Source organism: Balaenoptera acutorostrata, chromosome 9, assembly GCF_949987535.1.
Source record: "Balaenoptera acutorostrata chromosome 9, mBalAcu1.1, whole genome shotgun sequence".
Lineage (NCBI taxonomy): Eukaryota > Metazoa > Chordata > Mammalia > Artiodactyla > Balaenopteridae > Balaenoptera > Balaenoptera acutorostrata.
In genome coordinates this window covers 3950557-4019754 of record NC_080072.1, presented here as the reverse complement: position 1 = coordinate 4019754, position 69198 = coordinate 3950557, and the positions used below count along the sequence as shown (strand labels likewise).

Genomic DNA, 69198 nt, shown 5'->3' with positions numbered 1-69198 from the left:
GGACAGAAGCAGCCCGGTGGTAGCACGCAGCCCCATAAATCATCCGGGCGGCCGCCCGGTCGGGATTTTATGAATGAAAAAGCAGCCCGGCTGCCCTCGTGCGCGGGCTGATGCTCCGAGGCTCCGGCGTGCCGGGGGCCAACGCGAGCGTGGGTGCCCAGGGAGGGGTACACGGTGGTGGGTGCTCCCTGGTCGGGCCACCCACTGCTCCCGAGGCGTGAGCCGGGGGTAATTACCCTCCTGGACCCGGAATATTAGTAACCCTAAATCTCGGCGGGGGAGGGGGCGCGGGAAGAATCAGCCCTGAAAAGGAGGGGGGGGGGTCCTCGTCCTGTGGCGTGCGCCCTTGCGAAGGGCAGGGGGCTTTTTAATCCGTTTTCTTTGAGCCTTTAACATTAGGGTATATGGTGGTTTGATGACACTAAACTATATTCAGAGGGAAGTTAATGAACAGTTTTCTTAATTTGGGGCAGGTAGAGTAAAAACTGTAAAAAAAGGTATGTTAAGACTGAGCAAAATGTCCTTTTAAAAATAAGCACCAAAGAGACTGAATCTTTAATTCAAAAAGAAGCTTTATATATTCTTTTATATGTCGTACAACTTTGCGATAATATTGGGGGACTCTCTTATAGCCACGAACATATATAGGTTTTGTTTAAAATCATCAGATCAATACACCCATTTCTTTAACTTGTAATTGCTCTGATTGTTGCCAGCCCCCGCCATCCCCCTCAGGCTCACGAATACAGCCCCAGGGCAAGTTCTAAAGGTGAAGAGACGTCCACACCCCCAGCAAAACCAATTAGGAAGCTTCCGGTGGTCTTGTCCCAGGCGGAGAGGCGACTAATATTTCCAGCGATTTAACTTAATTTTTAATTTTAAAAAATGAGACAGGACAGAGACCACTATTTTGCAGCCTTCCTTTCAGGGTGTTTTTCTAGCTGCCGGGACAGGGCGGGGGTGGGGGGGATTGGGGACCCCCGCAAGAATGGACTGGCTAAGGTAGGAAGGACAGCCCGCAGATTCCCCCAGGCGAGGAGGACAGGATGAAGGAAATGCTGGCCACCATCTTGGGCTGCTGCTGGAATTTTCGGGCATTTATTTTATTTTATTTTATTTTTTGAGCGAGCGCGTGCTAGGCTGAAAGCCCTTTAACATTTAGGGTTACCCCCTCGGGCATTTGCAACGACCCCCCCCGCGTGTGCGGGAATGAAGCCTCCACCAGTGTTGCCGGCTCTGCCCTGAGTCCCTGAATGTTAAATGGTTCCTGAAATTTACACGTGTTAATGAAAATGAAAGAAGATGTAGACGCTAAGATTCCTAGGCTGCCTCTCCGCCCGTGGGTGCCCTCGTGGCGTTCTCGGAAATGCGCCCATTCTCCCGGCTCAGATATAGGGTGTCAGCGAACTCCAGAGTCCCCCTCCATGCGGTCTCCCCAGGCTGCGTGTGGCCTGCCCGCCCTCCTAGCTGTCCCCCTCTGCAGAGCCACCTTCACCCAACCCCCCAAATCCTGAGGGACCCACTCGGGGACGGCAGGCCCCCCTGCACCCCTCTTCCCCGGCGGGGAGAAAGGCAGCCTCGGGACGATTTGCATTTCTATGAAAACCGGGCTTCGGGGGCAACTCCGCGCGGTGCCGGCGCGGCGCCTCCGGGATGGCTTTTGGGCTCTGCCCCTCGCCGCTCCCCGGCGCTCGGCGCCCGCGCCCCCTCCCCCTGCGCCCGCCCCCCCCCCTCCTTCCCGCTCCCATTCTCTGCCCGGCTTTGATCTCTGCTTAACAACAGTAACGTCACACGGACTACAGGGGAGTTTTGTTGGAAGTTGCAAAGTCCTAGAGCCTCCAGAGGGCTGTCGGCGCAGTAGCAGCGAGCAGCAGCGTCCGCGCGCTCCGGCGAGGGGCAGCAGGAGCTAGAGCCGAGCGCGGACCCAGCCCCGGACCCACCGCCGCCCCAGGCCGCCTAGCAGAGCCCCAGCCATGGCACACCAGCTCCTGTGCTGCGAGATGGAGACCATCCGCCGGGCGTACCCCGATGCCAACCTCCTTAACGACCGGGTGCTGCGGGCCATGCTCAAGGCGGAGGAGACCTGCGCGCCCTCGGTGTCCTACTTCAAGTGTGTGCAGAAGGAGATCCTGCCGTCCATGCGGAAGATCGTAGCCACCTGGATGCTGGAGGTGCGGGGCTCCGGGCGGCTCTGTTAGCACTTTCCTGCGACTTGTTGCGCAAACCCACTTTTCTTTGCCACTCATCGCCCTCCCTTCCCTCCCACCCCAACTTTTGAAGTTTGCCAGAGTGTTGCTAGGAATCGTAGTTCCGAAATATATAGATATTCTGGGTATTTTTTGAACAAGGAGGGGGTGGGGGTGGGGTCATTAGATATTCCCTTGAGGGGGAGCGGTCGAGGAGGGGTGCCTTGGGGGAAAGCCACGGCCGGGGCACCCCAGTTGGCTTCAGGGTTGGGGCCCGCAGGCTGGGCGCCCTTTGCGGCCCCCGCCTGGACCGCCACTGCTCAGCCCCCGCCTGCGCCAGAGCCCCGCTGCGCCTCTTCTCCCGGCCGCGCGGCCGCTGAGCCGCCAGCTCCAGGGGGAGGGGGCATAGATTTGATTTTTAAATTAATATCCATGGACACGTATGCAAGGGCCGCTCGTGCCAGTATTATGCGCCATCTTTGTTCTTTTATTGCAAAGCAAAAGTGTTTATTAATAATTGGGGGCAGGGTGGGGGTGGGGAGCGGTCGGCGAGGCGCTTGGGGCCGCCGCGAGGGGCCGTGCGGCCACTGGGAACCGGCGGGAGGGGCGAGGGGCCAGAGCTCGGGCAGTTGTGAGGGGACCCTGCTCGGGAGAGGGGGCCCCTTTGTTCAAGCAGTGAGTCCCGGGGCGCCCCGCACGGCCAGCTTGGGCCGGAGAGCACGCCGGGCTGCAAGGTCGCGTGGCCCCCAAGACGCTGGGGATTGACCCTCATCTGCAGGGGTCTCAGCTTGGGGGACCTGCCCGGAGCGAGCCGGGGTCCAGGGGCACGTTTTCAGGCCTTCAGTGGGCTCCTGAGTGCACCGCAAATATTTAAAAATAATTTTTGAAAGTGCGGCGTGGTGCCCTTGCGAGAGGGAAACAGCGCCCGCGCCCAGGGGGAAGGGGGGCCCCCGAATTTGAATTCCTGGGGCTCTCCCTTGAGCCTGAAACGAGCTCCCGACCCCCGGCCTGGGTAAAGGACCGCCTGAGGGTCATTTTCAGGGGTTTTTTATGTACCCAGTTAATTTTTTTATATTTTTAAATATTTTTTGAAAAGATGACGTCTGGGGAAATGCGGCGCGGCGGCCTGGGACGCCACCTTTGTGTCTCGCAGGCGCTGCGAGCGCGGCGCCCATCCCCGCGGCCCGCCCCGCGGCCCTGCACCCCATTTGGTGCCGACCCCAGGTCTGGAGGGTCCCGAAGCACCCACGCGGGCCGGGGTCCGCCGCCCGCGCGCGGCACAAGCCGGCCAGCCGTGCCAGCTCCCGCCCCCACTGTGCCAGCCTTGCCGGGACTTTCCCTTTCAGTTTCGGGTGGGTGGGTTCGGGGGACTCTCGGGGAAGGGGGCGCGGCGGCGGCAGCTTCTGCCGCCCCCTGCCCTGACCCTCCTCGCGCTCGGGGCCCCACAGCCTTGGCGCGAGCCGGGTGGGGGACGCGAGGTCTCCGCAGAGGGGGCCGGGCGCTCCCGGTGGCGGCGGTCACGGCCCCCGGTGCCCCGGCAGGTCTGCGAGGAGCAGAAGTGCGAGGAGGAGGTCTTCCCGCTGGCCATGAACTACCTGGACCGCTTCCTGTCGCTGGAGCCCGTGAAAAAGAGCCGCCTGCAGCTGCTGGGGGCCACCTGCATGTTCGTCGCCTCGAAGATGAAGGAGACCATCCCCCTGACGGCCGAGAAGCTGTGCATCTACACTGACAACTCCATCCGGCCCGAAGAGCTGCTGGTAACCCTGGGACCCCCGCCGCCCCCGGATGCCCCGTTAGCCGTGGGACCCCGGGGGTGGGGGAGGTGCAGAGAGCCAGGGGCCCCTGCGGGCCGCTGAGAGACCCTCTACCCCCAGGGAGGGCGGCCACATCGGTGGGGCCGCTCTCGAGGAGCGGACGGGTCCCCCGCCGCCCCACCTCACACTTTCCCTCCGACTCCCACCGCCTCGGCGCCCCTAGCGCCGCGAAAAGTGGGCGGCGCGCGCCCTCTAGCGGCGGCGGCGGCGAGGGGCCCGCGCGAACGACCAAACCTCGCGTTCCAGGTGTCGAGGGCTTCTGGTCTCCACCCGCGGAGGGTGGGCTTAATCAAGAACGGGAGCCTTTGCGAGCGGCACCTTCTCTGTTTGGATGTGGGGTTGCGCGTTGTCCCCCCAACTTCCCGGACCCTCCAGCATGCCCCATTCCTTCTCCTCGCCTCCTGTTCCATTGGGGTCCGCGCCTGCGCCTCTCTTTACGCACGTGTGCGTCCATTTACGCAGCAAATGGAGCTGGTCTTGGTGAACAAACTCAAGTGGAACTTGGCTGCCACGACCCCGCACGACTTCATTGAACACTTCCTCTCCAAAATGCCGGTGGTCGAGGAGAACAAACAGATCATCCGCAAACACGCGCAGACCTTCGTTGCCCTCTGTGCCACAGGTAGGGTGCTGGCCGGGCCTCTGGGGGCCCCTGGAGGAGCTTCTTGCCCTCTGCCTCGGTTTCCCCATCCAAGGAGATGGTCCCCAGGTTCCTCCGCTCTCGGAAGCTTTCCTCTTTCCCTGTTCCGGGGAACAGAGGGCTGGGCTTCTTGTTGGGGCTCCAGGGAGGGGGTGTGGGCTCCCGGGCCCGGGCAGCTGAGGCTGGGCGGCAGCCTGCCTGTGTCCGGCTGATGTGGCTTCTTCTCCCCACGCCAGGCGGGGGTCACTACATGCTGAGAAGGGTTGACTTTGGCTGTCCAGCCTGCCTCCTACCCCCCCCCGCCCGCTCCCCAGTCCTTCCCGTGTCCTCAAGGAGCCTGAGCTGCGGGGGCCCCCTCCTGGCCTCTCCCGGGCTGGGCCACCTGCCAGGGGCGCCTACAGGGGTGGGGAGCGCCGGCCGGCAGTGCCTGGACCACGTGCTCTGGGCGGCCAGCAGCGGCCCTCGTGCGGGGGCGGCCAACAGAGGCGCTTGGCCGCCTGAGGCCCCGCCAGGGGCGCCGGCAGGCCGGCTCAGCTCACTGCCCTGGGAGTGGCTTCGGAGCGGCCTGGGCTTGGGCTGCTGTGGTTGGCGGCAGCAGCAGGCCCTCCGTCCCTCCCCCGGCACTGCTCTGGACCGTCCCTGGGGGCCCCTCCCCGGCACAGCCCTCTCCCCAGCCCCCAGGCGGCCAGTCACTCAGAACCCGATGAGACACACGGTGCTGCCTCCTGCTTGTCCCAGCCCTGCCCCTGAGCCCCTGCGACCTCTTCCTCCCCTCCGGTCCCATGAGCTGGGCCCAGGACCCCTGGAGACCCTGATCGGAGGACCCTTGCCCCCATCCTGCCCAGCTCTGCTGTGGGCCACCTCTACCCCTGGCCAGGCCTCAGCCATCACATCTGTTTGGGGCTCACTCGGAACGACCTGAGGGCGACAGGGCACCAAAGGGGGGAGTTGGCATCCTTCACCCACTCCCCGGAAGGGGGTGGAGCCCCCCCCGCCCCCAGCCAGCCACCTCGTGTCACTCTCCTGATGTCTGGGCGCTCTGGTGGCTGGGAGTTCTGGGTTAGGAGAGCTGGGAAGGTTCTGCTGGCCTCCCCACCTTCCTTTGTCTGCTCAAGGCGTGAACCCCTCTTCTGAGTCCTTCCAAGCGAGCCATGGGGTGGGGGGCAGACGAGAGGCCCGGATGAATCTGAGGGGTCAGGGCGCCCCCTCGCCAGGCATTCCTGCCCCGCAGCACCCGCCCTTGGGCGGGGATGGGGAGGCTCTCGCCCGCGTCCCCTCAGCCTCCAGGGGCCAGCGCAGCAAGCAGGCAGGGAGGCATTCTCTGGCTGGGACGCCTCTGAGAAGAGAAGCCTCCAGGGACTTCCAGGCAGCCTTTTATGGAGCTGAAAGTGGTTCAGAGAAACGGCAAAGTCTCCCGCAGATAATGCAAAGAACACTTCCTGCGTGCCCTCCCCCCAGGATGGCTGGGGCAGCCTGGACCGCCCCCTCTCCCAGGACCCCAGGAAGCGGGGTGTGTAGCCTGCGTGGGGTGCTGGCAGCGCAGAAGCCGGGCGCAGAGTCTGTGAATGTGTTTGGTGCAGCTACTGAGACTGTGCCCAGCCGGCACCCCCGGCCTGGGCACACCTCGGGTGAAGGTGGAGGGATGGCCGGGGGCGACCCGGCTTTTCACGTGCATTAGCTTCGGTGGGCCCCGGTGGGGGACGGGCAGGCCAGGGGAGGGAGGGGAGCGGCACCCCACCACGACCGGGTCCTGGTCCGTTGGAACCTGACACGCAGCCATGTCCTTAGTCACAAGGGGGCCTCTCGGGATGAGAGCGACCTATTACAGCCTAAAAACAAACAGATTTTGTGAAGTGGAGGCCTGAGTAAAAGTCCCGGGAGATATTTTGCCCTCCGTGTAGCAAGGGTCCCTTTTAAAGGTGCAGGGGGCCGGCGGGGGAAGGGTGGCCTCTGCTCTCCCTGGTCCGTGCGCCCTGCAGACCTGGGTTCCCGGGTGTGCATGGGGGCGGGAGGGGGCATGTCACCCACGCACAGAGTTGGGTTTTGCTCTGCTTTTAACATGTGTACGGATGTGTGCACGCAGTAGAGCGTTTCTTGGGCTGCGGCCGGTGAGTTACCTCTTTGAGGTTGGCACGTAACTGAGCTGAATGAATGGGCCTGAGCAGGGTCAGTGGAGCGGTGCAGCTCGGATGCCCACCCTGGCCGTGGCCCACTGGGCTCTTTGCAGCCGGGCAGTGAAGAGGAACAGCTATTGGAGCTTCCAAGCTGAAATATGCAGGCTTCTCATCTAAGCCCATAAACCCGCCAAGGCGCGCGCACACATGCGTGTGCGCACACACACACAGTCTGTGTTTAGTTATTCCTTCCCTGTTGGACCGGGGTCTCGAGCTGCAGCCAGTCAGAACCTGTGTTCTGGCCGCAGCGATTTCTGTGCGGTCCTGATTGGCCTCCATGAAAACCTCTCATCGCTGGCTCCTGGCGCTCAGACTGGGTGGAACTGCTCCCGTTTAAAGGGGAGACAGGGCGCGCCTTGTGAGGGGCTTTCTTTTAGTGGTCGGAGCGCCCACCAGCAGCTTTGTCGCCCCTTCAGTGAGGCTGCCTTTCTTCCTTCCCACCCCTCCACTGGCTCCGGCTCCACTGAATGAGGGGCCCTGCCTGTTTATTCTCAGGGATGAAGTCTCGGGCCAGTGGGGGGGCGGGGGGTGTCCCAGCCCCCGGGGGCCGCACTCCCTTTGTGCCCAGTCCCCTCCCACTCAGCTCACCATCCAGTTCCTGGGCACAGGATGAGGTGATAGGGGCTGACCTTCCAGGGCCCGGCTCCACGCTGAGAGGCCCCCTGGTTCAGACGCTGCAATCAGTGGCCTCCCCTGCCAGGAGTTTCTCGTTGGGAGCTATAGAAAGGCAGCCCACAGGCGCTGGGTCCCCTCTTCAGTGCCCTTACGTCCATGACAAGTGTGCCGCCAGGGGGGAAACCAGAAGTTCCCATGTCAGTGAGCTGCCAGGAGGTGACCCTGGAGCCCACCTGCCCAGAGGTGCAGGGTTTCCCAGCAGTTTGCGGAGAGCTGCCGAGGACGGGCAGATGAAGTAATGCTATAGCCCTGCCATGTCCCTGGAGGCAGATGAAGTGGGGAGAAGCATCTGAGGGCAGTGGGGGGCTTCCCTGGGCCCATCTTCCCATGTGCAAGAAGGCCACTCCCCCTGGGACCTGGCAGCGCAGGTACTTGGGGTTAGTGTTGTAGGGAATGTGTCTGCTTCCTTGCGGGTTTTCTCCGCCTTTCCTATCGTCAGGCTTTTGTGAATAAGTGATACATTCACAGGCTCACGTGCTAAGAGAAGGGAGTGAGCGATGACCCCTCTGCAGAGGCCACGGTGCCTCCTCCTCCCCCCCCCACCGTTGTCTCTTCCAGCAGCTGTTCTCTTGGTTAGCATTTCTGCTGTTGGCAGCGGGGGGCGGGGGGGAAGGTGTTGGGGAGGTTTTTTGTTTTTTTAACATTATTTATTTGGTTGCACCGGGTCTTAGTTGCAGCACTTGGGCTCCTTAGTTGTGGCATGCAGACTCTTAGTTGCAGCATGCCTGTGGGATCTAGTTCCCTGACCAGGGATGGGACCCGGGCCCCCTGCACTGGGAGCGCGGAGGCTTAACCACTGCACCACCGGGGAAGCCCCTCTGCTGTTTTGAAATGAGCGTCGCAAGCTCGTGATCAGAGAGTCCGGCCCGGCTTCTGCTCTCGCCGGCGCCCACTTCCTGACCACGCCCTCAAGATCAGCCATCTGTGGGACAGGGGCCCGGGAGGGTCCAGGTCACAGGGGTCCTGCTGCGTCCCCACTCACAACCCCTTTGCCTCCCTCCCTCTCCGCAGATGTGAAGTTCATTTCCAACCCGCCCTCCATGGTGGCTGCCGGGAGCGTGGTGGCCGCAGTGCAAGGCCTGCACCTGGGAAGCGCCAACAGCTTCCTGTCCTATCACCGCCTGACGCGGTTCCTCTCCAAGGTGATCCGGTGTGACCCGGTGAGTGACCGCTCCGGCGCCGGGTGCTAGAAGCATCCAGGGCCTGGGGGTCCCGAGCTGCAGTCGTCTGGTGGGAAGTGGCAGGGGCTGGGGCCACGTGGGGGACAGGCGGCCACCTGCGTCCAGAGGCACAGGACCTGGCCGTGGCCCTGGCACACGCTGCCTGGGGGCCACTCCTCCCCATCTCCTGGGGGGCTCCTTTGGGAGGAGAAACACCTCCCAGAACTTGCCGATGGGCGGGAAGAGGGTCCTCCTAGGCTTCTGGTGGCCCCAGGGGCGCCCAGGAGCCTAAACTCCTCCTGGGGTCGTGGCAGGGGGCCGTCAGGAAGAGGGGCCACACGGCAGGCCGGGTCAATGATCCGTGCCCTAATGGTGTGTGGGGTGAGGCCCGGTCGAGCTTTGTCTGGGCGACAGCGTGGACGCCCGATAAATGGCCGCTTTACAAGGGCCCCTGTGAGGTCTCCCGTCCACAATGGGCCTGGTACAGACAACTTGTTTTTATGACCCCCTTTGAGAGGCTGCTGCTTTGGAAGCCAGAGTCCATTGTATCTTTTTACTTAAAAATGCCATTGTCTTATTCCCCATTCTTTTCTTTTCTTTTCTCAAAGAATTAAAATAACAATTACAAGGGTTTGGGGCTTCACCAAATTAGACCAGCGAGGTTGGTGGCGGGGGTCACTGCCAGGCCCACTAGTGTCCCGAGTAGGAGCAGGTGACCGCCTTGACCCCGATCCCCGGTCCAGGTCCGGCTCTGGCTGCTACTGGTGGTCCACCCTCGAGCGCCCAGGAGGCTCGGGGAGGAAAGCTGGGTGTGAGATGGATGCCTGCCTGTCCTCTGCCAACGGTGCTTGGCCGCCAGCCTGCGTGACCCCCAGAGGGTGGGGGGGGGGTGCCTTCTTGTTTGTAGGCGCCGGCAGCCCGGTAGTCCCCTGGGAGGGGGAGGCATCCTCGCCTGGCTGCCAGGACCAGCGCCATCCCCCAGCTAGAAACGCCCCAAACAGCGCTGTCTACAGACAGTGGTAGGAAATCGCTGCGTGATCCCTTATCTGAAGAGAGATTATTTTAATTAGATCTGAAGCAAAATGCCTTACGGCTGAGGGATGGTGGGAGGAATCAGTTGAGGCTGAAATTCGTTAGTCTGGTGACCGGGTGACAAACGTCGCTGAGCTCGGACGCAGAAAATTCTGGGCTGTGGAGGCCCCGGGGCATGGCTGAGTGTGCCCTTCCCTAGAGCTGCCCCCGTGGTCACAGTCTGCTCTCACAGGGTGAGGCTGCAGCGCCAAGCAGGCTGCTGGGAGGTGGCAGCGTGGGCCGTGGAGCTGGAGGGTGCGCCAGGGCCTGCACAGAGGGGAGGCCCCTCCTGCATCCCTGTGCTCTCCGCTCCACCGCACGGCCCCCCAAGTTGCAGGGGCCAGGGAGCCGCCCCCCGGGGGGCTGCCTTCAGTGGGTGGGTGGAGGCTCTCGGGCCTCAGTAGGCCGTGGTGGGTGTTTGGATCAGAGCCTGAGGGGGCCGTCGGGAGTCTTGGGCCTCAGTTTCCTCCTCTGTAAAATGGGGCCTTTTGCACCTTCCCTGCCTCGTCCTTTGCCGTGATGAATGCTGAAAGGGTGGGTAGGAAAGCCCCCCCCGCCCCATAAGCCCTGTCCCCTTGGGAGATCTCCAGGGATTCACTCAGAAGCCCTCTTGGCCCGGCTCCACTTCTTTGGGGCGGGGTACACCCTTTCCAGCCCCATCTAAGAGGAAGTTAGCAGCGCCTTCCCCATGCTTAACCTCATTCCTGTGGGAAAGGCATGGGTCTGTTTCCCAGGCTGCCCTGGAGCCTTTCCCTGGTTCTAGAACAGAAGCCCCGTGTGGCATCCCAGGAGTTGGGACAGCCTCTCTGTTCAGATCTGGGAGCCGTGGCCGCCCGGCTGCAGGCAGCGCCTTCGAGCTGCTGGGAGACTTGCCCGCGGTGGGACCAGGAGAGGCCCCCGGCCTCCGGGGTTCCTCCTCTCCATTGAACATGCGGGGTGGTCGCTGCCGGGAGCTGTGTGCGGCCGGAGCGTCTCCCAGGACGCAGGCCCGAACGGGAGAGGACAGGGATAAAGGCCCCAGGGCCGCCCGGCATTCATCCTCGGTCAAGCACGGCCTAACGCTTTTGACGGCCATTCATCACGGAATGCTGGGTTCACTGCGAGGGCTGACACGGCAGAGGTTAAGTCCGAAAAGCGGGGCTCAGAGGGCCTCCCCATGCTGGATCAGATGGCGCTGAATTCGCTGAGGGCAGCGGTGGGGCTGGTGGGAACCTGGGGCCGGAGATGAAAGCCCTGGCGAGGAGTTCCAGCGAGGGGCCGGGCAGGCAGGGGACTCGGGGCAGGTGGGCAGGAGCGTCTGTGTCCGCCGGAGCCCTTGGGTCCTGAGTGGGCTCACCATGGCCTGGTTGGCGTGGGCTTTTCAGGCCGGGAGGGCAGCTGGTGGGCAAACAGGGTGCACACTTGTCGATCCTGGGGTCTGGGCAGCGGCTTCCCGGGTTCGGGGGAGGCGGCGTTTTAGGTGAGCGTTGGGAAGGGGCCCCTCGCTGCGGACCCCCCTTCTGAAGACCCGTCTCGCGCAGGACTGCCTCCGCGCCTGCCAGGAGCAGATCGAAGCCCTCCTGGAGTCCAGCCTGCGCCAGGCCCAGCAGCAGAACTTGGACCCCAAGGCCGCGGAGGAGGAGGAGGAGGAGGAGGAGGTGGACCTGGCCTGCACGCCCACCGACGTGCGTGACGTGGACATTTGAGGGCGCCGCGGCGGGGGAGGGGCCGGCCCGGGCTCCGTGGACAGAGCCGCCCAGGCCCGGCCGCCGTCAGAAGGCAGCCCGCTCCTCAGTGTCTTGGTGTTTTCCTTTGCCCTTTCTCCCTTCTGTCTCTGAGTTAAGCAAAAGAAAAGAAACGTCCCCGAAAACCTATGTTTAAGAAAAAAAAAAAAAAAAGGAGAGAAAAAAATAGAATTTGCATAACCCTGAGCTGGAGGGGGGAGGAGGGGTTGTGCTACAAAAATAGAGGATGTTATAGCCCGTAATCAACTAGTTTTTATATTCATGTGTTTGTGTCTCTGTGTTATAAGGATAGGCGTTAACACAAGGAGCGAGTCTGCAGGGGAGGATTAGATTTGATTCTTTATGTGTTTCAAACAAACAAACAAAAAGCATGAAAACGTTAAAAAAAAAAAATAGGAAAAAGTCCACAACCCCTTTTTAAAGTAGAAGAGGGTTTTAGATAGAACTCTACCCGTGTGCTTTTCCCAAGGGCACAGCTTTAATGCGGTTCTAGGCATCCTGTATCTCGCTTATGCATGTAGTCACTTTATAAGTCATTTGTTTATTTTATTTCGTAGGTAGGCATGTAACCTTGACCTTGTCCATGGCTGATGTAACCTCTCGGCTAGGGTAGCGTAGAGTTCGGCATTTTCAAGGTCTGATCCTCTTTCTGCGTGTGGACCAACCACCTGAGGGGTTTGTCGGGCGCCAGCCTGCGCCTCGGTGACGGAAGGCCACCTCCGACTCCTAGCGTCCGCTACTAGAAAGAGAAACCGCAATAGTGACCTAATATATTCTATTTTTATAATCTTCATATTTTTGTAGTTACCTGTTTATGAGGTGCTGGTTTTTCACCCAACAGATCTGCAGCCTGCTCACATCCAGGTGAAACCTACAGCTGTTTTTTTGTTTTTTGTTTTTGTTTTTTTTGTTCCTTCTCAATATTCCAAAACCATTCCATTTCAAAGCACTTTCAGTCTCTAGGTGACATCTCTGTGTATGCTGTGTGTGGAGGGGGCGGGGAACGGTTTCTTAATGGAATGGTTTGGGAATATTCCAGTACTTGGGTGCAGACAGGATGGCAAGGCAGGTGCTTGTCAATATGGTGTTAGCGAAAGGGAGATGATATTTTGGAGGGCTAGGTTCCGGTCCAGGAGAAGAAAATGTGCATTCATTCTCACACTGCCAGGATGATGTGTTCCTTTCCTTTTCTGTAGAGAAGTTGAAGTTTAGGGATCCTTCAGTGCCAACTGGTGTTTGAAAGTAGGGGCCTTAAAGGTTTACCTAGAGAACCAGCAGTTTCAGAGTTATCTTTAGATGTTTTGCAACGGAAGGTTTTTAAACACTAAAATATATAATTTATAGTTAAGGCTAAAAAGAATATTTATTGCAGAGGATGTTCATAAGGCCAGTATGATTTATAAAGTAATGCAATCTCCCCTTGGTTTACACACACACACACACACACACACACACACACACACACTTTTCTGCCTTAGATGTTGCAGGTGTAGGACAGTTTGTTAAAGTTAGGTCCTTTTATAAGAGAGGGAAAAAAAATCCCGAGAAAAAAACACAAAGACATGGATTTGGCTAATTTGGCCTGATTGGCTTTTCACAGAGTGATCCAACTGGAGAGGTGTCAGAGTTATAAGCACAATTAGGATGCTGGAAACAAGTTCAGTTCCAAGTTCAGTTCCAATACGATCTCATCCCTGAACCCTCCTTTCAAAAAAGAAATTTAGCAACCGCTAGATAATTTGCACATCTTGGCTATGTACCTTTTTGTAATTATTCTGTAGGGAGTGTTGAAGGGAGCGAGGAGGTGAGGGAGGAAGTGTGCGGAGGGGAGGTGGGCGGGGACCACGCGAGGGACAGGCTGCGGCTGCATTTTCTTTATTCGCTGCTACCGATGACTTCCCAGTACAGTTTGGAAACAGATGCATATCGCTTCTCTATTCTTTCACATTGTTTTGCTGCTATTGGAGAATCAGTTTTTTTTTTTTTTGTTTTACAATGTCATATACTGCCATGTTCTAGTTTGAATTTTCTCATAGAAAAAATGTATTACGGATGCCTTTTTTTTTTTGGTAGTGTTGTTGGGTTTTATTTTATTTTATTTTTTTTTTTATGTGATCAATTTTGACTTAATGTGATTACTGCTCTATTCCAAAAAGGTTCCTGTTTCACAATACCTCAAGCTTCACTTAGCCATTTGCAGACCAGGTGGTCAGGCTCTGTCTGCTGCTTCGGCAGACAGACACGCGGACGAGATCCCAAAAAGGACCTGGTGGGGATCCCCACCCCGCCGGGCCACGTTCACAAGGACCCCCGGGTGTCTCTGGAGACAGGCCATGTCCGTTTCCTTTGCCCTGCGCCTGTTATGCTGGACTCTCCATCTGACCTGGGATTTACCATCATCGTAGTTTTTACAGCCCATATCGTTCTTTGCGTATAGCTATGAAAGTTGCATTATTATTATTATTATTATTATTATTGTAACAAGTATGTCTTAATGTGCCACTGTGGTGCTGTGCTGTAGGACTCGGTCATTTGGCATGATTGGAATCGCTTCTGGCCTGTGTCACAGTTTGGGGTGTGTTGTATCTGTTATTAGTGTTCTGTTTGTTGTTCTGGTCATTATAGCAAAAATGCTCCTTTAAAGAGACTTCAAATCTCAATGAAGCCAGCCGACAGTGCTGTGTGCCCAAGAGCCGCCTAACACACTGCCGAACCAAAAGGATTTGGATTTGCGCCGTCCGCGGCGGCCCCAGGTGGGGCAGCCTGTGCGCTTCAAGGCCATTGGCAGGTGCAAACCCGCCCCGCCCCACCCCTGCAGGAACACTGCTTCCGCTTACCTCAACCATTCTGGCTGCGGCGTCTCTGTCTGAACCAAACGGGGTCCGTGAGGGACGGTCTGTCCGTGGTGGGGGGTGAGATGTGTGCGCTCTAAGGCCAGAGGCCAGTGGCAGGTCCGGGAGCGCAGGGAGTCTGCCCCGTGACCCGCAAGTCTGAGGGTCTGGGCGGGCAGGCACTTGGGGGTCTGTGTGTGTTTTTGGTTGCACACCACGGTGTTTCCCAGCACAGACATGTAACCGGCACGTTTCCAGCAGGAAACAAGACAAACGTGAAAAGTCTAGAAATAAAATTGGTAAAACCCCAGTGCAGTGCCCGCTTGTCTGTTTCCTGGGGCGGGCAGGGAGCCAGGGCCGTGCGCCCCAAGTTCCTTGGATGGGGGTGGCAGGCGGGTAGGGGGCCCGCCTCGGCCCTGCGGACACCGGGGCCAGGCCATCCTCTGTCATGGGGGACTGCCCTGGGCACCGTGGGCTGTTGGGCTGTATCCCCAGCCTCCACCCGCTAGAGGACAGGACCGACCCCGGTCGTGACAACAAAAATGCCTCCAGACGTGGCCAGCAGTCCCCTGGTGATGCAGAAGGAAAGTGTGATGCCCTCCCAGCCGGGAGGAAATCCGGACCAGGGGTCTGTAGTGGGAGAGGGCCGCGTGGACCCTCCAGAGTTTGAGGATGGGCTTGCAGGCGGCCCCGACCACCTCAGACTACGGCTCTGGCCCCGGTGACATGACCCCCGATTGATCAGCCGCCTCCCAGCCCACGTCTGGCCAGTTCGCCCTCCCAGGTTATTTGCAGATAGGAAAGTAAATAAATGCGTTAACCCTCTTCTGGCGCAAACTGCTGTTTGCTCTGGGTGAATCATGGCCCCAAGGTGCCCTGAGCTCGGGGCGGGGGGGGAACAACGCCAGTGTCCGGGCAGCGGTCCAGTGGCCTTTCACACGGACCCAGCGACCTGGGAGGCCTGGTGGACACCTGTGACGTCCACCTTTGGGCTCCAGATGCCTGCGAACTGGCCGCGTTCCCAACGCCGGTGGAGGTGGGAAGTGAATCTTGGTCCCAGCTCTGCGGGGCCGGGGCCTCTTCCCAGAGCCTGGGGGTCCCCAAGGTGCCCTCACCCCCCAGCTGAGCATTCAGCGAGCGCTCCAGAGCCAGGAGGAGGCCTGGGTCACGCGCCAAGGATGGCACTACTTGCCAGGTCAGTTCACCGCAGCCCTAATGAAGCACCTGCCGTGTGCCAGCCTGCCTGGGGGGTGCCCACGGGGTCGGTGGGGCCTGTAGCTTCTGGGAGGAGGTGGGGTGCGCAGGCGCCGGAACTGCTGCCTCCCCCCTCGCCAGCTGGGTGGGGACGTGAGGCAAGGCCCCCGCCCCCGGGCCCTACAGAGTGCTCTGAAAGGGGGTCCCGTACAGCAGGGGACCGAGGGACAGCCAGAGCCTCGGGAAGTGACCTGAAGCCCAAGGCCTGCTCTGCACCACCGCGGTGGCTCAGCCCCGGGGACCCGCTGGTCTGTGTCAGCACCGGGGCCCAATGACATCGACGACCATGGGTGTATAGAGGGGCCCAAGCGAGGCTCCGACGCCGCGAGGGCCTCGGGTTATCTTGAGGAACAGGGGCAGCACTCTGATTGCGTTAAGTTCCAGCGAGAATCCAGGCGGAGGAAGCCGGGGGGCCGCCGCACGCCACAGGGAGGCGGACGCACAGGACGCCAGACCTGCGGGGCTGTTTGACGGTTTCTAATGTTTCAGGTGGAAAATCTATCTGTGGGCTGACAGGTCGGACAGTGGAAAGGAAGAGGGCATGACGGGGGTGGCCTCGTGAGGCACAGGGGGAGGAGGGGAGGCAAGGGCAGGGGCGCAGATGGGACCCAAAGTACACAGAGGGTTTGGGCTGAGCGAGGAGGGGCCCGGAGCGCCCCAGGGCCGTCTCACCAGCCGTGAGGCCCCCGGAGGACGGGCAGCGGCCTCCTCTGTTATGCCGCGGGCCCAGACCTCTCCAACCACCCGCGTCAGCTCGGGCATCCCCTCGTGGGGACCCCCCCCGTGGGGGTCTGGCTGCCCTGTGCGTATCAGGAAAACAAAAACTGGCCTTTGGAGACAAAGCCTTCCCGTGTCCACTCCACTGCGCCCTCCCAGAAGCCCGAACGCCTGCTCTCACTCCGGCCCACGGCCACTCACCTGGGGCCTCCCTGCCTCCTAGCCAGTCTCCCTGCCCCAGGCGGGCCCACCACCCTCTGCCAGAACCCCCTGAGGCTTCTAGCTCCATCCGGGGTCCTGGGACCTGGCCCATCTCTCCAGCCTCACCCCCCCCATCTCCCCCCAGCCTCACCCGATGTCCCCCCAGCCTCACCCCCGTATTCTCCCAGCCTCACCCCCGTCTCCCCCCAGCCTCACCCCCCATCTCCCCCCAGCCTCACCCGATGTCCCCCCAGCCTCACCCCCCATCTTCCCAGCCTCACCCCTGTCTCCCCCCAGCCTCAGACTCCTCATTCCCCTAAGTTTCTGCCCAGGGGACTGCAGGACACACCAGACTACTTCCGGCCTCCAGTTTTGTGCTGGAGTGCCCACCCCCTGCTCTCCCCCAGGCTCACATAAGACTCTCTGCGGTGTTCTCCACCCTGCCCCAGACAGGTGGCTCTGGGTGGTCCAGGAACAATTACACGTGGTGTTTCCCCTCCGGGCTGTGAGCCCTTGAGGACAGCTGTCTGGCTGGTCCTCCTCTGCCCACGCCCTGCCTCCCGCCTGCACTCAGCGGGTGCTGAGCAGTAGGGCCGTGCGAGGGCTGCGGGCTTTGTGAGCTGCCGAGGGCTGGGCCCTGCCTGACCCGGGTGCGGTGGGCAGACCCCGAGTTGTGAGGAGTCGGGGGCTGGGGGGCTCCCCAGGGGCCGGGAGCACCTCGTCACCCTGAAAAGGCCCCGGGACACAGCCTGGGCACTAAGGCGAGTCAGTTGCCTGCCAGGGCCCCAGATTCGAGGGGCCCCAGGGCAGGCGTGTTTGCAGAGGTGGGTACTGCTGGGACCCTGGGCGCCAGGCTCCCCACCTTCCCTCTGAGCCCGTCCCTCCTGGAAGCCCGGCAGCAGCGGGGCTCGGCTGTCCCACCACGAGGCCAATCCCAACTCCGGGGGGCAGCTGCGTGGGGCGTGTGTCCCGCATGCTGGGCTGGCCTCCGCCGTGCACAGGGCTCTGTCAGCCCAGGAATGTCTTTGATCAGGAGTTTATGCAGAGGGGACGCAAGCCCCCAGCCTCTAATCCGTTCCCACAGTCCCCCTGCCCGCCGGCCCCTGCCCTGAGCCACACCTCGGCCCAGCAGACAATAGCCGCGGCCGGTGGGCGGGCAGCGCCGGGGACGAGGGCCGGAGGCCCACATCCAGGGGCGCTGTCACCGCCACTCACAGGGCGCACAGGAGGATGGGGAAGCTCTTGGCTCAAGGGCTGCCGTCGGCCCGGAGCCTATCAAAGACGGCAGCGTCTGTTAATCCTTTCAAGTTCCAACTAGCAGCGAGATAGCCTCCCCAGGGCGGTCCCTCTAGCGCAGACCCGTCTAGCTGGAGGGTCGCCCCGCATTCTGGACCCCAAGCCCGCCGAGCACGCCGGGCGGTGTTCCTTCCCTGGTCCCATCGCAGGAGGACAATAGCTCAAGTTCACCCAGCACGTACGGGGGGCCAGGCATTGTGCTAAGGGCCAAACACACCATTTCTCCCTACATCTTTTTGCTGTTGTTGTTGTCGTCGTTTTGTTTTGTTTTTACGGCCGTGCCGCAGGGCGTGCGGAATCTTAGTTCCCTGACCAGGGATCGAACACGCGTCCCCTGCATTGGGAGTGCAGAGTCTTAACCACTGGAAGGCCGGGGAAGTCCTCTCCCTAAATCTTGAAACAGCCCCCAGGGGTTGGTGACAGGCAGGGGACACACTGGCGAGGGGGCCCTGTGGAGCCCACGTTCCTCTCGCAGGTACAAGTATTCCCATCTTCCGGGTCAAGGGCGGGCAGGCTTCTCCACAAAGGGCCAGACGGTGAGTGTTTGGGGCTTTGCTGGCCACGGTCTCCATCCAGCGCCTCGACTCCACCACGTGGGGCAGGCAGCCGCGGAGGACAGTACGGCGACGAGCACAGCCAGGCGGGATCTGGGCTGAGGGTGGGAGCGAGCCGACTCCTGTTGGGGACGAGTAAACCGGGGCCCGGAGAGGTGAAGTCACTGAGCCAGGATCACACGGCGGAGAACTGACCGAGCCAGGCCAGTGGCCGAGTTTGTGTCTCTGGGGCCTGCGCCCCTGGCAGTCAGCTTGGCTGCCTTGCTGAGAACGAGGTCTTCAAAAATGGGCTTGAAGAAAACGCACGGAGTCTTCATTTGAGTATTTTCACCCAACGGTCAGTGCGTGCACTCGGGGCGGCCCTGCTTTGCCAGGAGGCCCAGGGGTCGAGGTCAGGTCCACCCACGTCCAAGACTTCAAGTCAGCGGTCCCTGCAGTCAGGGCAGTGTCTTGGTCAGCTGGCCTGGAGAAGGGCGGCCAGGCATGCTGGCAGTGGCGTCTGACGTGGTCAGTCGTTGTTTGAAAAACACTCTCTCACACATGAGCACATTTTAGAGGAAAAGACCCAGGAGTTGGATCTCAGCTCTGCAACTTTCAGGCTGTGCGGCTTCGCCTTCTGGGCCTCAACTTTCTCATGCATAAAATGGGGATAGTCACGTCTATAAGAAGGGCGGCTCTGCGAGGGCATCCTAGCATCTGTGACACACCCAGCACGGAAGCGGGGCTCAGTCAGTCTGTTCAGTGACCGCCTCCTGGGGTGACGCGAGGACCAATGGCTCGACGTCCATGAAGCACTGAGCACAGTGCCTGGTGCACAGGCATCACTCAGTAAACGTCACCATACTGTCATACTGTCAGTGTGACCACCACCATCCCGTGCATCGTCCAGGTGTGCAAGGAGGCCCCGCTGGTCCCCGAGGGGTGGTCGAGGCCATCCTTATTTCCCTCCTCTGGCAGTTCTTGGTCTTTGTGCCCACACTGAGCGCCCCCACCTGGTGTTGACAGCACCCAGATTTCAGTCGGTGGGAACCACCGTTCTCAGCTCTGTGGCTCAGGTAGGACTGACCCCATCCCCAGCTCCAGGACAGGCGCCAATGGGCTCAAAGCCAACAGCACATCTGCCCCCCAGGACGAGTGGCAGGTTCAAGGGTGGATGTGAAATCTAACAGCCAGCGAGACTCAGGGCGACATTTTCTGGAGCTTCTGGAAAAGAGAGCACTCCACCCTGTTCCTTAGGACTCCTGGGGGCTGGCACAGCCCTTCTGCCCTGACAGGGGCGCCCGTGGTGCCGCGGCCGCAGGATGGAGCCCGAGCGTGAAGCCGGTCGTGCAGGAGCGCAAGAGGGGGACCAGGTCTCCAGACGAGCTGCTGCAGACTGCCCATCACTGCCCCTTACTGTTTGAGTCCAATTGATATGAGTTTCCTAGCATTTTCAAAGCTTCTTAACTATCACACCGTATGTGTGTTTTCTACCTTCTCTGGCTGTAACATGTATTACTGATATAAACATGGGCTGAGACCAGAGGAGAGCTTCGAGCCAGCCTTCACTGGCAGACCCTGTCTCGGCCCCTGTACAGAGGCAGCAGGGCCCCCCAAAGGCAGCAGCCTCTCGGGGGAGAGAGCCAGGGGGCTCCTGTGCCTTGAGATAACAGCGTCTTTCTGGGGTGTAGGTACCACCTGCTCCTCAGAGCAGCTGAGACCAGGGAGCTGAGGCAAATGCTGTAAGGAGGAAGCTCCCCACACGTCAGGCCAGGAAGAAGGGGCTGGACATCACCGCGTCCTGCCTCTCCACTCAGCAGACGGCCAAACGACAGCCCAGACCCCGTTATCAGTGTCCTGGGGCTGCTATAACAAGCCATCACAGAGTGGGTGGTTACATCAGCAGAAATTTATTCTCTCACAGTCCTGGAGGCCGGGGCCGTGCTCCCTCCGCCAGGTCTCCTGGCTGCTGGAAACCCCCGGCGTCCCTTGGCTTATAGCCGCCTCACTCCGTTCTCAGTCTCTGCCCTCGCACGGCTGTCTCTCCTCCACGTGTCTCTCTTCACATGGCATTCTCCTCTTCAAGGACACGGTCATGTGAGACGTAGGGCCCCCTACTCTAGTACAACCCACCATAACGTACACCCGAGTCACAGCTGCAAAAACCCTATTTCCAAAGAAGGTCACATTCACAGGTACCAGGGGCTGGGACTTGGTCATATCTTTTAGGGGACATGGTTCAACTCAACAGATGTGTCTGAGCTCTCAGAGCTAGGGAACCTGTTCGTGGAGCACCCTGGGATTTCAGGGGCGCATGCCCACCAAAAATAATGGAAGTTCAATAAATCCTTGCTGAAAGGATGCAGACAGCCCGCCACTAAGTCTTCAGTTCCATGGCCGTTTACTTGGGGCGTGGGGTCCCCCTGGCCCATCACACTCCTGTGTGGGTAGAAACAGGATCATATTCAGGTATCGCTCCAACCCTAGGGACCCAAGGCCCAGCTGATCTGGTAAAGGGCACCAGGGAGATGGGGCCGAAGCGCTGTCTCTACGGGGGTCCCCAAGGGACACACCAGCAAGGGCCTCCGTGTCAGGTGAGGAGTTTAATCAGCCATCAGAGCTATGGAGAAGTTCACAGGCAAGGAGTGACTGTCCTTCTTGGGACACTGAAGCCCCCCTGAGCCCCTAAGTCCTGGTGGCTTGGATAGGCCCGTCCCTCTGGGGGCCTGGCCCAGCACCTGCACTACTCTCGTGTCCTGTGGGAACTGAACGCAGTGCCCGCTTTTCTCTGACGGATCATACTCGCTTGGGGACATGTTTCCTGGGCCGCAGACTGGTTCCTCACTTCACTCACTAAGGAATGGAATAACTGTGGACTTGGGACGACCTCACCAGTTACTTACAGATTTTGATCTCTCCAAATTACGTTGTGTTTTCAGGTAGGGTGGAAGAGACATTCTCCACGGTGCTGAGCTCAAATGAAAGCTCAAAAAGCGAGTCATGCCAAGGTCACCTCCTCCAGGAAGGCTTCCTGCCCACCTTCCCACTCCCTTATCCCCCAGGCAGAGCTGAACGCCCCCCACCCCACCTCCAGGCTCCCCATCCGTCCCTTAGTGAGCCCTGCTCAGAGGGTCGAGGGCAGCTGATGGCCCACGCGGTCCCTGCCTCTCCTACTGCAGCCAGCACGGGTCTCTTCCCGTAAAGCCGACTCTCTCTGCCGCGATCAGCTAGATGCAAGACTGGTCAGACAGGCTGTGAATTATCGGGAAAATGAGAGTCTGTTCTGGCGAAGAATAATTTAAGCAAACCCCTCGACCCCCGCTGTGCTTAGGCCTGAGGTCAGCCGCTCACTGCGTCCGCTGGTACACCACTCAGCTCAGCTGGGAGCCCCAGGCCCCCACCTGCCGGGGTGAGGGGGCCAGGCAGCGACCCCACCTCATAGGCTTTGTGGACACTTCAGTGACCCAAGGAAGGTCAAGGCGGCCACGAGCAGCCACTCGGTAAACAAGGCTTCTTATCCCTTCCTCCAAATCACTTCATTCTTTTCTCACCACTGGGTAGAGAAAAACAACAAGCTGAACGTGAAGTAAAAGTAAGCGTCCGGGGCTGGGATCTGGCCTGTGGGTGGGTGTTTCCCACCACCCACCACGGTGCCTCTGAGAGTAGAGTTCCAACGTGGTAAGTTCAGGGGGAGGATGGATTAGCCTGCTTATTCCCAATTACTAATGTTCTAAAAAATAAAATGAAGTAGCTTCAACTTTTTTTTTTAATAAAATTTATTTATTTATCTATTTATTTTTGGCTGCGTTGGGTCTTCGTTGCGGTGCGCAGGCTTCACATTGCAGTGGCTTCTCTTGTTGCGGAGCATGGGCTCTAGGCACGCGGGCTCAGTAGTTGTGGCGCACGGGCTTCGTTGCTCTGCGGCATGTGGGATCTTCCCCGACCAGGGCTGGAACCCGTGTCCCCTGCACTGGCAGGCGGATTCTCAACCACTGCGCCACCAGGGAAGCCCCAAAGTAACTTCACCTTCTAAGTGAAACGGGCTTCTTCTCTCCCAAGTGAAGTCCGTCCAGGCAGCCAGACAGGGTGGCTATTACAGGCCACCCTGTATTCACCCTATGGCTGAATTATGTCCCCACCAAAATTCATGTTGGAGTCCTGCCCCTCAGAACCTAGAATGTGACTATATTTGGAGATGGGGCCTTTAAGGAGGTCATCAAGGTGGGCCCCAATCCAACAGGGCTGGAGTCCTTAAAGCAACACCGACACACACAGGGACGACCGTGTGAGGACACAGGGAGAAGACAGCCGTCTACCCGCCGAGGAGAGAGGCCTCAGGAGGAACCGGCCCTGCCCACACCTGGACCTCGGATTCCAGCCTCCAGGACTGGGGACCGTGAATGTCTGTTGTTTAAGGCACCCACTGTGCGGCATTCGCTATGGCAGCCCCGGCTGACTAATAACGTGGCACAAAATATGCTGGGAATTTCCGACAGGGCAGAGCAAGTAGGCCAGAGCCGTGGGAAATCTACGAGCCCCTGGAAAGGGGTGAAATCCAACAAGCGTTAATAGCCAGCAGGACCAGGTGTAGGAGCACAGGAAGGGGGGGGTGGGGTGGGGTGGGGGGAGGGCAAGCAGGATCCCTTCGCCTGCTAGCAATGGAAGCCCTACCGAAGTGGCCTTGAACTAGGGCGTTCATCAGCTCCTATAACCGAGGCTGGCAAGCAGAGCACCTCTCGGGGGTCAGTCAGCACAGCTGCTCGGCAATGTCCTCGGGCTGGGTCCTCTCTGGCTGGGCTCTGCCATGCCCAGGTCTGGCTTCATCCGTAGCTGCTTGCAAGCTGCCTGTCATAATTCCAGGTGTCGCATCCCCACAGCACAACTTCCAAAAGAGATACCATCTCTCTCAAGAGTGATGTGACCTTTCCCAGAAGCCCTCGGGTGTCCTCCACCGTCTCATCCGCCAGAAGAGCAAGCTCCCCGGACCCCATCGCTGGAGGTGGCATCACAGGAGCAGAGTCGTTGTGATGCGAACAGGGGCTCTGTCTGTACTGGAATCCAGAACATCTGTCTTGGGTGACCAAGGGGTCCTGGAAACTGGGTCTCATCCTCCAAGAAGGAGCCAGGCTGGCACAGGTCAAGTCCGGTGTCCAGGGGCCCTGAAGATGATCGATGAGGCAGCTCGGCCCCGCGGGATGGGGGAGAGGAAGTGGCGGCCGGCTGCTCTGGCTGACACCTGGCATGGGAGAGGCTGAGAGGAGAGAGATGGAAGGGGTGCGGGGGAGTGAGGTTTGGGGCAGGAGAGGTCAGTGATAAACGCACGCCGTGGCTGGCCAGGGGCAGCAGGACCCGACCCTTTCCTGAGCATCACGGAGCGCCGTCCTGTCACAGTAGCTGCCGCCATGCATATTAATGAAACACGCAGACACAAACACAACAGAAGGCTGTTCAGTGCGACCCTGGTACCTCAACCCCAAATATCACGGAGAAAGGAATGAATTCGCTAGATGTCGCATCAAAAATGGTCCCAGATGGCCTTTTGCTTTAAAATATACTCTTTTTTTTTTTTTTCAATTATAAAAATAATACATTATCCAAACAGATTGCTTAGGAAGCACAAAAATCCACCCAGGAAAATGTCAACAAAAGCCCCTCCATCCCACCAGCCAGAGATAAGCGCTGCTGCTGTCTGTGACGAAGGCGCACCTGGGGCCGTGCACCGCGTGCAGATGATGCCTTTTAAGTCCGGGCAGAAGACAGAGAACTCACACTAGAAGGCAGGCTGCAGTAAGGCTGCGAAGTTTCTGCACATAGAGCGGTGGCCTTAAAGTCTCCTCCCCGTGACCATTTCTGATGCTGCAGAGCCCCACCCACCCGGGGACACAGGAAGAGCACGTCCCGGCTTCCTGGGGACAGGGCTGGCCTCTGCTCCTCTCAGCCAGACACCCACGTCCATGGCCACCTGAGATGCCCCAGGGCTCCACGGGGCATAGCGGGGACCTGCGGGCAGGGACCCCGAGACTGTGGGTGCGAACGTGCATTCCGGAGCGGGCACCAGGAGACAGGGCTGGAGTCCCAGCTCTGCCGCCCACTGCCCTTGGACCAGGCAGTCTCTTGGGCCTCGGTTTCCTCGTCTGTAAAACGGGAATCACGCCCACCCCGTGGGCTCCTGAAGGGACTGAACAAAAGGCGAGAAGCAGGTCACGGCACTGGCACATCTCAAGGGTCAGCAAACGTCACAGCTCCCATCACTCCGTCCATTAACCTGCTTCGTGTCAACCCTGTGGCTCTCATTTTTTTTTTTTTTTTTTTTTTGTGGCCGTGTTGGGTCTTCGTTTCTGTGCGAGGGCTTTCTCTAGTTGCGGCGAGCGGGGGCCACTCTTCATCGCGGTGCGCGGGCCTCTCACCATCGCGGCCTCTCTTGCTGCGGAGCACAGGCTCCAGACGCGCAGGCTCAGTAATTGTGGTTCACGGGCCCAGTTGCTCCGCGGCATGTGGGATCCTCCCAGACCAGGGCTTGAACCCGCGTCCCCTGCACTGGCAGGCGGATTCTCAACCACTGCGCCACCAGGGAAGCCCGGCTCTCATTTTTTAAAAAACTGTCCCTCTGAGCGCTGACCAAAGCCCGGGGGCTAAAGGGGAGGTTTATCCTATCCAGAGCCAACCGGAATCTAGATCCAGCCAGGCCTGACAGGTGACGAGAACCCGTGAGCCAGGGGCCTGGACCCTGGACCAGAGAAGAGCAGCCAGGTGAGGGCTCTGCCAGGGCTGCGTTCACGCTGCAGAGCAGACAGGGTCCAACAAAGGACGGGCCTATGTGGAGGGGCCCCGTGGGGGGGGCACCGAGGCCACCCGGCAGACCTCGGGGGAAGGAAGCCCTTTCAGCGGCCAAGCTGGAACCCTCCCTGCAAAACAATGAATCCCCCATCGTTGCTTTGCCTTTAATCACATTTTTAAACACTTAACATACGAACATCTGTTCCCTGATGTTTCGTCTTTGTGCGTCTGTCATCCTCAAAATGAAAGTCCGGAACCTTCTGCACTAACTTTAAAGTCGGGATGGACGTTTAGTAATGAACAAAGCTGAAAACACAAAAGAAAACAAATGTTTTTTTAAATTAGAGCAGAACTCTCGCTCTCTAGCTGCAGCTCTACTTGTCTAGGTCACCACCCTTCAAGAAGTTCTCACACCTGTTCCCTAGACGGTCCTCGGTTTCCTTACATCGACATACACAAGGATTTGCTTTACTGACCATTTATATGTTACCGGTGGCCCCAAAACCATTAGCAAAGTGAGCCCCCAGGGCTGCCCCAGCTACATCTGAGAAAGGCCCCCCGATCAAAAAGATGCACACAGGACACAAACCTGCTTAAATTTCCCTCTAATTCTGTCTAAGTCTTCATGAAGTTTATCATAAGTAGGATCATCATAAGGGAATTTCTGAATCATTCCAATCAACGATTCTAAGACCTTCATCTTTTTGCTGTAAAACACAGAAATAAAGCCTTTTAGCCCTTCGCACACGACAGGCTCAGCTTGTGTAACAGCGACGCCGCTCCCGGCTTTAAGCTGGTGGTGCTGAGCGTGTCTGGCCTCAGGCGCTGGTGACTGACTGTCATCACACTGAACAACCTTTACTCACCTGGCAATGTGAGCCCACCCACAACCGCGGCCCGACATCAAGAGCGAACTGACCTTACAGGGACGGCTCCATCCGGACCCAGTGGCCAAAGCAACACCGACCAGCACGCGGACCACCGGTCCCCAGGCCTGACCCCAGAGCAGACAGAAGTGGACAGGAAAGAGTGCCGGGCGTGGCCTTGCCTGCTCCGGACCTGGGGATTTTCCAGGTAAACCGGCAAGCCCCCTCCACCCATAGGGCAGAAACCAGTGGCTGGTGTTTGAGTTCGTCTCCCTTTCCCAGGAAGACGAGGAGCTCAGCTGGTGGGCGGCCCGGACAACCACCCCAAGGCACTCAGGTATTTCATATCTCCGAGCCTCAGCGTCCACATCTGTAAAATGGGGCCTCAACGGCCACCTCCCAGGCTCTCAGGAGGATAAGCCCAGAACGTGCTACAGAGTAGGGGCTCGATAAACGTCAGTCTCCTCGCTTCATTTGGGAGGGTGGGTGCCCTCTGGGTCGCGGCAAGCGATCCTGCCGAGCCGCCTCCCCCTGACCACATCTGATCCCCAGGGTGTCAGGAGCATGCTAGATATCTGATCCCTGGCAATCTTGAAGGACTCATCCTTAGGATGAAGCAACAGCCATTCAAAGTGACCAGGACCTGCTCACATTTGCAGTTTTTAAACCAGTTCAGAAGAACTATGATGGCCACCTCTTGGAGAAAACACAAAACCGCAAAAGGTCAGAGGGAGTTAATTAAAGCAACAAAGCACTTGGTTTCCAGGGAGTTGGAAGGCAGATGCCAACATGCGGGAAACGGGAAATGGCTGCACCTGCCACGATACGACTACCACCCACTCCCAACTCTGCAAGCGCGACGGGTCGTTCCTGCCTTCCTGGGTCAGTGAGGCTACTCCAGACACACCCAGCCTGTCACACGGTCAAAGCCAGTGCACGTCAGGAGGGTGTGACCCACTCACGGCTGGTGTAAGGGAAAGCGCCTTCACCAGGCTGCGGAAGGGGCAGAGGAGCGTCTCAGGCTGGGTCAGAAAGCTACAGTCACCTGATGAAAGGTCGCCATCCTTCAGACTGAGATACGGCTCTCCACACAGCTTCTCTCGTGTGAAAATTCCCTTAGCTCACTGAATGATAACACACATGGCAGGTGTTTCTCTTTTAACATCCTTACTTGAAATATAAAGAAGCAGATCCTCTGCCCGCCTTCTACCATTTTTTTAAAAACTGTACAGACTTAGAAAATCCAAAAACCATTGCTCTAAGATAAAGGGTTTTAGGTTGTGTTTCAAAGGGCTCCCCGGGCTCTGCTGGTGGGGTGGGGATGGCGGGGCGGCGGGCCACGGGCCCTCTGATGCACAGACCGGGGGCGCGGCTTTAGGAAGGGAGGGAACCCCTGCCCTGGGGTGTGGGTTGGCAGCCCCCGGGTGCGAGACCCTTCACACCCAGTGCAGGGCCCTCCGTAAGCCGCAGATCCCGGTGCGGGGAGAAGGGGAGGCTGCCGGAGCATTCCAAGTCCATGCGCCCCACCCCGCCTTCGTGGGCCGGGAGTGGGGAGGCACGCTCCGCTCCGACCGCCGCCCAGTGGTGCCCGGGGCTGCCAACCACTGTCCCAACCTGAGCGCCAGCTACCCGCCCACTCCCACTGAATCTTCAGAGGAAAATCTCCCCAAGATGGCCCTCGGCTGATGGACGAATCCGGTCAACTCCCACTTGCTCAGTGACGGGACAAGTCAGAGAGCAGGCGACCCCACAATCACCCAGACTCTGTCTTGAGCATCCCTGCTCTGACATTTCAATATGGCTGTGGCCCAAGTTCTAGAAATTCAAAATATTCCAAATAAGATGACAGGTCACGTGGACGGGGGAATGCCAGCTTCCCTGCTCTGTCATCCACTCTCCTGGCACCCCTCCCAGGCCAGGCAAAGCCACCAGACATCAAGATGATGCAGAGCAGCCGCCGAAGCCCAGTGTCGGCTCCCATGAGCGGCAGGACGGCCTTTCACATAAGGGTGCGTTTCCAGCTTAAGAGTGAAGACCGGGGGTGGGGACAGGGTCCCGGGGCTTCAGGAAGCAGCACCCAGCAAGAGCACGCTCCAAAGTCTACAGACGGGCTTCCCTCGTGGCGCAGTGGTTGACAATCTGCCTGCCAATGCAGGGGACACGGGTTCGAGCCCTGGTCCGGGAAGATCCCACACGCCACGGAGCAACTAAGCCCGTGCTCCGCAGCAGCTGAGCCTGCCTGCGCTCTGGAGCCCGCGAGCCACAACTGCTGGGCCCGTGTGCCACAACTACTGAAGCCCGCATGCCTAGAGCCCGTACTCCGCAACAAGAGAAGCCACTGCAATGAGAAGCCCGCGCACCGCAATGAAGAGTAGCCCCTGCTCGCCGCAACTAGAGAAAGCCCGCGTGCAGCAACGAAGACCCAATGCAGCCAAAAATAAATAAATACGTTAAAAAAAACAAAAAGGCTACAAACACTACAAATAACAGCTCATGGTTACTTAGTGCTTCCAGGCAGCTGACACCTGTGAACCACATGAAATGGGTCATCTCATTAGCAGACCTTTCAGCTACATTAAAAAACCCAGTGACAAGGGAGTCACCATTTCTGAGCCCTGATCATACCAAGACTGTTCTGCTCTGTTTGCTAGAAGCTCAGAGGAAAGATGAATGAGAAGATAGTATCATTTTCATCGTGGTTTGACTGGCAGGGTAACTAAAAGCCACTTAGCGCCCTAAGGTCTCCAGGGAAAAGGCAGGGGGATCCGAGGACCCCTGGGAAGTAATGACAACGGATGTTCACCCAACACCAGAAATGCGCCCGGCGCTTTCTAGTTACTATTTCCTGTAAACCTCATGACAACATTTCAGGTTCGGCCTGGTTATTTCCCCATTTTACAGATGATGAGACTGAGACACTAACCGCCCAAGGTCAGAGTGAGCTATGAAACCAGAACTTCCCGTCCAGACACCGAAGAAGAAAGAAGGCTCAGCTTTACCTGTCCTTCTCAGTGGTGCAGCCGTGCAGGAGACATCTCCAAGCAAAAGCAAAACCTTGGTAGCACCCGATCTGTGAATTTACGAAACATTCAAGAGTGAAATGACTAACCAACAGCTATACTTGATCTAAATATCAAGCTCTCAAATCAAAAAGGCGGGGGGTGGGGGCCAGGGGGCAGTGGTGCTTCTTCTCTTGCTGTTCTGGAAGCACCCACTGGGCACCAGGCTACAGAAGTTGGAGGTCAAGTCACCAGCGGGACAGCCGGCCTCCAAGGTGGCCCCACTGGACCCCACCTCCCCACCCCTGGGTATTCCTGCCCTGTGCGGTCCCCTGACTGGATCGGGGTGACCTTGGAAGAGGCAGCACATGACCTCTGAATCTAGGCATGAACAATGTCACCTCTGCCCTGCCGACGTGGGTCACCCGCACAATGTCACGGGGACACTCAAGCAGCCCTGTGGGGAGGTCCACGCGGCGAGGACAGCCGCGGGAGCAGCCGCGGGAGGAGTGGCTCCTCCAGCCCCAGCGAGCTCTCAGCTGACTCTTAACTCCAGCATCCAGAGAGCCCGAGCCGGGACCGGCCGGCCCCAGCGAGCTCTCAGCTGACCGCAGGCTGGCTGACTCTTAACTCGAGCATCCAGAGAGCCCGAGCCGGGACTGGCCGGCCCCAGCAAGCTCTCAGCTGACCGCAGACTGGCTGACTCTCAACTCCAGCATCCAGAGAGCCCGAGCCGGGACCGGCCAGCTCAGCTGCTCCTGGACCACAGACCCTCAGAATCCGTGTGAGACGATAAACACTGCTCGTCTTAAGCCCACGTGTCTGGTGCGGATTCGTTCTGCAGCCACAGACACCTGATACAGTCCTGACGGCCTCAGACGTTACTGCTTAGGGCCAGTTATCTCCGTAAGTGAGGGCCGATCTAGGTCGAAGGGCCGGAGAAAAGGAAAATCGGGGATTTTATGGAACTCCAACAGAAATATAAGCGGCATGTTTTCACATGACACAGGGCGCTCAGTCCCTGGGGGAGGATTCAGCCGGCTTAAGACACAGGCCAGCACCATGACACTGGACGTCGACTGAGGTGAGGGGGGCCTTATTTTCTCTTTCTCCAGCCCACCCGACTTCATCATCTCCACACAGCAACACCCTCTGCGGGTTCCCTTCTGAGACGATTTCTCCGTCAACGTTCTATCTAGCCTACTGCCGTGGGAAGAGGCCTGAAGTGGTGGCTCGATCATACTGATCATCAAGGCAAGTTGTCAATGGTCAGAGAAAAGGATTCCTTTCTAAGTGGGGGGGTCCCACTTACCTCGGATCCGATTTTAGCTCCATGTAACGTGCCGTACTGTCTTCCTTCAATCATGCCCAAACTACTTCCTTTTTCATAGCCTTCCTGATAACCTTCCCCGTGAAACCTGCAACGGAGGAGAGGAAGCGTGAGCAAATAAACAGGAGAAGGCTCATTCTTCCTGCAGAAACTTTCCTCTTCCACATCACCCAGACCCAGCAAGACAAGACCTAGTACTGTAGAAAAAGAACAAAATTTAAGCCAGAAAACTTAAGTTCCAATCTCAGCTCCACCCCTCCCTAAGTCTCTCCGTCTGGCAAGTCGCTGTAATTCTGGAAGCCCCATTTACCTCTTCTACAAAGAGGAAGGTGGGCCAAATCGGTGATTCCCAAACCTGGCAGAATATCAGAAACACACAGGAAAATTTCAAAGATACAGATTCAGGGGCCTCACTCCTCGTATTCAGTTAAGTCTGGAGTAAGGCCCGGGAATCTGCTTTTCAAAATCTCCCCGGTAATTCGTCTGCAGCCAGGTCATCGAGCCCCAGTTCTGCGTCTGTAAGCTAGACTGCTTGGTCAAGTGCTTCAAAAAAAAAAAAAAAAAAAAAAAAAACACCAACTCTGCAACATGTACCGGGCTTTCCATCACATCTCAGGAGACTAGCAAGGAGAAACGCCATCAGATGATCACAAAATGTACCGTGACCGTGGCGCCTGCAGTAGCATAAAGGCTCTGACTCTGAAGGCCCAGCAGTGTAATTCGCACCATCATAACCTGCAGTCACCAAAGTGAAAGGGGTCTGCTGGAGCGCCCGGTGAGGCCGAGGGGAGAGCTCCCACTTACTGGCTGTGGGGCCCTGGGAGTGACCTTGCCTCCTCCTCTGAAAGACAGGGTGAAGGACAGGATCCACTTCACAAGTAGGGCTAAAATAAATAACGGGATACAACGCTTAGCTCAGCGTCCAATTCACAGCGATCTCCAAATAAACGTCAGCGACTGTTTACTGTTCACTCTCTTTCTTAACTGACATCTATTGATGTCTCAAGTGGGCAGGGCACTGGAAGACAGCCACAAAGCAACCAACAGCTCCCCCACTCCCCCCCACCCCCGTCACAGCCCTAGGCGCTCCCCGGGGGCTCAGGAGGGAAAAGGATGACGCCTGACACCTTTAAGAGCGTGTCCGTGAACGCTGCCGTATGTCCTACCGCTGAGGAACAAGAAAAACGGGCAGCGCCCAGATGGCAAAGGCCCATCCCACCCAAGGAAGGGCGGTCCCTGGAGGGAGGCAGTCACCAGGCCGAGCAGATGCGTGAGGCAGCCCCGGACGGGGGAGGCGGGTCTAGAGGGGCAGCTGGGCACGTGGCGCTCGCCCGAGAGGCCGATGAGCAAAGGAGAAGCAGCAGCATGTCGGGCCCTCCCGCGCCAGCCGCCTTCTGAGCCACAGCGCGTTCCCCCAGGGCCCGGGCGGCCGCCGCAGCCCAGCGGCTGAGAGCATACCTGCCCGGGTGGGGCCCCGGCCCAGCCCCGCTACCCACCTCTCATCCGCCATCACGATGGCTTCGAACATGTCCTGACTCCCGGCCATGGCGGCAGCCGGCCCGCCCCTCGAGCTCCGGCGCCAAGCGCTGCGGTCGCAAACACACGAGCCTCGGGCACTGACGCACCGCTTCTGAGGAGGCGAAGTCCACTTCCGGGGGCGGCCGCGCGGGGCAGGCCGGGTAAGGACGGCACGCGGGAGGGCTCAGCACGCGCCGGCGCGGGGCCAAGCCGCGTGCGCGGCGGCGGCGCTGGGCGGAGCTGGGCCGGGACGCGGCCCCGCCCCGAGGCCTCTTCGCTCCGCTCCCCTGCTCCCGCCAGGGGTCAGCTGCTCCCCGGCTGCAGCATCCACCTGGCTGCGAGGGGGGATGGGGGGTGACCCGGGGTGGGGGGGTGACCCGGGGGGGGGTTGGGGGGGACCCGGGGGTGGGGGTGACCCGTGACCTCACCGTCACAAAACCAGGCAGATGCAACCGAACTGCCAAAAGCGGCTTGGAAGGAATCAGGGGAAAAAACTGGAAAAGTTACCAAAGAACCAACGCCTCCGGAGGCTCTGCCAGTGGGGTTTTGAGGGGAAAAGTTCCAGGAAGGGCAATTCCCGGGGTGGAGACACGACCCAGAGGAGAGTAGTGGCCCGGTCCCCCACCGACCCCGACCCAAAGCCAGGGGCCACCCTCCAGGACGACGTCAGACTTGAGACCCCGCCTACAATGCCATTAAATCCATGTTAACAGTAATCCAAGGACTGCACGCCTTTGTCCAAGAAACGCAGGGCTGACCCGACCCCAGGGAAAGTGAAACAGCAGCAGGTGACAGAGAAACAGCCTGGTCGTCTTAACACTCGCTGGGAAAGGCATTAAACATGTTGAAACTTGATTGAAACTCTATAAAGTTTTTGTGTTTTTATTCTTGCAGTTGTTTGATTGTAAAGCAAAAGCAGAGTAATTCATAATTCACGTAGAGAGTCAAGAATCAGCACAGAAGGGTTCATGGTTAACAGCCACCGGTGCCCTCACTCCAGCCGGAGGCATCCCTGCCTCTTGAAAAAAATAGCTTCCAGCTTTAGTCCTCCCATTTGTCATTGCCATGACAGATACTTCCTGAACACGATTTTTAAAAGGTACTTCAAACTATCAGCCACAATAGAACATAGATATGAAATACCAAAAGCATTCCGATTAAAATCGGGAGTTAAACGAGAATGCCTTTATCACGTGCCCATTGAACACATCTAGGAGGCCTAACCAACGCAGTAAAATTGAGCAAAAAGTCTATCCAAAAAAAAAAAAAAATCCAACAAACTACTGTTATTTGTTGGTGTGATAGTCCATCTAGAAATCCCCAAATAAGCATTTAAGACACTCAGAATTCGTAATAGAATTCAGCAAGTAGCTATATACATGATGAATCGCCAAAAAAATCACTTGCTTTCTATTATTCTAACACTAATTGGTAGTAGCCTGAGCAGGGGTGACTGGGGAAATCCACTTTACCAAGGTCACAGTAAATTTCTTAGAAATAACAAGATTTGAGCAGGACCTATACAAAGGAAACTACAGCTATACCACCACCCTGGATGGGAAGAAATGCAATACCAATCAGTTTCCACATGATCTGGGGAGAATGTGTCAAATTCTAAATTTCATCTGGATGAATAAATTGATAAGAATAACTAAGATGTTTTTGAAAGAGAGAATGATATGGAGGGCTTGCCGTACCAGATTTGAAAAGATAGAAGTCTCCGTAAAAATATTGTAGCATATTGGTTCAAGAATAGACAGATGAATGAAATAAGATGGAATGGCCTGGAAGGAGACTCTAGGAAATGTAAAACCTTTGCACATGATAAAAAGCACCACAAATTAATGAGGAAAGGGGATATGCATCAATCACTAAAATGGGAAAATTTGTGGTTTGGGAAAAGTCAAGTTCCATTTAGATCTCATCCCATTCATCAAAATAGTTCCAAATGAATTAAAGACTTTTTAAAAAAGACATTTAAAAATTTAGGTGGAACATTCAGGTAAGCGTGGAGATGCATTTTTTAAAAAATGTTTATTTGGTTGTGCCGGGTCTTAGTTGCAGCAGGTGGGCTCCTTAGTTGCAGCAGGCATGTGGGATCTAGTTCCCCGACCAGGGACCAAACCCGGGCCCCCTGCATTGGGAGCACAGAGTCTTATCCACTGCACCACCAGGGAAGTCCCTGGAGACGCAATTTTTTTTTAAGAAGGAATGCTACCCAGCTCTTAGGGCTCAACTGACCCTTTCAGTCAACTGGTTATTTTTATTTATTTATTTATTTATTTATTTTTGGCTGTGTTGGGTCTTCGTTTCTGTGCGAGGGCTTTCTCCAGTTGCAGCAAGCGGGGGCCACTCTTCATCGCGGTGCACGGACCTCTCACTGTCGCGGCATCTCTTGTTGCAGAGCACAGGCTCCAGACGCACAGGCTCAGTAGTTGTGGCTCAGGGGCTTAGTTGCTCCGCGGCATGTGGGATCTTCCCAGACCAGAGCTCGAACCCGTGCCCCCTGCATTGGCAGGCAGACTCTCAACCACTGCGCCACCAGGGAAGCCCTGGAGATGCGTTTTTAACACATGAAAAGCCACGGAGGACATCACGAAGGAAAAACCAATGCAAATGTGGTAATGAACAAAATTAAAAACTAAAGAACAATCTGGGGATATATTGGTCATAAATTTTATAACTAAAGGAATAATATTTCTGGTTTATAAAGAACTTATTCAAATGCATAAGAAATAAAGGCATCTTAACGGGAAAAAATGGGCCAAGGACTTGAATATATAATTCACAGAAAAGAACAACAGCTGACTGGCATACAAAAGTATAGCAAAGACAGACTTACTAGTAGTAAAAGAATGAAAATCGAAAGAAAAAGTTGAATTTTTTACCTTTTTAAAATTGTAAAAAAAAAAAAAATCATCTTTTTTAGAATGAAGATACTCTCAATGCCCATAGATGCCTAAGTTAAAGCTACCTTTTGGTCCAGCAGTTTGAAAAGATAGGAAGGGCATTTAAAATGTTTTTTACCCTTCCACCTAGCAATTTCACTTCTAGGACTTCGGCTCAAGGAAATAAACAGAGAAAAGTGAAAATGTTTTGTACAGCACTGTCCATTGCAGCATGATAGCATGATCTGTAAAAGCCAGAAAGAAAACCAGCTGATGATGACAAAAGGGAAGATGATACATATATGGTAGGATATTCATACGGAAGACTCTTAAGCAACCGCCAAAAATAATATTTGAAACAAGAGTAATGTCACAGAGAATGCTCGTGATGTTTAAGGAAAGAGAAAAAAACTCTGGTACACCTGAAACTAACACGATACTGTAAATCAATTATACTTCAATAAAAAAATTAAAATTAAAAAATAGAAACAAAAGGGGAAAAAAAGAAAAAACTCTACATATACTCCAATTCCATCGACATTAAACAATTATGCTTTTAAAAAGACTAAAGTAAGCACACCAAAATGTTAACAGTGATTATATCTAGATTTTGGAATTACAGTAATTTTTAAATTTCCTTTTATATTTTTTCTAAGTACTCCATGTTCGCACAGTGAACACGAGTGACTTCTATAAGAATAAAAACGTCCAAAAAAATATATTTGGGGAAGATGAAATGAAATAGACTTTGTATTATTTGTCCTTTAAATGTCTTTTCATTTTTAGCTTTTTTTTTTTTTTTTTTTTTTTGTAAGCAAATCAAATCACAAAACATTTGGGTTGTAGGAAAAAGAGCCAAACAAGAAAGCAAACAAATCCACTCTCCCGCCACTCTGGCCACCGATTCATTTTTGCTAATTTTGTTACATTTTTCCCTTTGAATTTCCACACAAAAATAATCTTCATATATACACAACTTTATATCCTTCCCATACCCACTTCACATTGTATTACAAACATGTCCCAAGTAAGGGAACTGTTCTCTTATTACGACATACATAAAATACATGTCCTGACCATAAACCTTATCAGCTGAAAGAAAATAAAACAAGCTATATCTTTTGACATAGGGAAACAGATATGTGATGAGAAAAAAAAAAAGAGACCAATCACAAGATAAAATTCGTGGGTATAAAGATTTGTACAGAAGACCATGAGTCAATCTCAAGCTTTTTAAAAAAGTGTGCAAAGCTTTGAAAGATTATATGCGTTACAAATATCAACATTATTCATTTTACACTATTAGTTTGAAAATTAAAGCTTTAGAGAGTTCCCCGGCTGTGTTCCTAAAATATTGTTTTTAACACAGATTGTCTTAACATTGAAGGATAAGAGTTTGATTACATTATCTTGGATTTTCAATATTGTATTCAGAAATTGCTTCCTTTTGCAATAAGGGCCAGACTTTAAAACTAGGGCCTTGAAGGTAGAAAAAGGCAAAGTTTTAAAGTTCAAATATAATTTATTTCAAAAGCCTTAAGTAAGTTTCAAATTTGGTGCCCATGTTAGCAACTGAACCCATAAAAAGCAGGCTGGGGACTTCCTGGTGGCACAGTTGTTAAGAATTCGCCTGCCAATGCAGGGGACACGGGTTCGATCCCTGGTCCAGGAAGATCCCACATGCCGCGGAGCAACTAAGCCCGTGTGCGACAACTACTGAGCCTGCGTGCCACAACTACTGAAGTGCACGCACCCAGAGCCCGTGCTCTGTAGCAAGAGAAGCCACCGCAATGAGAAGCCTGTGCACCGCAACGAAGACCCAACACAGCCAAAAATAAATAAAAATAAATAAATTTTAAAATATATATCAACTAAAAAAATTTTTTTAAACACAATATTGTGTTAATTTGGACCCAACACAGCCAAAAATTAATTAATTAATTAATTAATTTTTTTAAAATAGAAATGTTTTTAATGGAAAAGAATATGAAAAAATATATGTATAACTGAGTCACTTTGCTGTACAGAAGAAATTAACACAATATTGTAAATCAACTATACTTCAATAAAATTTTTTTAAAAATAGAAATGTTTGCGTATTCTTGTTCAAGTTCAAAGAGAACCAGATGGCTATAACTAAAATGAAAAACAAACTTCATCAAAGCTTATTGGAAAGTGCTGACTTATTGGAATTGATTTTTTTTTAAATTTTATATTCACATGAGATACTAGGCAGCCTCCAAAACTAACCAAACAAAAACTGATGTGTAGCTGTATAGTGGTTAACCTGGAAACACATCCATTTTATTAGGACAAAAAAAGCAAGTTAAAAACAAAATGTGTCATTTGCTCCTATGGTGGTTGAAGAAGAAACCTGCAAGCATATTTTTTAATATAAATTTATTTATTTATTTTTGGCCGTTGCTGTGCACGGGCTTTCTCTAGTTGTGGCGAGCGGGGGCTACTCTTCGTTGTGGTATGCGGGCTTCTCATTGCGATGGCTTCTCTTGTTGCAGAGCACGGGTTCTAGGCACACGGGCTTCAGTAGTTGTGGCACACGGGCTTAGTTGTTCCGCAGCATGTGGGATCTTCCCGGACCAGGGCTCGAACCCGTGTCCCCTGCATCGGCAGGCGGATTCTTAACCACTGCGCCACCAGGGAAGTCCCCTGCAAGCATACTGACTGGTTTTATTATATGTTCAAAAATAATCTGCAGGAGGGACTTCCCTGGTGGTCCAGTGGTTAGGACTCTGTGCTTCCACTGCAAGGGGCACAGGTTCGATCCCTGATCGGAGAACTAAGATCCTGCATGCCTCGTGGGGCCAAAAATAAGTAAAGAAAATAAATTAAGAATGACTTTAAAAAATAATAATCTGCAGGAACAGGGTCCCTTTCCTAGTGTAGATTAACTCTATCCAAGTCCTAGAGCTACAGAGCCCCTCTCTGGGGGATAGGATTGATGAGATTATAAGTAATCTTTATTTTCTCCTTTATATGTTTTTATGAGGTTGTTTTTTTTTTAATCACAAAGTAATATCGCTTTTCATAATCAGGAGAAAAAAAGGATTTCAATTTCTTAAAAGGAAGTCATTAAATGACAACTCACTTCCAGGAAACAAACCTCTGTCTTGTTCTCTATTCATCATACATAAGTGAGAACACAGTTGGAAAAAGAGGAGTGCTTCGGGCTTTCATCCAAGTTTGACCCCCTGGGGCAGGGGGCAGAGAATCCAAGGGTTGAATCCCTTTCAGGCTTTCTGTTGGATTCTCTTCTGCTCCTTCCCTGCAGGAGGCGCTCTGGAGCCTGCCTGCAAGGGCCATTTTCCACTTGCCTCCCCAGGAACCCTCAGCAGCCACAAAGCAGAAGACCTGGGGTAGGGGTGGGGGCCTGAGCTGTGACCAGTGACCGTGAACAGGGGTCCTCTGTACACCCACCTGCTACAGAAGGGCCCTGGCCCCGCCACCCCCAAAGCAGCAGGGACCCCTGGGTGGCTGAACGGCATAGGCCAGTGCTGTGCAGGACAGGCTCTGAGATGCGGGCCATACTGGGTGACCCCAGCCCCCCAGCTCCTAATCACCCATCTTTCTGGCTCGGCTCCGGGATCCACAGGGACAGAGCCGTCACTTCCCAATGCAGGAAGGAGAAACGGTGGTGGCCGCCACTTCCTTTCTTGAAAGGAGAGTCCTCCGAGCAGGCAGGGCCAGACTCTCTGCCTCCTTAAACCCCGGGCCAGTCTCAGGGGAGTCACATGCTGCTAGAGAAGCAGAGAGATTTGGGGAAAGTAGCACAAAGATGTGACAACAAGCCCTCCAGTGAGGGGGGCGTGGAAGTCTAAGAGGAGACTTACTTTCCACTCTTAACCCTTGTGTTAGTCAGGCTGGGTTAGGCTGGGCTGCGAAAACAAAGAAACCCTGCCGTCGCTGTGACTTAACCCGGGAAGGGTTATTTCCCACTTACGCAGACTCCAGTATGGGCCAGGCAGCGGTTTCTCCAAAACCGTGATTTTCAAAGTAAATAAAGTTTGAAAAGACAATAGGAACGTTTGGGTGTTAGCAGATACCAAAACTGCAGAGCTTACTTTGCACAGGGTCTAGCACAGAGTAGATGCCCAACAGATGGCTGTTGAATAAATAAGTGAGGGGACGCGGGCGGCTGAGAGGTAACCCCCTCAGCTTTGGAGGGAGGAGGGGCCAGAGGCCACCATGGCTGTGCTTGTCCATGGCCTGCAGAGTCATTCCGAAAGAGATAAAGGGTTTTCTTTATCAGAGCTCAAAGATCTTTTACCAGGATGGGAGCCAGCCCTTCAGAGCTATACTACACCTGTAGCTGAGGAAGTAGAGCCCCAGACCAAGCCATGACCGGTCCAGGCCTGGCATGGTCTTCCAGAGAGGGAGGGGTCCTGCCGAGGCCACGTGATGGGTGAAGGCACAAGCCAGCTCTGTTCCGTCCCCTAGCGTAGGGGGCGTGTAAGACTCATGACCCCCCCCTCATTTGTAGAGACGTGGATGGATCTAGAGATTGTCATACAGAGTGAAGTAAGTCAGAAAGAGAAAAACAAATATCGTATATTAACGCATATATGTGGAACCTAGAAAAATGGTACAGATGAACCGGTTTGCAGGGCAGAAATAGAGACACAGATGTAAAGAACAAACGTATGGACACCAAGGGGGGAAGGGGGTGGTGAATTGGGAGATTGGGATTGACATATATACACTAATATGTATAAAATAGATAACTAATAAGAATCTGCTGTATAAAAAATACAATTCAAAAAAAAAAAAGACACATGACCCCCCTGTGGAGGCTCTTGAAGGTCTCCACAGGGCTGACACCCCTTCCTTTCTTCAAAGGGGCCTCAGCTCTGAGCCTCCAGTGTCTGCCTCCAAGGGCTGTGGTCCCCCCTGGCCGGGGACCCCTCTCTGGACTTCCCCCTCCACGCACCCCCGTCCCATTCCTCCCCAGCTGGAGGGCAGCATCCGGAAGAACCCCAGTCAGGCCCAGAGTGCGGTCTTGGGCAACAAAGGGTGGGCAGTCCCCTCAACAGCCTTCCCTTCCCTCCTTTGCTTGGTGGCTGGTTCTGGTCCAGGAAACCAGCTTTTGCAGCATCTGAAATGCAGTCTCACCCACTGGGCATTAGTGGAATTGCCCTGGCCATGCCTCAGTTTGCCCATCTGTAAAATGGGAGGAATACTGATACCCACCTCGCAGGGCTGATCAGAAGATGAGTATCTGGCACGCGGGCAATAGAATAAATTCATAAATATTATAAATATAATACATTTAAAATGTCGCGTTGCAGAAGGGATGGAGACTTCCTCACCTTTCGCACTCTCCCCGCGTCCACGATCCGAGGTTCTCCCGCCTCCCACGGGGGTTGTCTGCGAAGGAGGGCGGGTGGGCGGTGGCTGATCAGCCAACCACAGGATGAGACAGAGGATGGGGCGGGCGGGAGCCGCGGACACGCTCCTCCGGGTCTCGAGCCCGCGCGGGGCAATTCGCACACCCGCCACCGGGGGCGCCATTGCGCTTCGGACCGGCTCCCGCCCGACTCGGGCCGCCGCCGCCCCGCAGCCAGGGCTCGGGCACCCCCTCCTCTCTGCCCTCCTACGGGTTCTGGAACATTCTTCTCCGGAGCTTCCATTTCCCCAGCCGGGACACCGTAACGACGATAAGGACCCACTGTGTGTCAGACCCTCTTCGTAGGTCATCACTGTCATTCCTAAAAGCAGCCTTGGAGATGGACTTTATCAGCATAACTCACAGAGGCTCTGGAAGGGTACGCGGCTTCTAAGAGGCAAATGTCACAGCCCGGTCCCCGGGCAGACACCTCTGTTACAACCCGACTCAGCCCCTGCCTACCCATCCCCCACCGGGGACTGATCAGGGGACCTTGGTCCACCGCCCCTGTCGGCTCGGAGCCCTCAGATCACATATGGGAGAAAATGTGGGTCAAGTGACAGGTTACCCAGTTCTGATGGGAGAAGCGAGGTTACGGAGTCCCGCCTTCCAGGCCCCCCAGGGGTGCACTCATGTCCTGGAGCTTTGCCCCGCCAGGCGGCTTGAGTCTGGGCCCAGCTACCCGCCAAGGTCTCAGACTCCTCATGGGGGGTCCAGGCTTCAGCATCAGTCGCTCCACCTGGGGCCCAGGGGCTGTGGGCAGAACAGCTGACAAAGAGGTGACCCCCACCAGCCCTCATGTAGGGGGAAGCCCAGGCTGGTTGGTGTCTGCCACGCTGTGGGCATGGCACTGTCACCACCCGTTCTCAGTCTCCCCTAAAGTAAATTGAGGTCAGAGGTGCTGTTGAGTCTGAGTCTGTGCCCAAGTGTGTGTTAAAATTGCCCCTGGGTAGATACATTGAGAATGCAGTCTGGCAGCCTCTGGAAATGTTTGTAATGTGCCTGCCCTTTCATGCAATTCCACGTGTGTCTGTCCATCTGTCGTGGGTTGAATGATGGCCCCAAGAAGATATGTTTAAGTCCTAACCCAGAACTTGTGAATGTGACCTTAGTTGGAAAAAGTGTCTTTGCAGATATAAGAATCTTGAGGTGAGAGCACCCTGGATTACCCACATGGCCCTAAATCCAATGACAAGTGTTATATTGTGACACAGAAGAGGAGACACTCAGAGGAGAAGATGAGGCAGAGGCTGGAGGGATGCGGCCACAAGCCCAGGGATCACCTGAAGCCCCCAGAAGCTGGAAGAGGCAAGAAGGATCCTCCCCCAGAGCTCAGGAGGAAGGGGGGCCCTGCCGGCACCTTGATCTCAGACCTCTGGCCTCCAGAACTGGGAGAGGACAAATCTGTATTGTTTTAATCTCCTGGCTTGTGGTCATTTGTTATGGCAGCTCTAGGAAATGAACACAGCACCCTGGAAAATGCTTGCTGATGAGCATGGAGAGACATGTTCAAGGATGTTTCTAGAGTACTGCTGATAAGAGGAAAGCATCTCAGCATCCGTGTGCCTCCACAGTCCATGGTGCTGAGAACGGTCCACACGTAGGACGGAATCCTGTGTAGGACGAAGCAGGCTAGTTTAGTTGTCGTGGTCAGGAAGGTCTGCAATAAAGTGAGAGGGCTCAATCACTCCAGGCAGAGCCTAAGGGTGAGTGGTCAGGTTGGAGGAGCCGTCAGGAGGCCAGAGAGGCTGGTAGAGGGATGGAGAGAGGGGGGAGGTGAGGGCAGGGAGAGGAGAGCAGTGCAGCAGGGGATTACAGGGCTTGGGACCGCGGTGGTACCAACAACGGATGTAGCAATGCACACAGCCCGGGATGGGTGGGAGAGTGAGCCGGGGTGGGGGGATTGGGGAGGAAGATAGACTTCTTCTTTGCCCATAGAATTTGCTTTTTCACAAGAATAACTCATGCATCTTTATTAGTGTAATTAAATACACACCTTTTTAAAAGGAATCTCGTGTGGAATCCAGGGACCCAAGTCTGATCCCCCATTTTACAGGTGGGAAGGTGGAGGCCCAGAAAGGACCAAGCTCTGCTGCTGGTGTCATAGCTGCGGCCAGTGAGGACCCCTCACCAGGCTCCCCACTCCCGCAGTTGTCCATCAGCCCCCCATCCACCTGGCCTGGAGGGGGTGCGTGTTTGGTGGACAGCACTCCTGCAATGATGTCCCCCGCATTCTCTTCTGCACCCCAAGGCAGATGGAGCTTCCCAGGGCCTGCAGGACCCCAGGGCTCTGAATCCTCCCCCACTCCATGACTCACCCTCCAAGTTATACTTCTTCCTTTGGCCAAAAGGACCCCTCCTCACTTAGGTTTTCCCTCCATCACCCACGAGCAAGCACCTCCAGGATGCAAGATGCTGGGTGAGACCTGGATCCTGCCTCCCCAGGAGCTCCTGGTCCATAGCCTGCGGTTCTGTGAGTGATACAGGCTGACATCATATCAGTGAGTCTGTGGGTGTCCTGGGGCTGGGGGTACAGCGGGAAATGAACATTAAAACCTGCCTCATGGGGCTTAGGTGCTAAGAAAATGGGCTAAGTCCAGGTTAAATTCTCTCATTGGACTTCATTCTCAGCAACATATGTGGAAATATTTATTAGTTTGCTACGTGTGCCGTAATAAAATGATCCCAGCGATTCCACTCCTGGGCATGTATTTGGAGAAAACTCTAATTTGAAAAGATACATGCACCCCAATGTTCACAGCAGCACTATTCACAATAGCCAAGACATGGAAGCAACCTAAGTGTCCATCAACAGATGAATGGATAAGGAAGATGTGATATATATATATTATGATGGAATATTATTATATTCGGCCATAAGAAAATGAAATCATGCCATTTGCAGCAACGTGGGTGGACCTAGAGATTTTCATACTAAGCAAAGTAAGTGGGAAAGAAAAAGCCAAATACCATATGATATCACTTATATCTGGAATCTAAAATATGATACAAATGAACTTTACAAACCAGAAATAGTCTCACAGACATAGAAAACAAACTTATGATTACCAAAGGGGAAAAGGGGGATTAATTAGGAGTTTGGGATTAACATACACACACTACTATATATAAAATAGGTAAACAACAAGGACCTACTGTATAGCACAGGGAACTATACTCAACATCTTGTAATAACCTATAATGGAAAATAATCTAAAAATGAATAGATAGCTATATATGTATGTATAACTGAATCACTTTTCTGTACACCTGAAACTAGCACAACATTGTAAATCAACTATATTTCAATAAGAATTTTAAAAACCACAGATGGGAGGCTTAAACAACAGAAACCAATTGTCTCTGTTCTGGAGGCTGCAGGTCCAAGGTTTGGTTCCTCCTGAGGCCTCTCTCCCTGGCTGGCAGCCGGCGTCTCCCATTTCCTCGTGTGGCATTTTCTCTGTGTGCACAAACGTCCCTCATGTCTCTTCCTCTTCTTTTAAGGACGTCAGTCATGTTGGAGGAATGACCCACCCTAATGAACTCATTTTAACTGGATTAACCTCTTTAAAGACACTATGTCCAAATACAGTCACATTCTGAGATATACTGGGGGTTAGGGTGTCAACATCTGATTTGGGGGAATGCAATTCAGTCTATAACACACACAGATATATGTACAGGATATATATATATCCTACAGTTATGTGCTCCCTGTACTTCCTTCCAGAGATGTCCCCTGCACACATAAGCCGCTGGGAAGGATGGCCGTTGGTGACATTTGCCTTAAACTCTAGATGGGAGGAAGAGAAAGCAAGCAGGAAACAAAGTTATTAAGGAAGTTAAGAGGGAGGATGGAAGGGAGGAGGGAAGGAAGTTTGTATAGACGGATAGATGGATGGATGGACAGATGGAAGGAAGGAAGAGGAGGGGGAGGAAGAGGAAAGACTGAGTTCTGTCGTAGTCCAGCAGGGCTGCCATGTAACAGAATTTCAAAGACCAGGTGGCTCCAGGATGGAGGAGAAATAGACATTCTCAGATGAAGGAAAACGAAGAGAATTTGTTGGCAGCAACCCTGCCAATAAAGAATGGCTAAGGGAAGTTCTCTGAAGAGGAAGAAATTAGAAGAAGGCTTGGAACTGCAGAGAGGAAAGCGCATCGGACTGGTCACACCAGGGCTAAATACACGAGACTATCTTTATCATGCGTTTTTTAAGATCCTATTTGGTGAATCAAAAACAGTAACGTCTGACGTGGGACTCAACGTTTGCAGGGGAAAGACGTAAGACGATTTTACTTGGAAAGTGGGTGGGGGAGCAAAAGATGGAAGTACAAGGAAGGTTCTTCCCCTCCACTCAGAGTGTTAAGGGTCTGGTATCAGCAGGCAGTGAGGACTTGGGTGTGTGTGCTGGGACACCCAGAGCACAGCCGCTAAGAAAACTCTCTGTCCCCCAGTTCCCCTCCCTCCCCTCTCTCTCTCCCCTCCCCCACCTCTCCCTCCCCTCTCTCTCTCCCCTCCCCCACCTCTCCCTCCCCTTCTCGGTCTCTCTCCACCTTTCTCTGTCTTTGTCTCTCCCCCCAGTTGCAAAAGATACACCTCCCCTCCCCATTCCCGGAGCTGAGCCTCCTTTCTGGTGCCTCGATAGTGGGGGAGGGCAGGCTGATAGCGCAGGTAGGTTGGCCTGTCCTCTGTAACTAACTGGGTGAGCAGTTTCTGCATCCTGGGTGGCCCTATGCTCACCCACCCCTTAGACCTCCCGGTCTTTTGGATCCTTTCTGGGTGGTATGTCCTGATCCAGAAGAGGGAAGCTCACCCAATCTATCCCTAAATGGTGAATGTAGGCATTTAGAGGAAATTCTTCTCCCCCTGGGTTTTCCTCTAGGGAACCAACCCCCCTCCATCCCAGAGCTTCGCGGGGCTGACTCTTCCAGGTGCTGGAGGAAGTGACATGGAGCTGACCAGTCAAAGCATCCTGGCCCCGGCTGTGGACACCTGGTGCGGTATGAAGATGGGACAGGATAAGGGTCCGCCAGACCTGACTCTGGGACTCCTGCTGGAGCTGTTGGTAGGAGAGAACTGTGTGTCACCCCTGCCGAGGCTGCAGGAGGACGGAAGAGAAGCCGAAGCTGCTGGGGACCGTCTTGTCATCACGAACAGGAAAGTGCCTGGAAACAGACAGAGACGCACAGAGACGCTGACGCCTGATGCTGTGTCTGGGCCCAGACCCAGCATGCCACAGGCCTTGAGGGGGTGCAACGATTCTCACTTTACAGACAGGAACCAACCCAAAGAAAGAGTGGGATTCTCTCAAGGCTTCCCTGCCCCTGGGGTCTTTCGAATTCTGCTTCTGGGCTCTGACCACTGGACAGGCTCGTCCAAATGAGCCATTTTCTGCCCCTGGTCCTCCCTCCTTATTTGACCCCCATGTCAATGGTGTGGAGCTAAAGCAAGGGCTGCCAGATAAAATACAGGACACCAGTCACATGTGAATTTCAGATGAACAATGAATAGTTTTTTAATATGTCTCAAATATTGCATGGGACATACTTATACTAAAAAAACCAAAGCGTTGCTTATCTGAGATTCAAATTTAACTGGGCATGCTGAATTTTATTTGCTAAATTTGACAACACTATCTAAGGCAGGAAGGGAAAGACAGCAAGAGGGCAAGGCTACCTTCCTAGAAGGTAGGGCAGGTGGGTGGATGCTAAGAGACAGACCCAAAAAAATATTCTTCCCTATCTCCTGCCCGAGTGCCCACATCATCCATAGAGACAGTCATCATGACTCTTTGGCCACCAGGTCAAGTGAAAATGTGACCTGGAGGGAAAGCATATCAACCATCAACACTCTAGTGTGAATTAGTTTACAAGGTTGTGCATTTACTCATTGCCAGCTGTGCTGTAGGGAGGAGGTTCCAGGGAGGGAGGCTTTTCATTTTCCCTATTTCCCTGTGGTCCTCAACCTGGGCTGCAGAGGAGAACCACAGGGGAGCTTTTAAAAATCCCTCTGTCCATGAGAACAGACTGGTGGTTGCCAAGGGGGAGGGGCTTGGGGGAGGGGTGGGGTGGGAGTTTGGGGTTAGCAGATGTAAGCTATTATATACAGGATGGATAAACAACAAGGTCCTGCTGTATAGCACAGGGAACTATGTTCAGTATCCTATGATAAACCATAATGGAAAAGAATATTTAAAAAATTCCACTTTGCTGTACAGCAGAAATGAACACAACATTGTAAATCAACTATACTTCAATTAAAAAAAAAATCCCTATGTCTAGGCCACACTCATTCCAATTCAACGAGGATCTCCAGGGCTGGGGTCTAGTTATACCCCAGGGGACTCCAATGTGCATCCTGTCAACTGAAAAAATGCGCTACCTTAAAGTTGAGAATTATGTTTTATTCCGCGGCCTTTCTGAGGACTTGAGCCTCTCAGAGAGCTTTGAGGGACTGCTCCAAACACACCCCCCCCCAAAATAAAACAAACCGCCCCCCCAAAAAAACCCCAAAAAAACAAAAGCCAGGTAGTCACATCAAAGCCTTGGACATCAAAATATTACTGTTACTTAAAGAAAAACCAGACATCTCAAGTTAATGAATTTAGTGCAACATTTCTCTGTACGGGGAGATGGAAGAGTCTGGGCTGATTGAAATCATTCCTTTGATATGCACCTTAGCTATCTAGGGCCAGCATCCCGCTTTTCTCCATCCTGAATCCCCTTAGGGTGCACAGTCTGGGGGGTGGGTGGCGGCTGCAGTGTCTGAGGGCTTGATGGCGGCAACATCCTTTGTTTACTGATATGGCAGACGATATTTTTGATCCACAGCCAAATCTGAGAACCAGTGGAAATAATGGTTCAGGGTGGAGAGTTCTAGCCCTGGTGAGGGCTGCTGTCGCTGGCAGCCCACCATGTAACAGGGTCTTGCAGACAAAATTCTATTGGATTTCCCCAACAGTTCTGCAAGGCAGACATTGTTCATCTCACCGTCCGCACCAGGGTGCAGACTCAGAGAGGCTACAGGACTGACTCAAGGTCACGCAGCAGGTTAACGGCCTGAGGATTCCTTGCCGGGTTGGCCTGACCCCATAGTCCTTCCGCCAGGCTGCCTCTGGGCTGTGCAACTTTGGATGAGTGCCTTGCCCTCTCTGGTCCTGCACTCCTTCATCTGTAAAACAGGGCTAGAGGATGCTGTGTCAGCAAGCGTCATGCAGTTCTGCCTGCCCAGGATGGCTGGGGCGTTAAACAGTGAGGGGGCCTCTTGATGTGCAAATGGCAGGGGTCAATTCTGAGTGACTTGGGCGTGTCAACTGTGTGAAAGGTGGTTTAGAGGGTGGGGCCCCCTTGCTGGTGGGGTGGGAGGTGCCCGGTGAAATGGTTTTCATAGACTTTAACAGTGATCTCAATCATCCTAAGGGCCCCACCTAAGCATCCAGTAATCCCCTGCTGAGCGAGTGAAGCAGACACTTACCCACTCCAAGCAGTGTGCTGCAGCTCCAGTCTCATCCCACCCTCGGCCCATTTTACAGATGAGGAAATTGAGGCTCAGCTAAGAACGAACAGCCAGTGTCTGTCCCCCAGCAGTCTGTTGCCCAGCCTTCAAACTTATCCATGCTGCATTTGTGACCTGGGCAGCTTGAGGAGCAAACATTTGTGGTTTTTATGTTGTCAGAGAACAGGTTGTTTTTGCTTGGCAGTTGGTGAGGGGACTTTATTTTTTATTTTGAAATAATTATAGATTCACCATAATCTGCAAAGTCGTTACAAAGAGGTCCTGTGTCCCCATTGCCCAGCCTCCCCCAGCGGTTGCATCTTAAGTAACCTTGGTGCTACATCAAAAGCAGGGAATTGAGGTCAGTCAAAGGTGAGTGTAGTTCTGGCATTTTATCATGAGTGTAGATTTGATGCCACCATCAGGGAGATAGGGAGATAAAAAGCTGTCTCAGCACCACCTTTACATTCACACCACTCCTAACCCCTGGCAGCCCGTCAGTCTTGACTTTTAATGCACATTTCAGCAGCTGAATCCATGTATCTATACTTGCATTTAGGAGATAGGTCCTGAATTAGTCGCCCCATGGAGACCGTCCCCCATCCCCCTTCTTCCTTGCTAACAGACACACCCCCGCCCCGTTTGATCAGAATGGCAGTGTGCCCCACCTAACACCTGCTTTCCCAGCCTGCCCTGTAGCTGGGGGTGGCCCTGGGATGTAAGTGGAATCTGCTGGAAATTTCTAAGAAAGCTTTGGCTTTGCAGATGAGAGGCCAAGGCAGCAATGAGTCCTTGTCCCCGGCTGAAGAACAGACAAAAGTTTCAGCTGAAGGCACACAGCCACGCTGAGACCACAAAGCCACATGACAGAGATACCATGAGGGTCACAGAAAACAGCCTGGGTTATTGCTGGGCCGCGAATAGACATCACCACCTGCTTTGTTACTGGACAAAAGAAACCCTGTATGTGTAGGCCAGTGGTTCCCAATCAGGGGGTGATTTTGTCCCCCAAGGACATGCAGCAACTTTTGGACATTTCTGGTTGTCACGATGGGGGGTAGGGGAGGTTACTGATGTGTTGTTGAGTAGAGGATGGGGATGCCGCTCCTCATCCTAGAACATTCCGGAACACGTGCCCCCAAATATCAGAGTCCTAGACACAGCAAACACACAGCAAGTGCTTCCTCCCCTCCCCCGGCTTCCTCCCAAATATCCCAGTTCCACAAATACTCCAAACAATTTTTGATACAAAGTCTGCTTTAATGTAGAAAAAAACCCTCGTGTACATACATAAATACCATTTGGGGGTATAAATAAAGTAAGAAAATAAAGAGATGTACATATCAAACACAATAAATTACTCATAAATATCACAGTGGAAACCAAGTGCTGGGGAAAGAACCTGATCTCCATGCGGCTTTTACAAGTTACTGGAGAGATGGGGGGCTTACAGATCTTCCTTTTTCTGGCTTTGGGATGAAATGTTTGGGTTTACCTAAGGCGGGAGGCTGCTGAGTCCCGATTCACAGAATGACCACACACCAGGGGCCACGGGCTGGATAAAGGGAAGCAGCTGCCGGAAGACAGCATTTTGCCCTTTTCAGGACAACATCCCAGCGTGTAAGGAGGGAGTCAGCCCCCAAAGTGAGGTGAGAGCGAGGAGTGGGGTGGGGGTGGGCAGTGGGGTTCCATCTCTAGGGGGCCTCAAGTGAAATCCACACAACCAGAGATCCCATTCCCTGGAAACCCCAGCGGCTGTGACAGGGACGGGCTGCTGGGACTGGCACTTTAGGGGGTAGGGAAGGAGGAGGGTAGACTGCCTTATCTGCCCTGGGCAGGTTGCGAAGGGGTCCCGTGGAGATTACCCATCCCAGAACCAGCCATAGCAGGGAGTTCTCAAGATTTACACCCAGGCTGGAGGGGGCCTCTGCGCTCTCCCTGTTTCTGAAGCCTGGTGGGCAGTGCCTGCACCCAAGTTACTTCTCTGCCGGAGGGGCTTGGGGAGGGCCAGTGGGCCTCCTTGGAGTTGAGATCTGGAACAATTTTCACATGCAGTAGAGTCAAATTTACCTGAGGTTTCACCAAGGTGATCACCTGTACATGAATTAAAAATGACTGCTTTTCCTCTGGCTGCCCCTGCTAGAAAGGATGGGAGAGAACTGCAGAGAATGTCAGCTTGGCATAAGATCTTTGCCAAAGGTAGTGAGCTCCCCACCAGTGGAGGTATTCAAGCAGAACCAGGGCAGCACAGCGACTTGTCCAGCAGGGTTGGGGGGCTGGGGTAGGTAGCAGCTGGACGGGTAGGATGGAAGGCTTACAATTTTATGATCATACAAGTCTATCCACTAGAAACTGGCACAGCCAATGCAAAACTTTGTCTATGTACAAGTTCTAAATGTTTCTTCCTAAAGCTAAATAGAACCTGGACTCAGGATCATACTTGTAGAAAACCCAGTCCGCAAGCACCACAGGCCTGGGGTCCTGGTCTCCAGGGGCGGGGGGTGGGGGGAGGACAGAGCCTCTAGTTACTTATAGAAGCTGGGACTCTTCACCACTCCCAGATTGGTGGCGAGCCCAAACGGGTCCATGCTATCTGTTTTCAGGGGCAAAGCAAACAAATCGGGCTTCAAGTGGTCCTGGATTTCATCGGGCTCTGTTGGGATGGTGGACAGCATGGGGAGGAAGTGAGACAGCGGCAGAAAGCCCCTGCTTTTGAACAGCTGCCTCTGCCTGGCGCTGCTCAGGGAGACCGGGAGATGGTGTTTCTTGGACCAGTACACGTTGTAGCCGTCCGGACGGATTTCCTCCTCAAAAGCACAATCCTCGGCCGAGTACTGGCTCTGCAGAGCAAAGAGGCAGCTTGTGAGCGTAAGTGGGTGCCCACCAGGGTGTGACACCGGCAGACGTAGTAGAGAGACCAGAGCCAGGTGAGCATGCGTGCTACCTACCGCCCCTTGGGTCCACACCATTAGCCGTGTGTGTGTGTGTGTGTGTGTGTGTGTGTGTGTACAGAGTTAAAGGTTATATAAAGGTATAAACTATGAAGGTGTATAAAGCACATATTTATATATTTATGCTTATATGTATTTAGTATAATGTTGTATATATACTTATATAAAGTATATAGCATGTGTTATATTAATATACTCATTAACCATATTACTTTGTATTAGTATATAAATATAATTATATAACATTAAATGCGTGTTAAATATAACATTAAATATATATACTAAACATATACTTTATATATATATAGGTACTTATATATATTTAGTATAATGTTATATACACATATATGAAGTAGAAAGCTTTTTGTTATATTATTATACTCATTAAACATATATCACATTGTATTAATAGGTAAATATTTAATAAATTATATCATATTAAATGCACGTTAAATATAACATTAAACCTATATACTAAACCTATATTATACATATATATGTACCTTATATACCTTTATACTTTGTAACCTTCAACTATACACACATACTTCATGTGTTTTATGTATATTCTCAATATCTATATATACCTTACATAAATCCTTTCTATTTTTCACTAAATCGTGTCACTTTTTAAACTTAGTCTTCTTCCGAGCAATATCCATAAAATCACAGCCACGATAGGCACACATTACATTGACTATATAATTATTGCCATGAAAAAGTCCCTTGTATTCCACTGGCACTTTGGGAGACATTGCTAAGCTAGGTTATCCTTTTTGGATCAGTCTTTTAATTAAGAATCAGGAGTAATCCAATCCGGGCCCCAGATGAAAGAACCTATTCCCCATTTAGGCCCAAATGACTGTGGTTCTGAGCCTTTTTGTCTGGTGCCCTGGTAAGAGAAACCTCAACCCCTCTGGCTCCTTTATTCAGTAGCTGGGGCCCTCCAGGCAGCCTGCCAGGATCGGGGAGATAAAGGCAGCCCCCTCCCCCCAGGCCAGGAAGAAGCCGCCACCCCGTGGGTGGCCAGAAGGACGGTGGCCAGAAGGACGGAAAGCAGTCCCTGGTTCCAGAACACAGAGAACGAGCAAGTCGTGTCCCAAACTGGAGAGGGTCATTACGTCTTGGGGACACAGAGGACAGCCAAAGGCGGGGAGCCAGGAGGGCTGGGCCATAAACTACGCTGGGAGGCACCCAGTCTCATTTCTGCCCAAGCCTACAAAGGTCGCTGAACTGCAGGTGGGTGAGCGCTGTGCTTAGATAAGGCCCTGATAAGGCCTGCATCTAATGAAGCAACCCTTGCGGGGATGAGGCCACCAGACCGCCGGGGAAATGCAAATTGGTAAACAAGGGAATTAAAACCAAATGGAGCGGCTACTTCACCCTGCTGGTTCTTTGGGAGAAATTAGCATCTCATTTGCCATAGAGGAAATGAAATGATTTCGAGTTTCTAGAAGAATGTGGAATTTGTTTTTAAAAAAAAAAAATCCTCAAGTTTTGCTAAATCGTGACCACGGGATCTAGAGGTAGAACAGGATTTTAGGTGAGGAGACCCTCACCCCCCAGTTTGGACTAGAATGGTGGGTTAGACCCATCCGCCCCTGCCGGCGCTCCCTCCACTGGCGCCCTCACCCCACCCCCATAAGTAAACGTCACAAAAGTGGCAACTGCGGTTTTGGAGTGGCTTTGGGTATCAGCTTTCTTTGCCTCCATTCTTGTCCTTTCACGCAGGACTGCCATAAAGCCTGCAACAGGCAGGTTCATTTATCTATGGATAAACAATAAACGGCCACCAGAACCACAAAATTTGGGGACACAAAAAAGATTTGCGCTGCGGAAAGGCGGGCATCTGCATCCATCTTTTCCGGATGGTGGTGGGGCATCCCTTGAGGAGCGGTCCCCTCCCTACCCCCTGGCCCCCGCCCCTCCATCCCAGCCTCCGGCCCAGCAGGGCTGCATTGAGGCCCCGCGCCAGGTCCGGACCTCACACAGCCTCCTCTGCGCGCCCGGGGGCGCGGGCTCCCTTTGAACTCTCCCCGCCTTTGTTCCGGCGACCAGAGACCCGGCATCTGCTCACTTCCTGGCCTGAGACCTCTATGGCTACCTGGGCCTTCCCAGCCTGCCCCCCGCCACCCAAAAAAGCCTTTGCAGTTCAGGTGAGCCCGACAGGAGGACGAGCACGGCCACTGCAATATTACCCTAACGCGGCTGCAAAAATCAGTTTTTCATTGTAAAAAAACTCTTCAATCCCAAATGCGGTTTTTCTTCTGACTTATTTGAAGGTTGACTTAAAAAAAAAAAAAACCCAAGTTGTGGATATACCCTTCTTTCTTTACTCCCCACCCCCTTCTTTTAAAATACCGCAGGGAGAGGCGGAGGGGGGCCGAGCACCACACAGGCAGAAGCGGAAAAGGCCCGAGGGGGGTTTTCCCCGTTTAACGTCAAAGAGCCGAGAAATGGGTTTCCTTCGTCCGACTGGACCCGCTTGTGGTTCAAGTGGAAATGCAAAGGCGGGTCTCAAGCATTCTCCAGCCATAAACTTCCATATTAGAAAGTCGGACATTAGCTTAGTCCAGCCCTTGCAGCCTTCCCCTCCGAGCTCCATGGGGACCCCGGCGGAGGAAGCAAGGAAACCCTGTCTCCGATCCAGCGCGCCCCCCTCACCCGCAGGCCCGCGCCCCAGTGCGTCCTGCCGGGTGGAGACACCTACCAGCCCTTGCATTTTGCCGTCGGCGCCCATGCAGAGGTACAGGACGCTGCGCTCGCCCTTGATGGCCACGGTACTCAGAGCGACTGCCCTGATCTCCATCAAACCTGGGCGGGAAGACAGCACAAAACTGCAGCCGGAGCCCGCGGGGCCCACAACACGTGGAAATGGTTGGTGGGTGCGCGGGCCCGTGTCCCCCCATCCCCCAGTTCCTCTCGATGTCTGGGGGCCCGGGAAGGGAGTAGAATGCCGAGGTGCCAAGACCTGGGGTTCCCGGGAGTGGTGGTGGGGTCCGCAGGAGCCGAAGGGGGGAAGGGGAGGGTAACGCGTGGGTGCAGTAGGTCCATGCACCCATTCCCCCCTCCGCCAGCTCCTCCTGCTGTCGGGGGGTCCGGGGAGGGAGTGGAGCGCCGAAGTGCCAAGACCTGGGGTTGCCGGGAGTGGGGAGCTCGCGGGAGCCAAAGGAGGTAAAGGGAAGAAGGGGAGATGTGACGGGTGGGGGACCCGGCGGGCACTCACTGTGCGCGCTCTGAACCGGCGCGCAGTCCACGGCGCCGTCTGAGTGGATGCGCAGGAAGCAGCTGGAGAGGCCCTGGGGGCCCGCGGTGTACAGGTGCCGCAGGCGGACGGACTCGCCCCAGCCGTAGTGCACGTGCGGCCCGGCATCCGAGAAGGCTAGGGGGCGCCCGGCTGCAGCCAGCCAGAGGCCGGCCAGGACCAGGGCGCGGGCCACGGCGCACCGGCTCGGAGCGCTCCGCATGGCACCTCCCTCGGGCTCGGGGCTCTGGGCGCAGATCGGGCGGTGAGGGTGCGGGAGGCTGGGCGGCAGCCGGGAGGGCCTGCGGAGCTGAGCGTGCGGAGGCGGGGTGGCCGCGGCCCTCGAGACAGGAGGCAGCCGTGTGCTCCGGGAACCTGGGCGTTCGGCTCCCCAGCTCCGACGGCGCGGCGGCTCGAGGCCGGCGACCTTATATAGCGCGTCTCACCCGCGACACCGAGCATTTCTTATCGGGATTGCATCAGCCCTCCGCCCCCCACACACACCCACTCACACCCCGCCCCCGACTCAGCCTCTCGCTGGGCCCCGCCCGGGTGACCCCGCCCAGGCCGCCCAGATCTGGGGGAGGAGGAGGCCCCGCTTCGCCGGAGACTTGGGGGGAGCTCCTCCCCGCGGCGCGGGGGCGAGGCCTGCGGCCAGGTCGCTCTCGGCTGGGCGACGTTGGTTTTGCAAAGAAATCAAGGAGACAACGGAGCCCAGCCCCCAGGCCACGGGCTCCCCGGGGAATGCGCCGGTCGCGGGGCGCTAGCAGGGGCTCGGACCAGGAATCCCGGGATCAAAGATCGGGGGGCGCGGGGAATGGCGCTGAGCTTTCCGTCCTTTAATCCCGGTCGGAAAAGCCTCGCCTCGGCTTTGGGGTCCTCTCCCCGAAAAGTCCACATCCACTCCCTCCCGTCACGGTCCCAACCCTCAAAGCTCCAGAGCTAAAGCCGTCCACTAGAATTTTCCCTGCAGCTCAGACCCTCTCACGTTCTCCGGCTTTCTGTTCTCGCGATCCCTGCCCGCACCGACAACCCCCCACCCCCACCCCGCTTTTACCCCAGTAAATTGTCCCCCAACTGGGGACCGGGCGCGACCTCCACTCTCGGAGGAACAATGGGGTCGCGCGGGCGAGCGCTAGATGGCGCTTCAGCCCCGGTTTCGGCCCGGCTTGGCTCTGCGCCCCGTCGCCGTCCCGCCTCCGCCCGGCCCGGCAGTCCCCGGAGATGGAGCCTGGAAGGGCCGTCGTGGTGAAGGCGCCTTTCGAGGGGCAGGGTGGGCTCGCAAGCTGCGGATTGGGAAACTGACTTTCCAGGGTGCACGGCGCAGGGAGGCTCCTTTGTTTCGGAGGGCCCTTTGCCGTAGGTCCGGTCCTTGGGTCCCTGAGCGCTTCTGCAGTGCCAGGGTGCGCTGTTTGCGGGGGTGGGGACAGGCACCAGCTGGGGAAATTGGGGCCACTCAGTGCAGTGACTCCCGCGAACTGGATGGCTGTTCCGATGAGGCTCGGAAAAAGGACACCGCGTCCAGAGCATGCCCGGCGGGAAAAAGAGGGGTCCTCCTAGGGGGCTTTTGGCTCAACACTGATTCTTTCTCATTGTTCCTCCAACCCCTCCGCCCCCAACTCTGGGTGAGGGGCCCCAGGAGGCTGGTTTTTGGGGAAAAGCCACACTGGCTGAGCTCAGGGGCGACGGGAGGGCAAACAGGGGAGACAAGGGAGAAAGCAATGCCAGGCCTAATGAATTTCAATGAGCAAAGGCCATGTTCATACCCCAGTCGGTGACTGGCGTTAATGACGGAGCGTGCAGAAAATGTCACCAGGAAAGTCTTTACAAAAAGACATCATCTCGAAAGCTTTATAGGCCGGGGACCCCCACGCTGAGTGTCTTGGTTCAGAAAGCCGCGGCTTCTGTTAAATCTAATTACTTCCCCCCTGTGGCTTTAAATCGACAGCGGCTCCTATTAAACTTAATTACCCTCCCCTGCAGCTTTCGTTTTAAAGATCCTGGATAAATGCAGGGCATTGAGGAGGATGACAGAGGCTGCACTGGGGGCCGTGCCCCAAATTGGGCTGGGGGAGGACGGGGCGGCCTCTGGTTCCACCCGCACCCCTCCGCTGCCCCTCCTAAAGCCATGGTGGGAAAAGAGAGGCCACCGTGATCCAGGAGCTCAGGAAGCTGGGAAAGTGGCAGCTTCCTACGCCCAGGCCCTGTTCTAAGCGTGTGATGGGTGCTCTCCCCCCACGGTATTCTGCCCTCCCCCACTGAACAGGGAGGGGGCCCCAGAAAAGAGTCACAGTGACCCAGGGCTGCACAGCCTGTAAGTGGTGAACCTGGAATTTGAACCCAGGCCATCGGGCTTGTAAATCTAGGCCAAGCTGCATTTCAGGGAGACAGTGTGGCCTCCTAGCAGGGCCGGGGGTCCCCGGGTCAGACCCTCTGCAGCACAGATCACACCCCGCTGCTCCCTGGGCAGGTCATGAACCTGCTGGGCCTCTTGCCTCCTCCTGCCTGCTTTCAGCCTTGTCCTGGGTCATACGGGAGAGTGGACAGATAGTGCCTGGGATATAGTTCATGGAGACGGACAGCCATCGCCTTAGGAGCTGCTGTGTACATGACATTTCATGGTCAGAGCAATGGTCTGCGAGTTTCGGTGGTTAATCTGTGCTACACGTGAGGAAACTGAGGCTTACAGACTCGGCCAGACCGCCAGCCAGGGTTTGCACCCAGGCGGTGGGGCCCAGAGTCTGGGCTGGTTTGCTGGTACCCTGGGTCCATGTGGTGGCAGGAAGCCAAAAAGGGCCGAGGAGAGGCGGCGCTGGCCAGCAGGGGGCGCTGCCGCCAACGGTGGGGCTCTCCAGGTGAGAGCGGTGATGGCCCAGGAGGTGAGGACCAGCCAGCTCCCGAGCTGCTCAGGGCAGACCCCGACCCCTGCAACCCCCAGTGTGCTGAGTAGAACTGATTTCCAACGTTCGGGCTGCATTTGATTTGGTCCAGGTGGCTGAGCCATCTGACTCACCCTGGTGAGGGGAGCGGGCAATGCAAGCAAGGTCCAATCATCCCCACACTCTCTCAACCCACGCAGGGCCCCAGGGGTCTCAGGCCCAGATGGCCAGAAGGGCTTGGCGTGGCGGCTTTGTTCTGGATCTGATGTTAGCTGGGATCTTTTTTAACTGCCCTAAACCCTTCTCCTGGGGTCTCCCTCCTGCATCTGAGCTTGTTGGTGGTGTTCTGATCGTGGTCAGTTTCCATTGTTTCTAAACCCACATCCCAACAGCTAAGAAAATCTCTTTAGCTTGACTTCCAGGCTTTGCATTGTGGAAGTAATCCCTTTTCTTTTCACTTTACAGTTAGAAATTTACGTGACAATGTCAAAAGTGCCTTCTTAAATACACAAGCACTTCTCTGTGCCCATCCCAAATCCCCCGCCCCCGCCCCTTAGTTGAGAAGTACTTTGTAATTACAGAAACTTCTGGGTGTTGGTAAAAATCTTCATCAGAAAAAAATAAGAACTTTGGGGACAGAAAGGATGGTGAAGACTTGGATGGGGTTGGTGGGCGGGGGGACGACAAGCCACACAGAGAGTTCTTGGCCTCGCCGAGACTGGAACTCAGGGTGGGAGGGGGGGCACCTGAGTCTCAGCCTCATATTTTTGCTAGAATCTACTAGAACATGCATCCTTTCCCCCAAAGCGTTCTGCTTCACCAAAGCCTTTTTTTCCCCCTACTAACATCATTATTCTAAAAACAGGGCATCCTGCTAGCCTAGAAAAGGGAAGTCTTCTCTGAGCCTCAGTTTCCTTATTTGTGAAACAGAAAAAGGAAAGTTTTTAAACTCCAAAAGAGTTCATGTGAGAATTAACTCACATTAGAGATAAAAGATATCTCTATCAAACACGGGATCCATATTTACACAGAGACTGCCTGGCAAATGTAGGTGTATAACAGACGGGCTATATTTGCTACATTTATTATTTATTTTATTTTATTTTTATTTTTAAATTAATTAATTAATTATTTGGGGTGACTGTGTTGGGTCTTCGTTGCTGCATGCGGGCTTTCTCTAGTTGCGGCGAGCGGGGGCTGCTCTTCGTTGCGGTGTGTGGGCTGATCATCGTGGTGGCTTCTCTTGTTGCGGAGCACGGGCTCTAGGTGCGCGGGCTTCAGGAGTTGTGGCACATGGGCTCAGTAGTTGTGGTGCACGGGCTTAGATCTTCCCCGACCAGGGATTGAACCCGTGTCCCCTGAATTGGCAGGCTGATTCTTAACCATTGCGCCACCAGGGAAGTCCCTATTATTTATTTTAAAATGTAATGGTACTGAAGAATTGAAATAAAAATATTTTAAAAATTCCAAAAAAAATGTAATGGTAACATTAAAGAAAAGACCAGTCTAACCTACGGTGACAAAACCTGGCCGGTGGTTGCCCAAGGTGGGAGAGGGGGTGGGGGTCTACTGGAAAGGCCCAGAGGATGCTTTCTGGGATGATAGGAATGTTCTTTTTCTTAATTGCTGTGAATAACAGGCAATGACATTTGTCCAAACTCCTTGAACGGTGCCCTTGATATTAGGAGGCATTTTATTGTAAATTATGCCCAGTAAAGTTGATTTTGAACACTTTCAGTGCAAAAGTCGTCCTTGTCCCTGGTTGAAAATTTGGAAAATACAGGAAAGCACAAAGGACAATTCTGAAACCTGGAATATCATGACTGCATTATGAGTCGCTGTTTCTATTTGGGTGAATCTCTTCCTCAGACTTTTGAAAGTGTGTTCATATATATGTTTTTAAGTATTTGAATTGTATCCTCCTGTTGCCACACTTACTGTAAACATTTCCCGTGGCATTAAATATCCTGCAGGCGGCCTCTCTCGGTGCCAGCAGATCTGAGTGGTGTACCCTGGGGTGTGCAGTCTGTCCCCTGTTGCTGTATATTTATCTTGTTTCCAGTTTCCCCATCCACATCAACCAGGGGAGGACATCTGTGGAGGGACATCTCACACCTGCCCACTCTCGGAAGGGGAGTTACCGGGCCTGTGGTCTCTCTTCCCGTGTGCGTTCCATCAGCGTGAGGCCACTAGATCAGGGCAGGCAGAAGCGGCGTTCTCCTGGAATTCGGGAACTACCCTGTCCTGTCTACACTGAGGGAGGTACAGCTTCCTCCAGACATCATCGGGCGAGTCTGACATGGTGTTTAAGTCACGGCCACCACCAGCCATCACCCAGGTGGCATAGCAGCTGGGACTGGCAGCCTCTCTTGCTGTTGATTCAGACACCCACCCCACCGACCCCCCCAAGGGCCTGAGACCCCCCCCCCCACAGTTGGCCAGCTCCTCCCGCACCCCAATCGGGCGGGGCCTGGGTGTGGTTGTGCCTGACTTTTGTCATTTGTGATGATAGGAACTGGCAAGTTTTTCCTGGGATTGATTCCTGCCCATGAATTCTGTTTTCCCACTGCCTCCATCATCAAAACAGAAATATGTTCCAACGGAAGAGATTTGGACCCATCAGTGTAGCGATGTAAGAATGCAGCAACGGCGTAAATGTGACCCAGAGAAAGAAAACAAAAAGTAGCTTGATGAGAAAACATTAACTGTGCTGGTAGTGATGTCCTTCAGATAAAATTAAAATATTGAAATTGGAAAGTACTGGGACCCCAGACCTGTGATTGCCAACCCAGCCTCCACCAACTGACTATTCTTCAAACTTGATACACAGAGTGGGCTCAGTTTGCTGTATGCCTGTTATATACCAGACGCTGTGCTGGTCATGATGATGATGATGGGGGTGAGGATGGGGATGGGCATGGGCATGGGCATGGGCATGGGGATGGGGATGGCTGACACTTGTTAAGCCCTTAGTACGTGCCAAGAAGTGTGCTAGGCACTTTATGTTTTTACATTTAATTTTCACAGCACGGATTATATTTTTATTGAAGTGTAGTTGATTTACAATGTTGTGTTAGTTTCAGGTATACAGCAAAGTGATTCAGTTATACATATATCCATTCTTTTTCAGATTCTTTTTCCATATAGGTTATTACAGAGTATTGAATAGAGTTCCCTGTGCTATGCAGTAGGTCCTTATTGATTTATCTATTTTATATATAGTAGTGTGTATATGTTAATCCCAAACTCCTAATTTATCCCTACCTCCCACCTCCTCCCCAAACTAACCATAAGTTTCTTTTCTATGCCTGTAAGTCTGTTTCTGTTTTGTTAACAAGTTCATTTGTATCATTTTTTTAGATTCTGCATATAAGTGATATCATATGATATTTGTCTTTCTCTTTCTGACTTACTTCACTTAGTATGATCATCTCTAGGTCCATCCATGTTGCTGCAAATGGCATTATTTCATTCTTTTTATGGCTGAGTAATATTCCATTGTGTATATGTACCACATCTTCTTTACCCATTTACCTGTCAATTGACACTTAGGTTGCTTCCATGTCTTGGCGCTTGTGAATACACAGCACCCATTTTATTTTCTTTTATTTTTATTTATTTATTTGGCCGTGCCTTGGGGCATGTGGGATCTTAGTTCCCTGACCAGGGATCATACCCACTCCCCCTGCAGTGGAAGTGTGGAGTCTTAACCAGTGGACCTCCAGGGAAGTCCCAGCACCCATTTTAAAGATACGGAAAGTGAGGCTCAGAAACTGTACTCTGCCCAGAGGCACAAAGCTAATAAAAGCAGAATTTGGGTTTGAATCCAGTTCTGTCTGAATTCAAGTCATAAAACTCTTAATTATTGCACTATATTTAAAAAAAGAAGAAGAAGAAGAAGAAGGAAAGAAGGGAAAACCAAAACAGACTCTCTCAGAAAGTTGAGAGGCCCGCCCAAATTCAGAGGCTCAGCCGGGGCCAGGACCCTGCCTTCCGATTTCTCAGCCCCATCACCTGCCTGGGTATTTTCCTAGAGTGGTCGTCTGAGCCCCTGGGTTGATTCTCTGTAATACAGCAAGAGAGGTTCCTCCTCCCACCCTGCTTCAGAGCAGCCCTGGTTCAGTCACACCTGGCTGTTATTTCTTGGTGCCATTATTGCTCTGTCATCTGTCTCCTCCTGGACACATCTCCGCGGAGGTGGGGGATGCGTCTGTGCAGTTGACAGCCGAGCCCTCAGCGCCTCGTGCAGATCCTGACACGTAGTGGGTGGTCAAGAAATATTGCGCGGATCATTTAAAGGAACCAGGAGGTGTTGATGTGGCCGCGAATTCACTGGGTTCGACGGTTTGTCTATCCTTTCCTTGTTCATTCCATCCATCCTTCCTTCCACCCTTCCCTGGCTTTCATTACCGTATTGATTTTTTGTTGATCTGCCAACCTTTGTGAGCACTTCTGATGGGTCAGACCTCATGGGCCAGAGCCTCTGCCTGCCCTATGGTTCCCCAGAGGCAGGGCTCCCCGCCCGCAGCTGGGGGGTGTACCTGAGGCATCCAGAGATGCAGGCAAGGAGGCCCCGCGCGGGTGTGGTTGGCATTTCAGTTGCAGGATGCTTTGGGCCAGCCAGGGAGCATAAATGAGAACTTCTCCAGAAGTCTGGAACAGGATAGCCCCCTGTACCGTAATTACATTTCAGGGAGCACTGCTGGACTCTGAGATGCCCGCTGTCATTTTCATCGTGACCCTCGGAATGCTGGAATTCCTCTTGGAGTGAAGTTGATAAAGAGAGAAACCCACCAGCACTGGGGGAGGAGGGGCAGCGACTTTCACCCACGATCAGATCCGGTTCCTTTGCCTCAGCTCACGTGTAAGACCTCGTCTCTGCTCTGCAGTCAAGGCCGTTATCACACAGAATTCCTGCAGCAGCACTGAGAGCCAGCTGTTGACCCATTTGACAGATGAGAGACTGAGGCTCAAAGCCAGGCTGGCAGTAAAGACCCGCTGATGCGTATGGGGATGGCGAGCAGCTTCCAGGAAAGGAACTGGATTAGGTCACCCAGGGAGCAGGGCTCAGGGGCGGTCTCCTCCCACCTGGCCCGGGCAGAGACCGTCAGGAAGGACAAGTAGATGTTCCCTGAGGCTAAGCTTCTATGGACATTGAACGCGCTGTTCCAGCTCATTTGAAATGGATGGGCTCAGAATTCTGGGGCTGGACAGGACCTGCAAAGACGATTTCCTAGAAGCCCCTCATTCCTAAATGAACAAAATAAGAACCAGGGAGGGGAAAGGATGGGCCCAAAGACATCCAGCCTGTGGGCAGCAGAGGGGGGACAGGAACACACTCTATAGTAACGACATTCCTTCCGTCCCAAAACACACACACACGTACACACGCACAGTCCAGTGCAACATTGGATTTGTGATAAAGTCTTTTGAAAAAGAAACCCCCCTACACTCTGAAAGTCCCTTATTAAAAACACGTGCCCAATCATATATCTGGAGAAAACCATACTTCAAAAAGATACATGCACCCCAATGTTCATAACAACACTATTTACAATAGCCAAGACATGGAATCAACCTAAGTGTCCATCAACAGATGAATGGATAAAGAAGATATGGTATATATTATATATACACAATGGAATATTACTCAGCCATGAAACATGAAATAATGCCATTTGCAGCAACATGGATGGACCTAGAGATTATCATACTAAGCGAAGTAAGTCAGAAAGAGAAAGACAAATATCATATGATATCACTTATATGTAGAATCTAAAAAATGTTACAAATGAGGGAATTCCCTGGCGGTCCAGGGGTTAGGGCTCAGCACATTCACTTCCAGGGCCCGGGTTCAATCCCTGATCAGGGAACTAAAATCCTGCAAGCTGCACTGCACAGCCAAAAAAAAAAAAGATACAAATGAACTTATTTACAAAAGACTCACAGATTTAGAAAACAAACTGATGGTTACCAAAGGGGAAAGGGGGGGTATAAATTAGGAGTTTGGGATTAACAGGTACACACTACTATATATATTGATCAAATAGATGATCGTCAAGGACCTACTGTATAGCACAGGGAACTCTACTCAATACTCTGTAATAAGCTACATGGGAAAAGAATCTGAAAAAGAATGGATATATGTATATGTATAAATAAATCACTTTGCTGTACACCTGAAGCTAACACATTACAAGTCAACTATACTCCAATAGAAAATAAAAGTTTTTTAGAAATAAAAAAATTTTTTTAAATCTTAAAAAAAAATGTCAAGAGAAAGTAAACCTCTATAAAAGACATTACCGGAACCCTTGGAGAAATGTAAATGCAGACTGTCTGCTGGTTAACAGTCTGAGGTGGTTAAATTTCCTGGGTTTCTCCTTGTCTCGTGGTTCTGTAGAAAATGTCCTTGCTTGTGAAGTATTTAAAAATAAAACTGTCATATCCACAACTTTCAAATGGTTCAGAAAAACACGTATGTAGGAGAGAGTAAGGATGCAAACATGGCAAATGTTGGTGATGCGGGGGAAGGGAGTATGGGGGTTTCTTATGCTGTTCTGGAAACTTCTCTGGAGGTTTGGAATTTTTCAAAATAAAAAATAGACATATATACACTAATATGTATAAAATAGATAACTAATAAGAATCTGCTGTATAAAAAATAAATAAAATAAAATGCAAAAAAAAAGAGGAGAAAGCCCCACCCACCTGCCTGGTACCCACTCGTGGCTTATTGTAGAGCCAGTGGGTGGTACATCGGGAGGGATATCCAGCCCCAAACCGGGTTCCCAGATTTGTTCCTGTTGAAGCACAGCAAGAGCACCGTGGGTTCATCAAGATCGCTGTCATCACCACATTTTCCAGAGCAGGAAGCTGAGGCCCGGGAGGCCGTGGGGCCGACCCGCAGTGCCACAGCGCAGCACCAAGTAGGGTGCAGAGAAGTCGGGCTATTTTGGGCCTTCCAGGGGCGTGTCTCCTGGATGAACGGGAGTCACGCTGTCTCCCTGATGTCACAGGATATATCTTCCGAGGCAGCCGTTCCCTAGGGAATGACCCCAAAAGCTCTCCAGTCCCTCAGAAGCTCTTCCCCCACCCCCTCCCTGCCAGCAGACAGTGGCTCAGTTCTCTCTTCGATCGGTAGCTTCCTTTCGGTCATAAGCAATGCCATTTTTAAAAGTGGGAGATCATGTTTACAAATTGGGGGCTGGGTCTCGTTCCATATGGGGGTGTCAGCCTCCTCTTTGAAGGGTTACCTGAGAAGCAAACCCCAGCCCAGGGCACAGGGAACAGCCGTTTTAGGAATCAGAAGATGGTGAGAAGTCCAACTTGGGCCGAGCGTTCCAGAGCATTCTGCACCGTTTATTACTGATGGTAGTCACCGTGGAGCGGAGTGCCAGCTCTGGGTCAGGCGCTGTGTGCATGCACGTGCCATGTGCGTACCCGTGAATGTGCATGTGTGTGTGTGTGTGTGTGTGTGCATGAGTGTGCGTGCTCGTGTGTGCGTGTGCTCATGTGGGTGTGAGCCTGTGGCCTGTGGCTCTGGCCATGGCAGCCCTGAGGGTGCCGTCCCCATTCACAGCCGAGGAAATGAAGCTCAGAAGGGACCCTTGCCTCCTTTACAGAACTTACCATAATCGTCATCAAATGATGGTTTCTGCCACTGGTTCTGTATTTCCCTCTGTCCAGCGTCTATAAGCTCCATGGCGGGGCTGTGGAGATCTTGGTCAGTACCGTATCCCCAGGGCCCAGCATGGCCCTGGCATGTACCTGGCCTGATAAACGTCTGTTAAGTGAAAGAGGAGAGAGGGAGGCGGGTGAGGAGGAGGATGGATGAGAGCGGTGTCCTCAGCTCCCAGGCCTCCAGCCCTGCCTTTCTGGCAGGTCAGCAGAGACCAGAGGTATTTCTGTTTTGAGGCATTTAAACAGATGCTCCCAGCTCAGTTCTGGCTAGGGTTTCTGGCTGCACATACCACAGATCAAGGGGGTTGGAGATTCCTTCCAAAGGCTCCCGCTGTGTGCTGGGGACCAGCACTGGACCTGGTTTCCCCATCTAGGAAATGGGACAAGACTCAGCTGCAGTGGATGCGTGAGAAAGAAGGGGCTGCTGGTGGCTCCCAGGGCCCCAGGGCGGGCCGGGCCACCAGGGCTGGGATGCAGGCACTGGGCACGTCTGGAGGGCTGGTCCCGTCGGCCCCAATCTCGACCTTTTGCTGCACTTAGGCTGCGACAAGAAGGGGCCTTTTTCCAAAGCCCCGTCCAGGGCTGCTCTGGACCTGAATGCAGCTAAGCGGCAGCCTGCCTCCTACCAGGTCACATGAGACGTTTCCGAGGGGTGGCCCTTGGCCTCCCGTCCTCTTTGACTACAAGTCGCTGCAGCCCCCAACGGCCATTTCCAGGCACCTCTGCCGTGCCAGGCTCTACCGAGACCCCGGGTCCTCACCCTTACTCCAGGACACGGGTATCCCTGCCGGGGCCATGCCGCTTCCAAGCAACAGCCCGGGACTCCGCATCAGTGTCCTGGGGCGCCCGTAACAAATGACCACAAAGTGGGCGGCTTACACACACAAGTCTGTTCTCCCACCATCTGGGGGCCAGAAGCCCCAGATCCAGATGTGAGAAGGGCTGCCTCCTTCCTGAGAGTCTGAGGGAGGGTCCTTCCTATCTCTTCTAGCTTTGGGGGCTCCAGGCATCCCTGGGCCTGTGGCCGCCTTTCTCCGGCCTCTGCCTTTGTCCTCACGTGGCTTCTGTCTCCTCTTTTCTCTGTCTCAAATGTCCCTCTGCCTCTCTCCTGTAAGGACACTTGTCCCTGGATTTAGCGCCCACCTGGATAATCCAGGATGATCTCATTTCAAGATCTTTAATTACACCTGCAAAGGCCCTTTTTCTAAATAAGTTCACATCCGCAGCTTCCAGCTGGACATTCACTTGGAGGACACCATTCAGCCCCCCATCGGCAGGCCCCTTGGTCAATGCTGTCCCAACTGTCCCACTACAGCACAATGACCCCCAACCGAGATGGCTCCTTCTTTGCCCCGAGAGACAGGCAGTGGGTGGCTGGTCTCAGAGTGTCCTCCAGCAGAGACAGGGGACACACACACCTGTGTGCGTGCAGCGGGGGTTGGTCAAGGGGGTCTGCTGGAGAACACATGGCGAGAGCCAGCAGAGACGCCCCCAAGACCGGGAGCTGATCGTCCCGGCGGAGGGCCAGCGATGCTTCTCGACACTAGTTCACTAAGGGGCTCCCCTCCAGGCACCCTGGGGGCCGATGGGCTCATTGGCCTGGCTTCCCTCTGGCCTGGCAGGTTCAAAATGCACCCTCCCCAGACCCCCTCCACCCTTGGCCCCAGCACACCGCGGGCGTAGTCCCACCAGTCCAAACCTCACGACTGGAAGCTGGGCCTGGGCTTCCCGTAGCAGGCGAGGCCTGGGCAGAGAATGCATGAGTCTGAAACAGTGGGGAAAGCTACGTGCTCAGTGCTAAGGCAGCAGTTAGGTGAGCGAGGGAGCCCCCAGCTGAGATCGTCACCGTGGGATGCTGAGTGCGCAAAGCAGGGCATTGGCTGGTTGCACAGCAACATCCTGCTTCTGTAAAAGCCAGAAGGAAAAACAAAAAAGAACAAGAACATGCATCGAGGTCCATTAAAAGAAATAATCCACCCATTTTATTTCTATTTGCATATGTCTCTGCTTTTCCCTCCATTTTCTATACTGGAAACGGATCTTCTCTATAATCGCAACACAGAAGCTATTGAATCGGCTGTTTCTGAGATGGTCACTTGGGCCGGCAGACAAAGGATTCCTGTGGCGTGGTTGAGTGATTCCGATCAGTCGACAGTGAGTGACCACATGCGGGGACGTCCGTGCGGCTTCAGTGGTCAAAGGTGTGCAGACGGTGCTGTCTTACACGTCCCCAAGTGTCACCTTCCTCCCAAACAATCCCTGGGCTCCAGCACAATGGCCTTGCTGCTCTGGCCCCACCAGCCGGAACCTTCCCCAGGTTTCCTTAGAGGGTCAGAGGAGCTGCCCTTTCTGGATGGAATCTGCGCCTGCCCGAGGCTCTGAGCTCCTCCAGAGCCAGGCTCTCCGGGACACTTTTAACTTTGTCAAATGCTTTCGCGGTTCACAACCATGCCTCCTCCAAAGGGCTCCATGAAATTCTCGGAGACCTGTCACACCCAGCAAGTTGGGAGTGCTTTGATTTACGGGACAGATGCTTGCCAACTGACACTTGAAGAGGCTGAGCGAGGCGGGGAGGAATTAAATAAGAAGAGGGGTGTCAGCTCCCAAAAGGTGGCATATCTCTGCTCTAATTCCTTGACGCCCAGTGTGGTTCAGAGGTCGGGGCTGTTAATGGGCAGGGAACAAATTGGGGGCTGCCACCTGTGGCTCTTCCAAATGGGGAGGGCGCACCCCCTTTACAGTTCAGGGGCCGGTTTACTCCAAGGTCGGCAAAGCCCAGGTGCTCCAGGGTCTGACATTGACCTGCTTCGGGATGTTCCCCCGCCTCCCTGAGCTTCACCGTCCTCATTGGGAATCAGGGCTGCTCTGAACAGGAAATGAAATGATGCCTGGAAACACCGTACACAGTGCTTGGCACACAGTGGGTGCTGCTATTTTCTGGTTCTGTCTCCCGGCAACCGAACCAGGCAGTTGGAGAAAAAGCATTGCCCTCCCTAAGGGCTTCTTCCATTATGCAGATATTTCTAGGAAGGGAGGATTGGAAAGACACCCAGGCCTTAGGAGGCTTTGTTTACCAGTTTCCTGGTCTCTGTGAGTCGGGGGCCCTGGCACAAGGCCACCATGCACAGTGGCCCAGGTTGTGCACTGCACAACTCCACAGATCCCGGGGTGATGCAATATGGCAGCGCTATCTGGATGACCGTGCTCAAGCACAGGGGTGGGGTGGGGGAGAGAACAGACGCCAGAAGACCTTCTACCCCAACAAAACACGACACAACGTGACTTCTTTATTAGTGCGTTCATTTACTCAGTATGCTTCCCCTGCTCATGGCTCACGAGCGCAGGGCCCTCGTCCACCCGAATATTGCTGTTTCTGCAGCACCTAGCATCCCCTTGGCACATCGTAGCTGCTTAGGAGAGATTTGTGGCATGAATGAAGTCAGGGATGGGGTGGGGCGGTGAAGGTGGGCAAAGGGAAATTTACCAGCTACAGGCTAGCCCAACGTTCTGAGACGCCACGGGTGGACCACTTTCACTCTGCGCGCCCCCCACCCCAGTTCTCCCACGTAAGGTTTGAAGAAGCCGGGGGTTCGGACCATGGATCGGGCCGGCTGTCAGAGACAACACAACCACTGGCCTGTCTCTGGCCAGGAGAGAAGCAGTGAGATGATGGTCTTGCTTTCCACCTGTGCCTGGGTTCTAAGCAGCCGAGGGAAGACTGTGTGACCCCAAACGCTGACCCTCATTGCAGAAGTGTATATATGGGGGGCTTCCAACTCAGGGCAAACGCAAGCCCAGCATGGCAGGGAAAAAAACCAGAGGAAATAGTCCGGTAGCACCGGCACTGGGTGGGGGAGGCTGGCGGTGGGCTCTGTCTGCCCTCTTCTCTTTCGTTTTTACCGATTCCCAAATTTTCTCTAAAGACCATACACTACTTTTATAATGTTTTTTTGAAGACCTGGTTGGAAGGGAGGGAAAGATCACAGAAATGGGTAAAAATGGATATTCGGGTAAATTTGTTCTAGTCTTGTTCACCATTGTAAGAAATGGAAACCAACCTCAATGTCCAACTCCTGGGGATGGTTTGGACCTCACAGCATGGGAAGCCCTGCCAGTCGGGAGCAAGGTGGGTTTGCAGAAGGCCACGGCACTTAATAACCCCAGGCTTCCGAACGACACCCGCATATGAGCCCGTTCTGATTATAAAGCAAACATGCCCGTGGGAGCATAATTCAACAATAGAGAGGGCGTAAGATGAAGCATAAACGTAGTTCCCCTCCCACGCCCAGCAGTCTGACTGCTAACAGATTTTGACAGAGACGTCGCCTTTCTGAAATGTTCTCTGCACACACAAGCACTTATAGGGGAGCCTTTGGTTTTGTGTGGGCACACACTGACCCCCACGGCCACTTTTCAAAGATCTCTATATAGATGCAGCGCAAAACGTTGACTTAAAAAACAGTTGGCGGGACTTCCCTGGCGGTCCAGTGGTTAAGACTCTGCGCTTCCACTGCAGGGGGCACGGGTTCCATCCCTGTCAGGGACCTAAGATCCTGCATGCCGCAAGGCGCGGCCAAAGAAAACGGAAGAAGGAAAAAAAGAAAAACCAGTTGGCATCATTCGGTAGTGTGGAAGCTCCAAGTGCGCTACAACCCGCAGTCCCACTGCCCGGCACCATTGCCCTCCCACCGTCCCTTCTGAGCAGCTACGTTCCTATAGCTGCAGCCTGGAATGGTCCAGGTGTCTCTCTGCAGGGAGACGGATGAACGGAGTGTAGCACAGTCACACCGTGGCATGTTACACAGCAAAGGAGGATGAATGACTGCAAGTTCACGGGGCCACAGGAGCAAAACTCACAAACGTAACAAAGAGGGAGAAGACAGAGCACAGG

The 69198-nt window shown here is 54.1% G+C and overlaps 3 protein-coding genes across 3 annotated transcripts; 1 reads left to right on the top strand and 2 right to left on the bottom strand.

Moving 5' to 3' along the window:
- Window positions 1–1875: 1875 nt before the first annotated feature.
- On the top strand, window positions 1876–11527 carry CCND1 (cyclin D1). The gene is made up of 5 exons (XM_057552783.1): window positions 1876–2171; window positions 3728–3943; window positions 4463–4622; window positions 8501–8649; window positions 11241–11527. Exons 1-5 carry the CDS (start codon window positions 1974–1976, stop codon window positions 11403–11405), a joined length of 888 nt encoding a protein of 295 aa, XP_057408766.1. The 5' UTR covers window positions 1876–1973; the 3' UTR covers window positions 11406–11527.
- A 10556-nt stretch (window positions 11528–22083) lies between these two features.
- LTO1 (LTO1 maturation factor of ABCE1) lies at window positions 22084–31910 on the bottom strand. Its single transcript, XM_007171125.2, has 5 exons — window positions 31745–31910; window positions 30231–30336; window positions 28919–28989; window positions 25643–25760; window positions 22084–25359 (listed from the first exon to the last, which is right to left on the bottom strand). Exons 1-5 carry the CDS (start codon window positions 31792–31794, stop codon window positions 25291–25293), a joined length of 414 nt encoding a protein of 137 aa, XP_007171187.1. The 5' UTR covers window positions 31795–31910; the 3' UTR covers window positions 22084–25290.
- An 18165-nt stretch (window positions 31911–50075) lies between these two features.
- On the bottom strand, window positions 50076–64329 carry FGF19 (fibroblast growth factor 19). Its single transcript, XM_057552466.1, has 6 exons — window positions 64257–64329; window positions 54803–54976; window positions 54258–54322; window positions 53728–53992; window positions 53212–53315; window positions 50076–50390 (listed from the first exon to the last, which is right to left on the bottom strand). The coding sequence occupies exons 1-6, from the start codon at window positions 64327–64329 to the stop codon at window positions 50076–50078; spliced, it is 996 nt and encodes a 331-aa protein (XP_057408449.1).
- Window positions 64330–69198: the final 4869 nt, after the last annotated feature.

Bases quoted from the DNA above. Each gene is read 5' to 3' on its own strand.
- FGF19 (XM_057552466.1), bottom strand. From the start codon at position 64,329: ATGGAGCTTATAGACGCTGGACAGAGGGAAATACAGAACCAGTGGCAG. The intron at 53,993-54,257 runs GTGAGTGGGTGT...ATCTGCGCCCAG, and splicing joins GGCTGAGTCGGGGGCGGGGT to AGCCCCGAGCCCGAGGGAGG. The intron at 50,391-53,211 runs GTAGGTGTCTCC...TTTGCTCTGCAG, and splicing joins ACGGCAAAATGCAAGGGCTG to AGCCAGTACTCGGCCGAGGA.
- LTO1 (XM_007171125.2), bottom strand. From the start codon at position 31,794: ATGGCCGGGAGTCAGGACATGTTCGAAGCCATCGTGATGGCGGATGAG. The intron at 30,337-31,744 runs GTGGGTAGCGGG...CCTCCGTTGCAG, and splicing joins ATCGTGATGGCGGATGAGAG to GTTTCACGGGGAAGGTTATC. The intron at 25,360-25,642 runs GTTTGTGTCCTG...TTGTGTTTTCAG, and splicing joins TTAGAGGGAAATTTAAGCAG to CTTTGTTCATTACTAAACGT.
- CCND1 (XM_057552783.1), top strand. From the start codon at position 1,974: ATGGCACACCAGCTCCTGTGCTGCGAGATGGAGACCATCCGCCGGGCG. The intron at 4,623-8,500 runs GTAGGGTGCTGG...CCCTCTCCGCAG, and splicing joins CGTTGCCCTCTGTGCCACAG to ATGTGAAGTTCATTTCCAAC. The intron at 8,650-11,240 runs GTGAGTGACCGC...CGTCTCGCGCAG, and splicing joins AGGTGATCCGGTGTGACCCG to GACTGCCTCCGCGCCTGCCA.